Below are 72,089 nucleotides of genomic sequence, written 5' to 3'. Positions count from 1 at the left end.
TAATCATTCTCTGGCTCCTCTCCGAGCCATTTGGTATTATCGTGGTTAGGGTAGTACGGGTCGTCGTGTGGATGGAAATCCAGCCATGATATCTTCGCGAGAAATGGGGATATAAGAAATAATTAAGCAAAAGTACTAATTGGCTAATTATACGATGATCTTTATCAGGTACTTCAACAAATTGTTTAGTGCATACTAATTATATGTATTCGGGACAGGATAGACCTTCGAATAAGCGACCCTAACTCTAAATCCCCAATCCAACGAGAACAGAAAGTAGAGCAAAGATCCACAGATTCTAAGTCTATGACGTCCTGGATACATAAAATTTTAATGTATCCACTAAACAACTATTGACCTATTGATAAAGATCTATTTAGTTCTCGCAGATGTAATTTTAATAATGCCAAAATACCCCTATGGTATTCCATTGTGGTAGTGTTGGTAAGTTTTTAGACTTGTTGCCACATCACAACCATTCTTGGGCATATGCTAATCACTCCTCGGACCAGCATAGTTGATCAGGCTATGCTATTCCCAAGACTGATCATACATCCCCAGGCTTACCTGTGATATCCAACAATCATTACTTTTGTTTTGTCCTAAAATAATGCTGACCTTAGTATGTATGCATGCATGTATACTTTTAACAAGAGTTATTTATTCTTAAAGGTATAGTGGTTTTGAAATCTTAAAATCAGAGACCTTAGTCCCAATGCATTTATAGTTTGTATATCTTATGTGGTTCGATATACTTAGTTCACTATAAACAATGCTCTGATACCAATCTGTCACACCCCCAAACCAAGGATGGCGGAAACGTCTGGGGGTGGAGGACTTCATGTACAGTATCATAACAACGTGTATAATAGTGCTCAAAGTAAAAACAACCACCATATATATAATTGCAAAAGTTACACCAAAGTATATGTTTACATGTTTCAAAAGCAATTACATTATGATGACAAAATAATTTGTTGACGGTTTAGCGTCCCATCCTCAAAGCGATGAAGTTTTCCTGTTTCACTGATTTCCTGAGAATACAAGTAGTTTTAAAGAGTGTCAACACAAAGGTTGGTGAGTTCATAAGAGTTTTGTTTGAAGTAGAAACCGTTTTTCCTTGTAAAATCGATTTAGTTTGATTTCCAGAAAATTCAATATTTTCTTAGTTAAGTATGAATAGAAATAATCCTACATGATGCTGTAATGAACCCTAGAGTAATCCGTAGAGTTCCTCTATAATCGTCCAACATATAAAGTTATATAAGGCTTAACTTAGATAAAACGTTGAATATAGTGGGTCTGCCCTAGGTCCACAACCCAACGAGGAACAGGAGATGAGGCGGGCACCACCAATTCTAGGCCAATCAAGACTAAATTCTTATATGACTCAACATATACGCTCAGCGACTATAGTTGAAGTCTAACAATTTTAGAGGAAGTGTAGTTTTAATATCATAATAGCTTTGTATAGAGACCCGACACTTTGTATTTGTACCCCTTTTTGTATAGAGACCCGGTACTTTGTATTTGTACCCATAGAGATAAAAGGTGATTTTAAATCGACATAAAACTCATTTAGGTTTTAAAAATAAAATCCCGTAAACTTATGGATTGTTCCCTATGTGAGCCGTTATAATCATACTATGACTATGTGAACCTGCCACGACGTTCTCAGTGTCGCGAAAAATGAAATGACATTTGTCACCCGTAGACCTGCAGGTCCAACTGTAGCTAGCAGCAAGGTGTGGGGTGTCAATCCCAATATAGATCTATATACAAGTATCACGTTCTCCCTCAAGGAGATTCTGATTATAACTACCAGGAATTATATTCCCGCACTCGGACGTACGGGGGGAGAGAGAGAGAGAGAGAAAAATAGAGAAACTCACAATATAGGATAACAAGTTTACGTTAAATGTGTGTGAATATAAATATTTCTTGTATGAATGTACCCTTCTTGTACGAGTGCGCAGAGTGATGTATCATAAACTATACCTATTATAGTTTATCTAAAATGTGTGTAATATGTATGAATCCTTTTATGGAAATGTATTAGTGTTGCGAATTTATCAACCATAGATTAACTTACGTGAAATGTGTGCGAATAGAAATCTTTCTTATATGAATGTACACTTCTGGTACGAGTGCGTAGAGTGATGTATCATAAACTATACCTATTATAGTTTATCTAAAATGTGTATAATATGTATGAACCCTTTTATGGAAATGTATTAGTGTTATAAATATATTCAAACTATACTTTTTATAGTTAAATAATACGTGTTCCAAAATGAATGGATAATATTTAATATGAATGTCTTAGTTTCAGTTCATAATGATAAACTAACTAGGAAACACATTCAAACATTAAAACTTATGATTATACACTTTGCTCAACATAATACAAAGTGTTATGATATTTACATGCTGTTGGTAAAATTTAGCAATTCTGCTCATTTTTCGCGACACTGAGAACGTCGTGGCAGGTTCACATAGTCATAGTATGATTATAACGGCTCACATAGGGAACAATCCATAAGTTTACGGGATTTTATTTTTAAAACCTAAATGAGTTTTATGTCGATTTAAAATCACCTTTTATCTCTATGGGTACAAATACAAAGTACCGGGTCTCTATACAAAAAGGGGTACAAATACAAAGTGCCGGGTCTCTATACAAAGCTATTATGATATTAAAACTACACTTCCTCTAAAATTGTTAGACTTCAACTATAGTCGCTGAGCGTATATGTTGAGTCATATAAGAATTTAGTCTTGATTGGCCTAGAATTGGTGGTGCCCGCCTCATCTCCTGTTCCTAGAATTTAGTCTTGATTGGCCTAGAATTTAGTCTTGATTGGCCAACAAAGGTGATTTGCGATGACAGCCACCACCTCACGGTGGTGGCGGTGGACTCTCTTGTTCTTCAGCCAAGCAACATGTTAACACCGAGGGGTTTTCTCCCCAAGGTGTTTTAACCAAGAGGCTCTTGTCGTTCGCGACATGCTCTTCTTCGTTCATAGCTCACCCTCCGATCTCGGGGTTTTCTCCGACCATTCACGACATGACAGACGGAAACAGGTGGCGGAATGATGGGGTTCGTCGACGAGGCAATAGGTGGAGACGAGAGCTGTCGACCTTGGTGATGCCATCGGTTGTTGGGGAGAGCTTCTATGGTGATTGCGGCGACCAGAGGTGAAAATGGGGGTAGTGGCAGATGGGAGAAATAAGGGGGGTGACGGGACAGCTGGAGGGTTTTGCTAAGGTTAGGGTTAAGGAACCTTATACACCCGACTCCATTGTAATAGTTTGCCATAATGACCAAAATGGTCTTTCCAGCTCCAATTTAATTCGAAATAGATCCATATTTTACCTTTTTAACCTCTGGCATCTAAAATTTTAAGAACTCAACTCTATTTGTTACCATTTGGTCCATAAGCCTCGAAAATCTTTTCAAATTAAGTCCCAATAGATTACCTAGTGGTCCCTGACCTTATAATTATTTATAGAACCAATCCAACACTTGCACGTTTAGCCCCCGACTTCTAATACTGTAATAGTTAACTCCTCGAGACCAACTCTTATTATATAATTATTGATTTTAGGACTACTATCCATTCATCAACTTTATCTATTTATTTATTTAACAACCGGAGTGTTACAAATTATTAATAAAATATTAAAATTAATCAAAGATTAATATATTTTAAGAAAAATAATTTCTTCAAAATTAGAAAATAAGAGAATTTGTAATTTAAAATTTTAAAATATGAACATTTTGGTATAATATTTGAAATTTTGGAGTACAAAAAATTAACTTTTTGAATTTTTTTTTATACTTTTTTTTTTTTGATTTTTTACTTTCGTTGACTTTTGCTGACCGATTAATCTCACCAAGATCGATTAATCCATAATTTCCATCAGACACACTAATCCTAGTCGGTTGGAGAATGCGGGACAATTGATCCACGATTAATCCCGATTTTTGCAACCATGGTATTATTATATCATAAGCTTTATGTGATGTTGTATAGAGAGATATCATGTGACAATACAAATATATGAACAAATGCTACCAAATAATTCAATTGAAAATGATTTTTTTTTCGAAGTTTATGTGATATCAAAGATACAAATATGGACATAAAGATATATATTAACGGTAATTGCTATATATTATCAGACATTTTGTGTGTTCTTTAGAATATCACATGTTTTCGGAAGGAAACTATTTACCGAATAAAATCCATGTTTTTTTTATTCATTTACAATGCTATGTGCAACTCTACTATCGCTTTAAAGTCATTTAAAATTAAAAATCATGATTCAGTGGCTTAGGGATAACAATGACATAATATTCAATTAACCGGATATCATTGTGTTTAAAATATGTTCACCAAATATTATTGTTTTTAAAATGTGTTTGACAAAATCATTTCATTATATCTAATCCCAATAATCTATCTGTATTTTATCAATCCTTATATTTTTTCAACCAATGTGATTTTGTTATGAACACGTAAATATACTACAAAAAATTAAATAGAATAAAAAAATAAAAAAATAAAGCAGGAGGTTGGGACAGTTAAGCTAAACGATGTAGGACAACGACGGTAAGTTGAGGCAGATGTCCTTACCAGCGGTCAACACCGGGCTGTGGCACTGAATTTACCAGCGGTAGATTAGCGCCGATGGAAACCTACCGACGGTGAAGTTTGATATATTTTAAGAAAATTAAGTTATTCAAAAATAGAAAATAAGAGAATTTGTAATTTGAAAAATTGAAAATATGAACATTTTGGTATAATATTTGAACCTTTGGAGTAAAATAACAAAATTTTTGATTTTTTTTTTTTTTTTTTTTTGAAATTTTTTAATTTTGATGACTTTTGCTAATAGATTAATCCTATCAAGACCGATTAATCCATAATTTCTGTCAGACACACTGATCATAGTCGGTTGGAGAACGTGGGACGATTCATCCACGATAAATCCCGATTTCTGCAACCATGGTATTATTATATCATAAGCTTTATGTAATGTTGTATAGAGAGATATCATATGACAATATAAATATATGAATAAATGTTGCCAAAGAATTCAATTGAAAATGATGTTTTCGAAGTTTATGTGATATCAAAGATATATATATATATATATATATATATATATATATATATATATATATATATATATATATATATATATATATATATATATATATATATATATATATATATATATATATATATATATATATATATATATGGTTAGGTTCTTATTTATTCAAGTTCCGAAAATAATATTTAAAAAAAGAATTTCTGGATTTTTCCATTTATTTTGAATTTTAAAATTATTTTTTAAATATGTACAGTATAATATTATATTAGAACATTTCACGTATTTTTCAAAAAAAAAATCGGGATTTTTATTTTTATTTTTTTAGTTAATTAAAGTTCCGAAAATAATATTTAAAAAAAGAATTTTTATATTTTTCCATTTATTTTGCATTTTAAAATTTTTCTTTTAGAATACGTATAGTGTAATATTCTATTAGAATATTTCACGTATTTTTCAAAAAAAATGAGATTTTTTGTTTTTTTAGTTAATTCAAGTTCCAAAAATAATATTTAAAAAAAGAATTTTTAAATTTTTTCATTTATTTTGCATTTTAAAATTATTTTTTAGAATATATCAGTGTAATATTCTATTAGAATATTTTACGTATTTTTCAAAAAAAAAAAAAACGGGATTTTTTTTAAAATTTTTTTTATTTATTTTTATTTTTTTAGTTAATTCAAGTTCCGAAAATAATATTTAAAGAAAGAATTTTTGGTTTTTTCTATTTATTTTGCATTTTAAAATTATTTTTAGATTTGGTTTCACGGTCTCACAAAATTATAATGGTCTCAAATGAACCTGAATATATATATATATATATATATATATATATATATATATATATATATATATATATATATATATATATATATATGTATTAACGGTAATTGCTATATTATCAGATATTTTGTGTGTTCTTTAGAATATCACATGTTTTTGGAAAGAAACTATTTACCGAATAAAATCCATGTTTTTTTGTTCATTTACAATGCTATGTACAACTCTACTATCGTTTTAAAGTCATTTAAAAATAAAAATCATGATTCAGTAGCTTGGGGATAACGGTGACATAATATTCAATTAACTGAAGATCATTATGTTAAAAATATTTTAACCAAAGATCATTGAGTTTAAAATGTGTTGACCAAATCATTTCATTATATCTAATCCCAATAATCTATATATATTTTATCAATCCTTATATTTTTACAACCAATGTAATTTTTTTATGAACAAGTAAATATATTATAAAAATAAAATAAAAAAATAAATAAATAAAGAAGGAGGTTGGGACAGTTTAGTTAAACGGTGTAGGACAACGACGGTAAGTTGAGGTGAATGTTTTTACTAACAATGAATATCAGACTGTGGTACTAAATTTACCGGCAGTAAATTACCGCCGATGGAAACCCACCGTCTGTCTCTCTCGCACGCGCACGCACGCGCGGTGGCATCAATACAGAAATTCATAGGCAAAGAATTGATTGTTGAGGAAGAAATCTAGGTGGCATCATAGTAAAAAGTTTATCACACCGTTCACCTTATAGTACAAAAAAGAAAATGAAAAAGGTAAAACAGGTAATGTAGGCAGCAATGCGACTTTTTAGTTCATTTTCTTTGTTGGTACCTTTTCTTTTTCATATAAACATTTAATGGCTTTAAATTTAATAATTTCTTTAGTATTCATGGGGTAAAGGACAATAGGTTTTTGTAATTTATATCGCAACCTTAAATTGAATTTTATTTAAAAAAAGTTTCAAATACAAAGCTCAAATGACATCTAAGGTGTTGTTCGATAGTTGTTAGAGTAAATTACACAAATGGTCCCTATGGTTTGGGGTAATTTGCACGTTTGATCCCTAATTTACTTTTTTAACTCGGAAGGTCCCTACTGTTTGTATTTTTTACGTATTTGGTCTATTCTATTTATTTTTGTTACGCGCTTGGTACCTGTCTTACCTAAAAATAACAAAATTTTTGATTTTTTTTTTTTTTTTTTTACTTTTTTTTTTTGAAATTTTTTACTTTTGATGACTTTTGCTAATAGATTAATCCTATCAAGACCGATTAATCCATAATTTCCGTCAGACACACTGATCATAGTCGGTTGGAGAACGTGGGACGATTCATCCACGATAAATCCCGATTTCTGCAACCATGGTATTATTATATCATAAGCTTTATGTAATGTTGTATAGAGAGATATCATATGACAATATAAATATATGAATAAATGCTGCCAAAGAATTCAATTGAAAATGATGTTTTCGAAGTTTATGTGATATCAAAGATATATATATATATATATATATATATATATATATATATATATATATATATATATATATATATATATATATATATATATATATATTCATATTTATATGGTTAGGTTCTTAGTTAATTCAAGTTCCGAAAATAATATTTAAAAAAAGAATTTCTGGATTTTTCCATTTATTTTGAATTTTAAAATTATTTTTTAAATATGTACAGTGTAATATTATATTAGAACATTTCACGTATTTTTCAAAAAAAAATCGGGATTTTTATTTTTATTTTTTTAGTTAATTAAAGTTCCGAAAATAATATTTAAAAAAAGAATTTTTATATTTTTCCATTTATTTTGCATTTTAAAATTGTTCTTTTAGAATACGTATAGTGTAATATTCTATTAGAATATTTCACGTATTTTTCAAAAAAAATGAGATTTTTTGTTTTTTTAGTTAATTCAAGTTCCAAAAATAATATTTAAAAAAAGAATTTTTAAATTTTTTCATTTATTTTGCATTTTAAAATTAGTTTTTAGAATATATCAGTGTAATATTCTATTAGAATATTTTACGTATTTTTCAAAAAAAAAAAAAAAAAAACGGGATTTTTTTTTAATTTTTTTTAATTTATTTTTATTTTTTTAGTTAATTCAAGTTCCGAAAATAATATTTAAAAAAAGAATTTTTGGTTTTTTCTATTTATTTTGCATTTTAAAATTATTTTTAGATTTGGTTTCACGGTCTCACAAAATTATAATGGTCTCAAATGAACCTGAATATATATATATATATATATATATATATATATATATATATATATATATACATACATACATATATATATATATATATATATATATATATATATATATATATATATATATATATATATATATATGTATTAACGGTAATTGCTATATTATCAGATATTTTGTGTGTTCTTTAGAATATCACATGTTTTTGGAAAGAAACTATTTACCGAATAAAATCCATGTTTTTTTGTTCATTTACAATGCTATGTACAACTCTACTATCGTTTTAAAGTCATTTAAAAATAAAAATCATGATTTAGTGGCTTGGGGATAATGGTGACATAATATTCAATTAACTGGAGATCATTATGTTAAAAATATGTTAACCAAAGATCATTGAGTTTAAAATGTGTTGACCAAATCATTTCATTATATCTAATCCCAATAATCTATATATATATTTTATCAATCCTTATATTTTTACAACCAATGTAATTTTTTTATGAACAAGTAAATATATTATAAAAATAAAATAAAAAAATAAATAAATAAAGAAGAAGGTTGGGACAGTTTAGTTAAACGGTGTAGGACAACGACGGTAAGTTGAGGTGAATGTTTTTACCAACAATGAATATCAGGCTGTGGTACTGAATTTACCGGCGGAAAATTACCGCTGATGGAAACCCACCGTCTGTCTCTCTCGCACGCGCACGCACGCGCGATGGCACCAATACAGAAATTCATGGGCAAAGAATTGATTGTTGAGGAAGAAATCTAGGTGGCATCAAAGTAAAAAGTTTATCACACCGTTCACCTTATAGTACAAAAAAGAAAATGAAAAAGGTAAAACAAGTAATGTAGACAGCAATGCGACTTTTTAGTTCATTTTCTTTGTTGGTACCTTTTCTTTTTCATATAAACATTTAATGGCTTTAAATTTAATAATTTCTTTAGTATTCATGGGGTAGAGGACAATAGGTTTTTGTAATTTATATCGCAACCTTAAATTGAATTTTATTTAAAAAAAGTTTCAAATACAAAGCTCAAATGACATCTAAGGTGTTGTTCGATAGTTGTTAGAGTAAATTACACAAATGGTCCCTATGGTTTGGGGTAATTTGCACGTTTGATCCCTAATTTACTTTTTTAACTCGGAAGGTCCCTACTGTTTGTATTTGTTACGCATTTGGTCTATTCTATTTATTTTTGTTACGCGCTTGGTCCCTGTCTTACCTAAAAAACTATTATTTGAATATGGAAAAATGATGGGACAGCTGGAGGGTTTTGCTAGGGTTAGGGTTAAGGAACCTTATATACCCGACTCCATTGTAATAGTTTGCCATAATGACCAAAATGGTCTTTCCAGCTCCAATTTAATTCGAAATAGATCCATATTTTACCTTTTTAACCTCTGGCATCTAAAATTTTAAGAACTCAGCTCTATTTGTTACCATTTGGTCCATAAGCCTCGAAAATCTTTTCAAATGAAGTCCCAATAGATTACCTAGTAGTCCCTGACCTTATAATTATTTATAGAACCAATCCAACACTTGCACGTTTAGCCCCCGACTTCTAATACTGTAATAGTTAACTCCTCGAGACCAACTCTTATTATATAACTATTGATTTTAGGACTACTATCCATTCATCAACTTTATCTATTTATTTATTTAATAACCGGAGTGTTACAAATTATTAATAAAATATTAAAATTAATCAAAGATTAATATATTTTAAGAAAAATAATTTCTTCAAAATTAGAAAATAAGAGAATTTGTAATTTAAAAAATTTAAAATATGAACATTTTGGTATAATATTTGAAATTTTGGAGTACAAAAAATTAACTTTTTGAATTTTTTTTTTATACTTTTTTTTTGAATTTTTTACTTTCGTTGACTTTTGCTGACCGATTAATCTCACCAAGATCGATTAATCCATAATTTCCATCAGACACACTAATCCTAGTCGATTGGAGAATGCGGGACAATTGATCCACGATTAATCCCGATTTTTGCAACCATGGTATTATTATATCATAAGCTTTATGTGATGTTGTATAGAGAGATATCATGTGACAATACAAATATATGAACAAATGCTACCAAATAATTCAATTGAAAATGATTTTTTTTTCGAAGTTTATGTGATATCAAAGATACAAATATGGACATAAAGATATATATTAACGGTAATTGCTATATTATCAGACATTTTGTGTGTTCTTTAGAATATCACATGTTTTCGGAAGGAAACTATTTACCGAATAAAATCCATGTTTTTTTTATTCATTTACAATGCTATGTGCAACTCTACTATCGCTTTAAAGTCATTTAAAATTAAAAGTCATGATTCAGTGGCTTAGGGATAACAATGACATAATATTCAATTAACCGGATATCATTGTGTTTAAAATATGTTCACCAAATATTATTGTTTTTAAAATGTGTTTGACCAAATCATTTCATTATATGTAATCCCAATAATCTATCTGTATTTTATCAATCCTTATATTTTTTCAACCAATGTGATATTTTTATGAACACGTAAATATACTACAAAAAATTAAATAGAATAAAAAAATAAAAAAATAAAGCAGGAGGTTGGGACAGTTAAGCTAAACGATGTAGGAGACCGATGGTAAGCTGAGGCAGATGTCCTTACCAGCAGTCAACACCGGGCTGTGGCACTGAATTTACCAGCGGTAGATTAGCGCCGATGGAAACCTACCGACGGTGAAGTTTGATATATTTTAAGAAAATTAAGTTCTTCAAAAATAGAAAAGAAGAGAATTTGTAATTTGAAAAATTGAAAATATGAACATTTTGGTATAATATTTGAACCTTTGGAGTAAAATAACTAATATCAGGCTGTGGTACTGAATTTACCGGCAGTAAATTACCGCCGATGGAAACCCACCGTCTGTCTCTCTCGCACGCGCACGCACGCGCGATGGCACCAATACAGAAATTCATAGGCAAAGAATTGATTGTTGAGGAAGAAATCTAGGTGGCATCAAAGTAAAAAGTTTATCACACCGTTCACCTTATAGTAAAAAAAAGAAAATGAAAAAGGTAAAACAGGTAATGTAGGCAGCAATGCGACTTTTTAGTTCATTTTCTTTGTTGGTACCTTTTCTTTTTCATATAAACATTTAATGGCTTTAAATTTAATAATTTCTTTAGTATTCATGGGGTAAAGGACAATAGGTTTTTGTAATTTATATCGCAACCTTAAATTGAATTTTATTTAAAAAAAGTTTCAAATACAAAGCTCAAATGACATCTAAGGTGTTGTTCGATAGTTGTTAGAGTAAATTACACAAATGGTCCCTATGGTTTGGGGTAATTTGCACGTTTGATCCCTAATTTACTTTTTTTACTCGGAAGGTCCCTACTGTTTGTATTTGTTACGCATTTGGTCTATTCTATTTATTTTTGTTACGCGCTTGGTCCCTGTCTTACCTAAAAAACTATTATTTGAATATGGAAAAATGATGGGATAGGTAGGGTAAAATGAGGGGAGTGTAATTTACTCTAGTGTAATTTACTCTAGTGTAATTTATCAAATGTGCAAATTACCCTAAACCATAGGGACCATTCGTGTAATTTACTCTAGTTGTTATATAGGAAAATATTATTTGTAAAAGTTTTCTGATTGAAAAAGAAACCTAGTTATTTGATTGTACATATGATTGATGGTATTTAAAGATGAAAAATGACTTTATTACCCTATTGTTTTATACTTTGATGGATAAAGTTGCTGAATAATTATAAAAACATATAAATTGTCGTATAAAATGAAAATTACACGATAATCATTTAAAAATTCAAATACAAATTATCATACAAAGTGATTAAACATAAATCAATTAAAATCCAAATAAAATATCGATTATGTTGTTTTTAGTTTAGGTTTTTCAAATTGATATTATGTTGTTATTCTTTCTTAGCCATTTTTGTTTTTTTATAATCAATATATTATTATTGATCCGGTTTATGTCCGATAGTAAGAGGATTGATGAGACTTTTTAAAATAAATTAGGATTGTGGTGGTATTCTAAAAAATGGATTTTAAAAAATTAACTAAAGAAATTTTAATCCAATAAAGTAATATTTATTAATATATAAATATTATATATTATAGATAATATTTATTTATTTATTAATATATAATAATCCACTAAAAAAGTAATAATAAAAAATATATTAAAAAAAACTAATACTCCAAGAAAGAAAGAAACGAAGTTTTGGACATAATAGGTTTCCGGTCTATTCAACCAGAAATATATGGTTTTGTGGATTTTTGGAAAATACATATCTAACCGGGAAAAAACTATTTTTTTTATGTAAATCAAACATTCTTTCCGACCCATTCAATCAGAAATATCTGTTCGCACCTGAAAGATGTCTATCAATAGGGTCTAACTCTTACATATATGCTCTTATATATATATATATATATATATATATATATATATATATATATATATATATATATATATATATATATATATATATATATATATATATATAGATCCGGTAAGAAATTTTTTTGGTAGGAAGGTAAGAAGTTTTTTTTCTACATATTTATTTAACGAACAAAATAAATGAATCACTAGATGATTCATTTCTAAGATAATTCACAAGAAAAAATTCTCAAAAAAACATCTTTATAATTTATTTTTAAGTAAATTAAGAAAAAATTCATTTTTATGATAATTTTAGTGAATAACAACAAAATCATTGTATAAATGAATCAACAAGATGTTTTTTTGAGAATTTTTTCTTGTGAATCATGTTACAAATAAATTATCTTACAAATAAATCATCTAATGACTCATTTTGTTTGTTCGCGAAAAAAATATGTTGAAAAAAAACTTCTTACCTTCCTACCAAAAATTTCTTTCTTATTTGATCTTGATTATATATATATATATATATATATATATATATATATATATATATATATATATATATATATATATATATATATATATATATATCAGTTTAGGTTTATTTGAGACCATTCTAATTTTATGAGACCGTGAGACCAAATGTAAAAATAATTTTAAAATGCAAAACAAATCGAAAAATCGAATTTTTTTTTTTAAATATTATTTTCGGAACTTGAATTAACTAAAAAAATAAAAATAAAATAAAATAAAAAAATATAAAAAAAAATCCCGTTTTTTTTTTTTTTTTTTTTGAAAAATACGTGAAATATTCTAAATAGAATGTATTAACTGACATATTTTAAAAAATAATTTTAAAATGCAAAATAAATGGAAAAATCTAAAAATTCTTTTTTTAAATATTATTTTCGAAACTTGAATTAACTAAAAAAAATAAAAAAAAAATTCTAATTTTTTTGAAAAATACGTGAAATATTCTAAATAGAATATTACACTGTACATATTGTAAAAATAATTTTAAAATGTAAATAAAATGGAAAAATAAAAAAAATTAAATATTATTTTCGAAACTTGAATTAACTAAAAAAAATTAAAAAATAAAAAAATGAGCCTCACGGTCTCACAAAATTAGACCGTTTCACATGAACCTAACCCTATATATATATATATATATATATATATATATATATATATATATATATATATATATATATATATATATATATATATGTATATATATATATTGGAATTCTTTTCTTTTTCGTTTTCGTGTGAGTCTAAAATGTCCATGTTTGGTGATTACTTTCAAAATGCTCTAAACAACGAAAGGGATGAATATTCAAAGTGGATTAGTTCGATCAATGTTTTGGTTGTTGACCACAAAATAGACTTTCTTGCGTATGTTGCAGATATGCTACATTCTTGTTCATTTGAAGGTAACATTCTTCACAAATATTTTCTTTATCAACTTGAGTCGGTTTTTTTTTTTTTTTTTTTTTTTTTTTTTTTTTTAAATAAAAAATAGAAAACATTTAACAATAGATTTCAAGTTCTTTTTTATATATGTTCATCGTTTCCTTGGTTGAAATAATGGTTTTCTGTATTTATTTATTTACAAACTTGATTTTATTAATATTATTTTTTTGGTGTTTTTACACGTTTAATATTTATGTTCATGTAACTAATAATAATGTGTCTTTGCTTGTTTATGATCTTTATTGATCAAGATCATTGATTCAATCTAGCAAACAATAAGTATATTCTACAATTATGAGAATAATGCATAAAATATATATGAATACTCAAATAGAAAGCACTGTGTATTACTATATGGAACTAAAGATTAATCCGTTGTAAACGCATAGCTTGAGGCTTGAGCATTCTTGAGGCTTGATCTTTCTGTGAAAACTAGAGCTTAAGCTACACGCTATGTAAAAGAATAGCAAAAAGAAAAAAATATATATGTTAAAAAAATAATAAAAGTAAATAAAATTGAAAGTTTTATAGAAATATAAAATATTAAAACTTCACTTGTTTTTATAAATATTTTTAAAAATACACGTATTTAATAAATAGAATTTTAAAAAATACAAGTACTTAATAAATAGATTTTTAAAAAACACCATCAAAAACTCCTCCAACAACACAATATATTGCATCAAATACGTGGGCCCTCAATTATGTGGCTTTGAAGATCTTACGATTAATTCTTAGAATAATTTTAGTGGGGTATGGTTCTCCTACCGATACCTCTCAAATAAGCTAAAGTTCCTAAATAATGCTATCAAAAAATGGTGCAAGGTCGAGTATGAAAAGGAGAACAAAGTGTTGTGTGATTTAAAAGCAAAAGTTTTTGACCTTGATCTTGCGGCGGGGTCTAGGGTGCTAAATGAGTCTGAGGTGGCGATATTGAGGGAAAGCAAGACAAAAATCATCGATTTTGAAAAGTTGTCTAAACTGGATCTCATGTAAAATGATAAAATCAAATAGCTTGCCGATGGCGATGAGAATACTTGCTTCTACCATAACACTTTGAAAGTCAAAAATTAAAAGTGCCATATCCATGGGATTATGGTTAATAGTAATTCAATTACTAGGGTTGAGCACATCAAAAGGAAAATCCACCAGTTTTTTAGTGAGAAATTTCTTGAGGAGCACACTACCAGACCCGCTTTCTTAAACCATTTATTCCCTTCCCTTACTGATTCTGATAGATGCTTTCTAGAGGCTCCTTTTGACTTGGCGGAAATCAATGCTATGTGCAACTCTACTATCGCTTTAAAGTCATTTAAAATTAAAAATCATGATTCAGTGGCTTAGGGATAACAATGACATAATATTCAATTAACCGGATATCATTGTGTTTAAAATATGTTCACCAAATATTATTGTTTTTAAAATGTGTTTGACCAAATCATTTCATTATATGTAATCCCAATAATCTATCTGTATTTTATCAATCCTTATATTTTTTCAACCAATGTGATTTTTTTATGAACACGTAAATATATACTACAAAAAATTAAATAGAATAAAAAAATAAAAAAATAAAGCAGGAGGTTGGGACAGTTAAGCTAAACGATGTAGGACAACGACAGTAAGCTGAGGCAGATGTCCTTACCAGCATTCAACACCGGGCTGTGGCACTGAATTTACCAGCGGTAGATTAGCGCCGATGGAAACCTACCGACGGTGAAGTTTGATATATTTTAAGAAAATTAAGTTCTTCAAAAATAGAAAATAAGAGAATTTGTAATTTGAAAAATTGAAAATATGAACATTTTGGTATAATATTTGAACCTTTGGAGTAAAATAACTAATTTTTTGATTTTTTTTTTTTTTACTTCTTTTTTTGAATTTTTTTACTTTTGATGACTTTTGCTGATAGATTAATCCTATCAAGACCGATTAATCCATAATTTCCGTCAGACACACTGATCATAGTCGGTTGGAGAACGTGGGACGATTGATCCACCATAAATCCCGATTTCTGCAACCATGGTATTATTATATCATAAGCTTTATGTAATGTTGTATAGAGAGATATCATATGAAAATATAAATATAAGAATAAATGATGCCAAAGAATTCAATTGAAAATGATGTTTTCGAAGTTTATGTGATATCAAAGATATATATATATATATATATATATATATATATATATATATATATATATATATATATATATATATATATATATATATATATATATATATATATATATATATGGTTAGGTTCTTAGTTAATTCAAGTTCCGAAAATAATATTTAAAAAAAAAATTTCAGGATTTTTCCGTTTATTTTGAATTTTAAAATTATTTTTTAAATATGTACAGTGTAATATTCTATTAGAACATTTCACGTATTTTTCAAAAAAAAATCGGGATTTTTATTTTTATTTTTTTAGTTAATTAAAGTTCCGAAAATAATATTTAAAAAAAGAATTTTTATATTTTTCCATTTATTTTGCATTTTAAAATTATTCTTTTAGAATACGTATAGTGTAATATTCTATTAGAATATTTCACGTATTTTTCAAAAAAAATGAGATTTTTTTTTATTTTTTTTAGTTAATTCAAGTTCCAAAAATAATATTTAAAAAAAGAATTTTTAAATTTTTTCATTTATTTTTCATTTTAAAATTATTTTTTAGAATATATCAGTGTAATATTCTATTATAATATTTTACGTATTTTTCAAAAAAAAAAAAAAAACGGGATTTTTTTTTAATTTTTTTATTTATTTTTATTCTTTTAGTTAATTCAAGTTCCGAAAATAATATTTAAAAAAAGAATTTTTGGTTTTTTCTATTTATTTTGCATTTTAAAATTATTTTTAGATTTGGTTTCACGGTCTCACAAAATTATAATGGTCTCAAATGAACCTTAATATATATATATATATATATATATATATATATATATATATATATATATATATATATATATATATATATATATGTATTAACGGTAATTGCTATATTATCAGATATGTTGTGTGTTCTTTAGAATATCACATGTTTTTGGAAAGAAACTATTTACCGAATAAAATCCATGTTTTTTTGTTCATTTACAATGCTATGTACAACTCTACTATCGTTTTAAAGTCATTTAAAAATAAAAATCATGATTCAGTGGCTTGGGGATAACGGTGACATAATATTCAATTAACTGGAGATCATTATGTTAAAAATATGTTAACCAAAGATCATTGAGTTTAAAATGTGTTGACCAAATCATTTCATTATATCTAATCCCAATAATCTATATATATTTTATCAATCCTTATATTTTTACAACCAATGTAATTTTTTTATGAACAAGTAAATATATTATAAAAATAAAATAAAAAAATAAATAAATAAAGAAGGAGGTTGGGACAGTTTAGTTAAACGGTGTAGGACAACGACGGTAAGTTGAGGTGAATGTTTTTACCAACAATGAATATCAGGCTGTGGTACTGAATTTACCGGCAGTAAATTACCGCCGATGGAAACCCACCGTCTGTCTCTCTCGCACGCGCACGCACGCGCGATGGCACCAATACAGAAATTCATAGGCAAAGAATTGATTGTTGAGGAAGAAATCTAGGTGGCATCAAAGTAAAAAGTTTATCACACCGTTCACCTTATAGTAAAAAAAAGAAAATGAAAAAGGTAAAACAGGTAATGTAGGCAGCAATGCGACTTTTTAGTTCATTTTCTTTGTTGGTACCTTTTCTTTTTCATATAAACATTTAATGGCTTTAAATTTAATAATTTCTTTAGTATTCATGGGGTAAAGGACAATAGGTTTTTGTAATTTATATCGCAACCTTAAATTGAATTTTATTTAAAAAAAGTTTCAAATACAAAGCTCAAATGACATCTAAGGTGTTGTTCGATAGTTGTTAGAGTAAATTACACAAATGGTCCCTATGGTTTGGGGTAATTTGCACGTTTGATCCCTAATTTACTTTTTTTACTCGGAAGGTCCCTACTGTTTGTATTTGTTACGCATTTGGTCTATTCTATTTATTTTTGTTACGCGCTTGGTCCTTGTCTTACCTAAAAAAACTATTATTTGAATATGGAAAAATGATGGGACAGCTGGAGGGTTTTGCTAGGGTTAGGGTTAAGGAACCTTATATACCCGACCCCATTGTAATAGTTTGCCATAATGACCAAAATGGTCTTTCCAGCTCCAATTTAATTCGAAATAGATCCATATTTTACCTTTTTAACCTCTGGTATCTAAAATTTTAAGAACTCAGCTCTATTTGTTACCATTTGGTCCATAAGCCTCGAAAATCTTTTCAAATTTAGTCCCAATAGATTACCTAGTAGTTCCTGACCTTATAATTATTTATAGAACCAATCCAACACTTGCACGTTTAGCCCCCGACTTCTAATACTGTAATAGTTAACTCCTCGAGACCAACTCTTATTATATAATTATTGATTTTAGGACTACTATCCATTCATCAACTTTATCTATTTATTTATTTAATAACCGGAGTGTTACAAATTATTAATAAAATATTAAAATTAATCAAAGATTAATATATTTTAAGAAAAATAATTTCTTCAAAATTAGAAAATAAGAGAATTTGTAATTTAAAAAATTTAAAATATGAACATTTTGGTATAATATTTGAAATTTTGGAGTACAAAAAATTAACTTTTTGAATTTTTTTTATACTTTTTTTTTTGAATTTTTTACTTTCGTTGACTTTTGCTGACCGATTAATCTCACCAAGATCGATTAATACGTAATTTCCATCAGACACACTAATCCTAGTCGGTTGGAGAATGCGGGACAATTGATCCACGATTAATCCCGATTTCTGCAACCATGGTACTATTATATCATAAGCTTTATGTGATGTTGTATAGAGAGATATCATGTGACAATACAAATATATGAACAAATGCTACCAAATAATTCAATTGAAAATGATTTTTTTTCGAAGTTTATGTGATATCAAAGATACAAATATGGACATAAAGATATATATTAACGGTAATTGCTATATTATCAGACATTTTGTGTGTTCTTTAGAATATCACATGTTTTCGGAAGGAAACTATTTACCGAATAAAATTCATGTTTTTTTTATTCATTTACAATGCTATGTGCAACTCTACTATCGCTTTAAAGTCATTTAAAATTAAAAATCATGATTCAGTGGCTTAGGGATAACAATGACATAATATTCAATTAACCGGATATCATTGTGTTTAAAATATGTTCACCAAATATTATTGTTTTTAAAATGTGTTTGACCAAATCATTTCATTATATGTAATCCCAATAATCTATCTGTATTTTATCAATCCTTATATTTTTTCAACCAATGTGATATTTTTATGAACACGTAAATATACTACAAAAAATTAAATAGAATAAAAAAATAAAAAAAATAAAGCAGGAGGTTGGGACAGTTAAGCTAAACGATGTAGGAGACCGATGGTAAGCTGAGGCAGATGTCCTTACCAGCAGTCAACACCGGGCTGTGGCACTGAATTTACCAGCGGTAGATTAGCGCCGATGGAAACCTACCGACGGTGAAGTTTGATATATTTTAAGAAAATTAAGTTCTTCAAAAATAGAAAAGAAGAGAATTTGTAATTTGAAAAATTGAAAATATGAACATTTTGGTATAATATTTGAACCTTTGGAGTAAAATAACTAATATCAGGCTGTGGTACTGAATTTACCGGCAGTAAATTACCGCCGATGGAAACCCACCGTCTGTCTCTCTCGCACGTGCACGCACGCGCGATGGCACCAATACAAAAATTCATAGGCAAAGAATTGATTGTTGAGGAAGAAATCTAGGTGGCATCAAAGTAAAAAGTTTATCACACCGTTCACCTTATAGTACAAAAAAGAAAATGAAAAAGGTAAAACAGGTAATGTAGGCAGCAATGCGACTTTTTAGTTCATTTTCTTTGTTGGTACCTTTTCTTTTTCATATAAACATTTAATGGTTTTAAATTTAATAATTTCTTTAGTATTCATGTGGTAAAGGACAATAGGTTTTTGTAATTTATATCGCAACCTTAAATTGAATTTTATTTAAAAAAAGTTTCAAATACAAAGCTCAAATGACATCTAAGGTGTTGTTCGATAGTTGTTAGAGTAAATTACACAAATGGTCCCTATGGTTTGGGGTAATTTGCACGTTTGATCCCTAATTTACTTTTTTAACTCGGAAGGTCCCTACTGTTTGTATTTGTTACGCATTTGGTCTATTCTATTTATTTTTGTTACGCGCTTGGTCCATGTATTACCTAAAAAACTATTATTTGAATATGGAAAAATGATGGGATATGTAGGGTAAGATGAGGGGAGTGTAATTTACTCTAGTGTAATTTATCTAATGTGCAAATTACCCTAAACCATAGGGACCATTCGTGTAATTTACTCTAGTTGTTATATAGGAAAATATTATTTGTAAAAGTTTTCTATTGAAAAAGAAACCTAGTTATTTGATTGTACATGTGATTGATGGTATTTAAAGATGAAAAATGACTTTATTACCCTATTGTTTTATACTTTGATGGATAAAGTTACTGAATAATTATAAAAACATATAAATTGTCGTATAAAATGAAAATTACACGATAATCATTTAAAAATTCAAATACAAATTATCATACAAAGTGATTAAACATAAATCAATTAAAATCCAAATAAAATATCGATTATGTTGTTTTTAGTTTAGGTTTTTCAAATTGATATTATGTTGTTATTCTTTCTTAGCCATTTTTGTTTTTTTATAATCAATATATTATTATTGATCCGGTTTATGTCCGATAGTAAGAGGATTGATGAGACTTTTTAAAATAAATTAGGATTGTGGTGGTATTCTAAAAAACGGATTTTAAAAAATTAACTAAAGAAATTTTAATCCAATAAAGTAATATTTATTAATATATAAATATTATATATTATAGATAATATTTATTTATTTATTAATATATAATAATCCACTAAAAAAGTAATAATAAAAAATATATTAAAAAAAACTAATACTCCAAGAAAGAAAGAAACGAAGTTTCGGACATAATAGGTTTCCGGTCTATTCAACCAGAAATATATGGTTTTGTGGATTTTTGGAAAATACATATCTAACCAGGAAAAATCTATTTTTTTTTATGTAAATCAAACATTCTTTCCGACCCATTCAATCAGAAATATCTGTTCGCACCTGAAAGATGTCTATCAATAGGGTCTAACTCTTACATATATGCTCTTATATATATATATATATATATATATATATATATATATATATATATATATATATATATATATATATATATATATATATATATATAGATCCGGTAAGAAATTTTTTTTGGTAGGAAGGTAAGAAGTTTTTTTTCTACATATTTTTTTAACGAACAAAATAAATGAATCACTAGATGATTCATTTCTAAGATAATTCACAAGAAAAAATTCTCAAAAAAACATCTTTATAATTTATTTTTAAGTAAATTAAGAAAAAATTCATTTTTATGATAATTTTAGTGAATAACAACAAAATCATTGTATAAATGAATCATCAAGATGTTTTTTTGAGAATTTTTTCATCCGAATCATCTTACAAATGAATCATCTAATGACTCATTTTGTTTGTTCGCGAAAAAAATATGTTGAAAAAAAACTTCTTACCTTCCTACCAAAAATTTCCTTCTTATTTGATCTTGATTCTATATATATATATATATATATATATATATATATATATATATATATATATATATATATATATATATATATATATATATATATATATCAGTTCAGGTTCATTTGAGACCATTCTAATTTTATGAGACCGTGAGACCAAATGTAAAAATAATTTTAAAATGCAAAATAAATCGAAAAATCGAATTTTTTTTTTAAATATTATTTTCGGAACTTGAATTAGCTAAAAAAAATAAAAATAAAATAAAATAAAAAAAATATAAAAAAAATCCCTTTGTTTTTTTTTTTTTGAAAAATACGTGAAATATTCTAAATAGAATATATTAACTGACATATTTTAAAAAATAATTTTAAAATGCAAAATAAATGGAAAAATGTAAAAATTCTTTTTTTAAATATTATTTTCGAAACTTGAATTAACTAAAAAAAATAAAAAAAAATTCTAATTTTTTTGAAAAATACGTGAAATATTCTAAATTGAATATTACACTGTGCATATTGTAAAAATAATTTTAAAATGTAAAATAAATGGAAAAATAAAAAAAATTAAATATTATTTTCGAAACTTGAATTAACTAAAAAAAAATTAAAAAATAAAAAAATGAGCCTCACGGTCTCACAAAATTAGACCGTCTCACATGAACCTAACCCTATATATATATATATATATATATATATATATATATATATATATATATATATATATATATATATATATATATATATATTGGAATTCTTTTCTTTTTCGTTTTCGTGTGAGTCTAAAATGTCCATGTTTGGTGATTACTTTCAAAATGCTCTAAACAACGAAAGGGATGAATATTCAAAGTGGTTTAGTTCGATCAAAGTTTTGGTTGTTGACCACAAAATAGACTTTCTTGCGTATGTTGCAGATATGCTACATTCTTGTTCATTTGAAGGTAACATTCTTCACAAAGATTTTCTTTATCAACTTGAGTCGGTTTTTTTTTTTTTTTTTTTTTTTTTTTTTTTTTTTTTTTTAAATAAAAAATAGAAAACATTTAACAATAGATTTCAAGTTCTTTTTTATATATGTTCATCGTTTCCTTGGTTGAAATAATGGTTTTCTGTATTTATTTATTTACAAACTTGATTTTATTAATATTATTTTTTTGGTGTTTTTATACGTTTAATATTTATGTTCATGTAACTAATAATAATGTGTCTTTGCTTGTTTATGATCTTTATTGATCAAGATCATTGATTCAATCTAGCAAACAATAAGTATATTCTACAATTATGAGAATCATGCATAAAATATATATGAATACTCAAATAGAAAGCACTGTGTATTACTATATGGAACTAAAGATTAATCCGTTGTAAACGCATAGCTTGAGGCTTGAGCATTCTTGAGGCTTGATCTTTCTGTGAAAACTAGAGCTTAAGCTACACGCTATGTAAAAGAATAGCAAAAAGAAAAAAAATATATATGTTAAAAAAATAATAAAAGTAAATAAAATTGAAAGTTTTATAGAAATATAAAATATTAAAACTTCACTTGTTTTTATAAATATTTTTAAAAATACACGTATTTAATAAATAGAATTTTAAAAAATACAAGTACTTAATAAATAGACTTTTAAAAAACACCATCAAAAACTCCTCTAACAACACAATATATTGCATCAAATACGTGGGCCCTCAATTATGTGGCTTTGAAGATCTTACGATTAATTCTTGGAATAATTTTAGTGGGGTATGGTTCTCCTGACCGATACCTCTCAAATAAGCTAAAGTTCCTAAATAATGCTATCAAAAAGTGGTGCAAGGTCGAGTATGAAAAGGAGAACAAAGTGTTGTGTGATTTAAAAGCAAAAGTTTTTGACCTTGATCTTGCGGCGGGGTCTAGGGTGCTAAATGAGTCTGAGGTGGCGATATTGAGGGAAAGCAAGACAAAAATCATCGATTTTGAAAAGTTGTCTAAACTGGATCTCATGTAAAATGATAAAATCAAATAGCTTACCGATGGCGATGAGAATACTTGCTTCTACCATAACACTTTGAAAGTCAAAAATTAAAAGTGCCATATCCATGGGATTATGGTTAATAGTAATTCAATTACTAGGGTTGAGCACATCAAAAGGAAGGTCCACCAGTTTTTTAGTGAGAAATTTCTTGAGGAGCACACTACCAGACCCGCTTTCTTAAACCATTTATTCCTTTCCCTTACTGATTCTGATAGATGCTTTCTAGAGGCTCCTTTTGACTTGGCGGAAATCAAAAGGGCCATCTGGGATTGTGGTAGCGACAAGGCGTCGGGTCTCGATGGATTCACTTTCAAATTTCTCAAGGAGTTTTGGCATGTGGTCTAAGACGATGTCATGAGATTTGTAAAGTACTTCGAAAACTGTGGGAAAATCTCTATGGATTGTAATTCGTTATTCATTACCTTTCTTCCTAAAGTTATAGACCCGCTTTCTCTTAGTTATTATTGTCCCATCAACTTAATTGGTTGTGTTTGCAAGATATTAGCTAAAACTCTCACGTCTAGACTCAAACAAGTGTTAGGGTCCATTATTGGCGACGTGCAGCCGACTTTCATAGACGGGAGAAGCATTCTTGACGGACCGTTGATTGTTAATGAAATTGTTGCTTGGGTGAAACATTCCAAAATGAAAGACTTCTCTTTAAGGTTGATTTCAATTTCGATTCCTTAAACTGGAATTATTTGGACTCAATTATGTCTCAAATGGGCTTTGGGGTGAAATGGAGGAATTCGATATCTGGATACATCTCATCCGCTCGTGCCTCGGTTCTTCTCAATGGGTATGCATCGAAAGAGTTCCAATTGTCTAAAGGGGTTCGTCAAGGGGATCCGATCTCCCCATTCCTTTTCATTCTTGTCATGGAAGGCCTAAATGTGGCCATGAAGTCTGCCTTTCAAAATTCCTTGTTCCATGGTATCGACATTCCAAACCGGGGCCCTTCCATATCGCATTTGTTTTACGCCGACGAAACGATTTTCATCGTAACCTGGGAGAGCACAAATTTCGTTAATCTGGCCCATATCCTTCATTGTTTTCATGCGGCTTCCGTCCTTAAGGTAAACTTTCACAAGTATAAGGTTTTTGGTGTTGGTGTTTCAGAGGGTGAGATCTATAATTTTGATCGGGTTCTCAGTTGCAAGGTAGCCAATTTCCCCTTCAAATACTTAAGTGTTCTGGTTGGATCAAACATGGCCCTTAAGCGTAATTGGTTACCCGTTGTTGTGAAAGTTCAAAATAAACTTTCTTTCTACAAGTATAAAATGTTAACGTTCGGTGATAGAGTTAATCTTACGAAAAGTATCCTTGGTAGCTTGCCGTTGTTTCACTTTTCGCTTTTCAAAGTCCTGAATTCTGTTGTTGAGGCGCTTGAGAGATGTCGAAGAAGATTTTTGTGTGGTGGCAGCGAGGAGAAGAACCGAATCCATTGGGTTGATTGGAAGGTTGTGTTAGGGCCTAAAAGAAACGGTGGGTTGGGAATTGGTTCTCTGGCATCTTTGAATTTGGCCTTGCTATTTAAATGGATTTGGAGGTTTAAAATGGAGCCAGACGCCCCGTGGAGAAGAGTTATTTGTGGGATTCACAACTTGTCCAAAAAAATCGATCTCGAATCTTTCAAAGAAATCTATTTCAGGAGTTTGGTAGAACATCACAAAGACGATCAATGCCCTTGTTGACATCAATATATCTCTTCCCTCTATTTTAAAACCCAAAGTTAGATCCAGATTAGATATACTTTTTTGGCTCGAAATTTGGTTAGGTAACGGTGATCTAGCCTCGAGGTTCCCTCATGTTTTTGCCTTAGATAAAAAGAAATCATGTAGCATAAGGGAGCGATTGTGTATTAGTGAGGGCGGTTGGGCGTGGAAGAGGCATCCAAGGCTGCAGGCGAAAATTGATGAATTTCATGCTTTGAAAGGTGTTGTGTTGGTATCATTCTCAATGATTCCAATGATGCTTGGACTTCACCCCAATTTGATGATGGCAAGTTCTATGTTCATGAATTGAGGTCCTTAATCGACTCCTTCCTTACGACTGAAATGTTTAATGCAACGATTTTGGCTTTCGTTGGTACCCTTAAAAGTAAATTGCTTCATCTGGCGGGCTTGCATTAGTAGAATCCCTACAGGTTGTGTTCTCGCTAAACGTGGTGTTCCTATTAGTAGTCCTTTTTTTGCCTTTGGTGTGATGAAAAGGTTGAAGATGTGAACCACTTGTTTGCGGGTTGCTCTTGGGCTCGTGATATTCTTCATCAAATCCTTAGTTGGTGCAAAATCCCTCTACGTATTTTTGACTCCTACTTGGAGCTTGTCTCTTTTGCTGCTAAGTGGGGAAAATGTTCATTGAAGCGTAAGATTCTTATAGCCATTTTCTATGGTTACATGTGGTGTATTTGGAAAGCATGTAACGATAGGCTGTTTAGAAAGGTGTGCACTTCGAAGGAGGGTCTAATTGATAATGTTACTTCTCTTACTTTTAGTTGGATTAAACATAGAGCGTGATTTCGAAATTGTAGTTGGGTGGAGTGGTGTTATTCCCGTTTTAACATTGTTTAGTTTTTGTTTGTCTTCTTTGTTGCCCAACCATACTCTTTTTTGGCTGCAGGATAACAAAATTTCGCCGTTTAAAAAAAAGAATAAATTATAAAGTACACAAATGGAGATAGTGGGGACATGATTAAGAAGGTGTTTGACAAAAGTAGCTGTTAGTTGGAAGCAGTTAGCGGGTAGCTGGTAGCGGAAAGTTGTAGCGAATGTTTAACAAAAGTAGCTAGAAGATTTTGAAATATATAAAATTATATAAAAGAACAATCGATTAAAAATAAATAAATATATAAATATATTTTTAAGGGTAATTATGGAAATTGATTTCAAAAGATCGGTAGCGTTTTGTTAAACGCTACATGAAGTAGCTTTTAGATTTGGAGCGTTTTGTTTAAGTTAAAAACTAAACGTTCGTACTGTCAAACGCAATTTTTTGTATAAAATAAAACATTTTATCAAAAACTAAAAGCTAAAAACTTGCAAACGCTATCAAAAACTCCGTATCAAATACAGTCTAACTCAATCTTGTATCTTGGGTAATATATTTAAAATTATTCATCCTCCCACCCTTTTATTTCTCCTTAATTACAATTTACAATCAATGCGATTATCCGATTTTATTTCTTAGTTGGTTTTTTGCTTTATTGACCCAAGCATTTAATAGCTTTAAATTTAATAATCTGTTTAGAATATATTGGAAAAACGATAATTGACTATTGTAATTTATCTCGGTACCTTAAAGCAGATTATTATTATTATTATTATTATTATTATTATTATTATTATTATTATTATTATTATTATTATTATTATTATTATTATTATTATTGGATATAAGACTTGGATCTTCTAACTCTTATTTATATCGCGCTCATAGCTTATATTAGATTTTCTTTCTTTTATTAATCTCTCCTCCATCTGCGTGTTAAAAATGTTGAAGCTTGGTGATTGTTTCCAAAATGCTTTAAACACCGAAATGAATGAACATTTAAATTTGGTTACTTCAATCAAAGTTTTGGTTGTTGACCGTAAGATGGACTTCCTTGGTTATGTTGCAGACATGCTACATTCATGTTCATTTGAAGGTAACATTCCTGATTAAAAAATTTAGTTATCAACTTGAGTTTTATTAAAAATCAATCAACTTGAAATTGCGATATTATAATGTTTATTTCAGTTGCTTAATTGAAATTAATTATATTTTATAATAAAATAAGTTTGTTTTGGTTGAATTTATTTGTTGTCAATTTATTTACGAGACTGAATTAATTAACACTACATTCTTTGTTAGTGTTTTCATGATATAAATATTTTCTTACTAAGATACTAGTCGTATTTTGATTTTATTTGTTTATTGTATCTTATGTCCAATAAGTCAATGCCTTGTATAATAAAGCTTCACTGACTATACCATACTAAATCTGTTTAAATGTTCATGTCATAATATAAAAAATATTGAGATTGTAACATAGTTGATGGCTCCTGAGTGCGGGACATTGTTTTGGCTTTGCGAGGGAACGGTTAGTGGCATGTGGTGATATCTATATATTTATTGTTATAAAAAAAATTATTATCAAGTCCGTAAAAAGAATATATTATTTTTATTGTGAACCATTCATAATTTACATTTTTAATCTTCTATTTATTTATATTTGAAAAAATTTCACTGTATAACAATAATTTAATTTGTTTCCATTTACGAATTACATATCAAATCTATAGTTTGCAATGTTTAACAATCTGTAAATGTTTAGATATTAAAGTAACTAGCTGTGAAATTCATGATTTTGTTTTTAAAAAGTAAAAATAAATATAAATGTTTAAATATTTGAGAAGTTTGAATTTATAAGAAAAAAAAAATATTGAATTATTAAAATTAAAATGTTTTATTTTATTTTAAATTTAAACAAATAATTTAGATAAATAAACAAAAGAAATTAATGAGATTTAATTTATGAACTTTGAAACTACAAGGAAAGCTCTTTAATGAAATATATATATATATATATATATATATATATATATATATATATATATATATATATATATATATATATATATATATATATATACTGCAATTATTATATTTAAATATTATATAAACTTCAATAAATTTGAAAAAACCATAAAATTATATGTGGAAAAAAAAATTAAAATACCTACAAAAGTACTTGTAGCAAATTGAATAACAATATGAGATGTGACAAAACAATATTTATTTATTAAAATAGATTAAATTTATATTTTATTTATTTATTTGGTAATTCTAGTAAGGTAGTTTTATAAATTTACAAAGAATGGCCTAATAAAGACAAATACTATTAGATAAATAGTTTTTGTATTAAATAGAATTCTTTCCATACAAATAACAGGCATAATATATATATATATATATATATATATATATATATATATATATATATATATATATATATATATATATATATATATATATATATATATATATATATATATATATCATAGTTGCAAAAATCGCTAATTGTTAGTTAGTCGGTAGACGGAAGATTAGCAATTAATCGGCTAGACGTGGATTAAGCGGCTGATTAATCAAGAACCATTAATTATTAAGAAAATTACTCAAAAATTTATAAATCTAACTTTAATCTTCAGAATATAAGTAAATAAACATAAAAGTTTAATAATAATTTAATAAGTTTAAGAGACACACAAAATCATCATTCAACAAGTCCACACTAAGTTTAAGTATCTCAAAAATAAGCGCACGGACTTAAAATGTTTTCAATGTTTGATCAAGTTTGACCGATTAGGTCCGATTAGGTGGGGACTAGGTCTGTCTTTGACCCGTGTTGACAAAACCCGATTATAGTGACCAAATAGCAAAAAAAAAATATCATCGGGTTTATCATGTAACACCATTTATAGAATACAATCATAGAGGTGATAAAGGCATGCTAGCAGCAACTGATTTGTTTTGAAATATGTATTTGTGTTTAAGAGTTATGAGTGGTATGGTGGTTGTGAAAGTGGTGACAACAAGTGTGGTTTTATAGTGGTGGTGATTAGTGATGATAGTGATGGTTGGAGATGGTGGTGTCTGGTGATGCTGGTGATAATGGTGTCATTGTTTAAAATGCTTAACAGTCCATACGTGAGGCTGGTTAGAACGGATGGTCACCGGTGTTATCAAAACCCTCCATAGGGACCAATGGTGTTGCTTTTCCAAAAGGACCAAAATTTTATAACTGATAAACAACATGGAGAAAGACTATAATTTACTTATATATATATATATATATATATATATATATATAGAGAGAGAGAGAGAGAGAGAGAGAGAGAGAGAGAGAGAGAGAGAGAGAGAGAGAGAGAGAGAGAGAGAGAGAGAGAGAGAGAGAGAGAGAGAGAGAGAGAGAGAGACTTGTATTCGTTTTGGATTGACTACTGTTTGATTTGTGAATTCAATAAAATCTCAAACAAAGGGACCTTAACAAAACTAATGAACGTCCTACAACAGAATTGATGAATCATGTTTTAAATTGTATAAAATATTTTGTATTCCCTCGTTTCTTGTTATTAATACTATACTCTTTTATAATTAAATATTTTATGTTGCTCTTATATAGTTACATGTGTTGATCATTCGGGTGCGGCTTTGAAATTGCTCACCAAAAAGAAGATAAAATTTGATCTCCTTCTGATAGACAGCGACATAAGTGATGTTGATGTTCATACATTTCTTAGTTTAACAAAGAACATGGACGTACTACCCATTGGTGAGTTCTAAATCACACTATATATGTTTCCTTAATATTTTCTTACAACAAAGTTGATTACCTTTGTAATTTTTTGTCATCTTTAATATTCATTCATCCCTAATTTGTTATACTCAAGTGATGTCTGAGCAAGAGGATGATGCATTCCTATTTGAAGCTTTAAAGAATGGTGCTTTTCTTGTCCTCAAGAGGCCACTTACTATCGATGCAGTAAGGCATATGCGTCAAGACATTATCAGAGAGAGAATGCGTAAGCATGAAAAATGTAAAAAAAAGAACATGGTTGTTAAGGCCACAACACAAGCAACAACGATACAAGAAAATATAAGATCTGGTCGTAAAAGGAAGGAAACATGCGGCCCAATGAAGCAAGTGATCAACAAAATTAATCCTGACAATAATCTACTCTACCAATCATCCGAAGAAGAAGAAGATGATGATGTTGATGATGATAATGATGTTGATGATGATAGCACGCAAAAAAGGGTATGCTTGGAGTGGACCCCAGAGCTTCACAAGAAATTCCTTGATGCTATCACTGAGCTTGGTGAAGGAAGTATAAATTCATCTTTCACCTTTTTTATTTTGTATTGATTTATTTTTTTCTGTTTGTGAAAGATAAAAGAAAGTTTACGTATTTCCATATCAGGATGTTTTCCAAAGGAGATACTTAATCTTATGGATGTCCCTGGTCTTACGAGAATGCAGGTTGCTAGTCATCTCCAGGTTAGTTTTTCACACTTAATAATATTGCATCGATTTAATATATATTTTTTATATGTCTTCTTATTATTAAGTAAGATGGTGCCTTGCATTTGCAAACTTTCCTTTTATATTATGTTTTTTATTTAACTTGCGATAGATTCAAACACCCCTACCTCTATTGGGATAAGTTTGGATAGACGTCATGTTGTAATAAGAGAACAACCAAAATACAATTTTTAGCTACAATATCCAATCTCACTCAAATATGCAATGAGCCACATAATCTCTAAACTTTGAATGACTTAATTAATATGGAATGAAAATATTCAAACATAGGAACACCGATATACAACTAGAATAATTAAACATAAGTAAAGAGATAAATATAGACACACTAACACCATAATTTATAAGCAAAATATGATTTGGAAAAGAAGCCATGGACTAATGAGACCATTAAAGATATGCACTAGTCAATTATGTAGTTATAGTTGTTTACAACGAATTAATGGGAGATTGATAGTGTAAGTATTGTTAAGTTTATGGTTTTCATTGCTTCTTAACCTCATTTATGCTACAAAGGGTATTGGAGTCTATTCCTCCACCCCTAGAGACCTTTTTTCTATATCAACTTTTCCTTCTTCACTTACTTCCAAATCTTCAAACCTCATGTCCCACAATACATGGAAATACATCCCTCCCAAACCACTTAATTTTTAATTTTAATATAAATTAGGTGTGAGATCGTATGTTATACGAATTTGATAAAACAAAAAATTAAATATGAAAGTTTAAATAAAATTTTATTTAAATTTGAAATTTAAAAATTTAAATTTTGAATTTAAAAGGAAACATATTAAATACTATATGAGTACTAATATTATAATTTATTGGTTATTTTCAATTAAGGTAATTATTAATGAATGTGTAAATATGATGTGTTAATTAAGAAAATATAAAAAATGAGAAAATGACAAATGAAAAAAACAATTATTCAAAAATACAAAAAAATGATATGTGTCCAAGTTAATGAGAGAGTGACATGTGTCAAAATTATTTTCATTTATTAGGAAGGATACTAACTAATTAAAATCATATAAAATTAATATAAGCAGTAACTAATAAAAGACATACAAAATTAACCCATAAAATATAAAATTAATACAAAATGAAACAAAAGATTAATTAGGTTGATAGTAATCTTATTATTTATTTATTTATTTTTATTTTTAAATTCAAACGGTTTTCAATACCACAATAATTTAATGATAACAAATTATTTGTAAGTGTTATCAAATTATATATCATATGGCATAGATATCTATAAGACAATCCACCGCATCATGTCGATTCTTACATATTGATCCAATATAATGATCTTATGAGAATGATCATAATGGATCACTGTAAGCAATAAGTTGACTATACAGCTTCGGGGATTCCTTGGCAACACATATAAGTCAATAAAGGCAACCATAGGAGGGATGGATAGAATACCCAAATGAACATATAATCCTTTTCTATGGATAAGTATAATTCATCAACACGTACATAATATGAATCTGCAAGCGTTCCACAAGACAATTAGTCGGTGGTTATCATCTTACTCCAGCAGATGACCAGACATACCCACCGGTATTTTGATATAGACGCATAATTTCTGGTTGTTTAGAAAGAGGAGGAATACTAGTATATTACACCGGTACGTAACCCGAACATTGACACATAATAATGTCATAGAATAGAACTCTACTCTCAGCTCCAGTCTCACACAAATCTGGTATAAAACTATCCACTTATTCAACTTACGTTAAACTAGGTATCATTGACAAGCCTTAGTTTATAACTAGACTAAATTTCAATAACTGCAACTCATTTTCAATATAGTCTTCTTGTTCATGAAATACTATCGCAATACATGGTATAACTACACACTTACTCAACTTATTTGGGACTAATCCTTTATATGTCTTAGTTTAAAACTAGACAGAACTACAATCCACGTAATCAACTTCCAATATAGTGGATATATTTAACACAAATTATCAGGTATTCAATATACATTTATCTTTTAACTGATACTACTTCCATTAGGATCGTCATGTAGTAATATCATATATACACTTAACACATATATAACCATATCCGACTCACACAATGTATGTTATTTAATATTATCAAATATACATTTAACACATATTCCAGATAATAAGCATTTAATTCGCATATAAAATTTCAACATATATTCAATATTTTAAGTAAAATATACTTGTGTTAAATCATGCTCATGAAACACACACTTACATGATTAAAGGTGGAAGATTTTTGGGAAAGTTAACTCCTCATCTAACTTCTTCTCTTCCCTTTGAACGACCTAAGTATGAATATTACTAAGTATTAGTATTTGTTCGTATCTATAAGGTTATATTAACTATTTCTCAGATTCTTCATTAATCCAAAGAAATACTGAGTTCTATCAAATAAGGAATGACTAGGTAAGATCATACTAGAGGTAGGATCTATTTGGCATATATATATATATATATATATATATATATATATATATATATATATATATGTATTTTATTTGGAAAATCCACTTGAAACACCTCATTAAGATCTTGCCGCGACATCACTTCCGTAAGTAGATTGAAACATTCTAAAATTCATGACCAAAAATTTCATTTTTAATTATTAAATAAATCATAGTTTTAAAATCATTCCATCCAAAAACATAAGTCATAGTATCAAATTAGAGTATCATATTTAAACATCAGAGTGACATCCCAAGCTAAACATCGTGGTGTGTGCAATGCATCATCCCGAGCTCTTCCCTTTTCTACCAGAAGTACCTGAAACCGAAACTGAAAATTGCACGCACGAAGCTTAATGGATTTCCCCAATACCATACACATAACATGCAGTTAGGAGATACGGGCCCTACCCACACTCGGATAACGAGACCTATCCTCTAACATACTTAGTGAGATACGGGCATCACCCACACTTAGCTACTATAAGAGGTATGGGCCCCGGCCACACTTGGCTATCTATGAGATACGAGCCCCGCCTACACTTAGCTACTAGTGATATTCGGGCACTATCCACACTTAACGTACTAAAAGTACATACAAGTATCACACAGACACCAAGTATAACCAATCTACCAATCTATTCCATATCTATACTCAAACCAGGAGGAAACTCACCTCAAATGTCGGATGATAGCTGAAATGTCTCTGCCCGGAATCAGCTCTACTCACTCCCTGAACCAAAAAAATCCCTTAGGTACCATCCATACTCATAACCCTTAAGGGTTAACTCTGGTCAAGTCAAAGTCAAAGTCAACGCTCTGAGTTGACTCAACTCATCGAGTTTACCCTTCAACTCGCCGAGTTCTCATGAATCACAATATCGTGAAATCATGATCCAACTCGTAGAGTTTTCCTCCAACTCGCCGAGTTCCTTCTTCTCAATCAGAACAAGACTTTCCCAGTACAACTCGTCGAGATCCCTTGTGGACTCATCGAGTTCCTTCAACAGAATCGGGAACATTCCAAACCAACTCGCCGAGTTCTGTGAAAACCTGTAATTTCTATCTTGTAACAATCAAACTTGGCCAACTAAAGTCAAGCGTATCAATCAAAGGTCAAACTTATTTCTTTTTATTATCTTATTATATTTAGGGTAATGAATTTATAGATGTATAAACCTAGCATTGTTAGGTGTTGTGTCTTTCGAAGGGAATGCATTTAGGATCGAGAACCTTTGCATGGGCCGCAATCGAGCCTTCGGCCATAAACCACCCTCGGATTGCAAACCCTTCGCGGCCACGAATCGAAGCCGTGAACCCTTCGCGGCTGTGAACTCTTCCCTATATATATATATATATATATATATATATATATTAGATTTGACTGATTTTTGACTCACTTCCACACTTCTGATCGTAAACACACCATTTCTCTATCAAGTATCATCAACCGTAAACCCTCTATTCTCTCATATGTCATCCGAGGATCCTTAGCAACCGACGAATCTTGTTGTGAATAATCAAAAGTTCATCCTTTCAAAAATCAAGTGTTCTCCATTGCTGAGTTTTTGTCTGTGAACCTTTGAAATCGTCAAGGGTCGTGAACCTTTACAGTCGTGAACACCGAAGTCTTCCCGTGAACATCAAGCAGTTTCTTGATTTCGGTTCTAACACTTCTTTTGTAAGTGTTCCTTACATCCTAGGTTGTTTCCTAATACCTTTGAGGTTATATTCACTAATTTCATGCCAATATGTTGCATAAATTGCTATTTAGGACTTGTTTTGTCGTGGGAACTAGCTTGTGACATCATCCTATATCATACATTCAACCAAATCAATCACAAAAGGTGAGTTAATACCCCTACAAATTTACAGTTTTAAATGCGTTTTAAATGCTTTTAAGGGGAAAATACAAGTAGAACACAATATATTGTGTTAACCATTTACATGTGAAAACGTCAAACAAATTGATTTCTTATACTCAAAAACTTGTTAAAACTCTTTTAAACTATTTTAAACTTCTTTTATATCAAAATCATATTTGTTTATTTATTTACGTATAAGTATACCTTAACGAACTTAGGACTATTGCTAAATACCTTGACTCTTGTTCCTTGTTTGGTTGTGGGCTTAAAGTAGGATCACTGGTTCGACTGTCGGATAAATCATAGTTATACTCATTAAATACATATATGAATATTAAACCTCATTTTTAAGGATCATACTTAACTCAGTTGCTCCCGTAGAACAATTGAGTCTTTTCTACAAATCAGTAACAGTTCAAACAAACATAGTAGTAAACTATAATAGGTATAGTTTAGAGGATCACTACATACTATTACTAGAACAGAGAAACATACACGAGTCTGTACATACATACTATTACTATTCAATACAAAGCATACTATACATTTACAAGAACAAGAAAGGAACATACATACTATAACAAGAACAAGATAACTAAAGTGTGAGATACTATTTCATGGCATAGCAATATTCTTTCTGTGTCACGTTTTGTAACCAGAGTCTCATCGAGGGAGAGCATGAGTTTGTGTATAGATCTATACGAGATTAACTATCCTACACCTTGCGGCTAACTACAGTGCAACCTACAGGTGTACGGGTGACAAATGTCATATCATTTTTGACGTCTGAAGAACATCGTGTTTTATACTAGTCAATTAAGCATGGTTAGAACTTAATCACATTTTTACCGTAATTAACAGTTTTGTTTTAAGGTAGTTAGTACATCAGTAGAGTATTTTATACAACACTACTGTACATCTTCATTTTCCATTACATTCAATTTTTTGTACAAAGATAGTTTTACAAATATGGAAAACGCACATTTATACTATTTCAAGTACAAACATACATTTTACACCATTTTTCAAAGATAACAGAACATACAAACTGTTGAGTCTTGGTAGAAGACTCCTTTTCATTTTAGTAGAAAATATAGGATTTTGTAGGAAGCATACAAACATTTTCATAAATCAATTACAAACATTTTCATGAAACAAAGGCAAAATTTTGACACTAAAATACTTATGAACTTACCAACTTAAATGTTGATACTCTCTTTCTAAATAACTTGTATTCTAAGGTCACTAGTAGACAGGTACACTGGACTAGGTTTTGAGAAGACGAGGCATGTTCAAAACTCGTCTTTTATTTTGATATATTTTTGGTGTGTTATAACTATACACAGAACACACTTGTATTTACTATATTATTAATTCAATGGATGTTGTTGTATGTTTTACTATTGTGCATTGTGATGATATTGTACATGATGTCCTCCGCCTCCGAATGTTTCCGTAGTTTTGGTTTTGGGGTGTGACAGATTGGTATCAGAGCTTTGTTTATAGTGAACTGAGTATATCAACCCATAAAAGATATACAATTATAAACACATGGGATTAAAACACTCTGACCAAGAGTAATAGTTTTAAAATAATAATAAAATATTTTACTAAAGTATACATGCATTGATACTAGGATAGTGTCCTACTAGATCAAAAAAAAAGTATTGTGATTGTTGAACAACACAGGTAGGCTTGGGGATATATAATCAAGTATGGGATTGATATAGTCTGATCAACTATATCTATCCGAGAAGTGATTAACATATGCCTAGGAATGGTTGTGGTGTTGCAACAAGTCTAAAAGCTTACCAACTATACTACAAAGAAACACTAGAACATAACATAAACTTAATACACTATAGGAGTATTTTGTTGTGATAATTGCTTATGTGAAAACTAAAAAAGACCCTTACTGGTAGGTCTATAGTTTCCGAGTGGATACGCTTAGGTTGTATGTGACCAAGATGTTATAGACTTAGGATTTGTGATCTTCACTTTACTTCCTATTCCTTGTTTGGTTGTGGTCAAAGAGTTGGATCACTTATCGAAGGTCTATTCTATCTTCAGTCATATATACCTGGTATGCACTACATAAGTATAGAAGTAACTGGTGAGGATCATCTTATAATTATCGTTAGTAACACATCCATTATATGTTTCTTACACCCCTATTCTCGCTTAGATAGCATGGCTGGATTTCATCTGTCGAAGTTAAAAAGGACTCACATTGATGCCCTACAAATAGAACTGAATGCCTGCCAATCTGAAGTTAGGGATCTTTGACAGAACTAGGTGGCATTGAAAAGGTGTGTGTGGGAAACAGAATAGCAACTGACTGAATCCAGGGATGGATCAAGTACTAACCAGAACAACACTCCTCGCGAGTAGAGCCTGCTCTACTCTCTCTTTTGGAATATAAAATAGGTCTATGTATACACTCTAATATTAATTACTTGCTTATGTTTAAGACCTTGAACCTTCAGTATGTTAGGTCTTTGTGGCGTCAAAATTTTCTCTTTTTTGGTATGATGTAAGACCTACTCCATGGTTAATTTCCCAAACTCTATACATCTATAATACCAATGTTATTGACAGGCATCTAAATCTCTTGGAAAAATCTCTATCTGAATTCTTTCATCTTACTAGTGGTAGAACTCTATTATAATCAATTACATGTTGAACTATAGTGATTTAGTTCATGGAACACTCTCATTATGCTCACTATTGAATTCTTACAATTATCTGCATCTTTTAAACTTAAAATTGAAGGATGCCTCCTCGCAAATCAAACAGGCACAATCCGCCAATAACTCCAACTCAACCACCACCTCCACCCCAATTCGATCCTATAGTTTTTTAAACTGCAGTGGCTATGACTGTAACAGAAACCTTAACTCAAATCAACGCTAGCGATACTAGTGGGGGTAGAATGGGTGTTAACTCTACCCAAGGTGATAGTCATGTACGAGCTAGGGAGTGTTCTTACAAGGACTTCACCAAATGCAAACCCAAAGCCTTTAATGGTACTGGGGGATCATTGCTCTATCATAATTGTTCAAGAAAATTGAGTCGATCTTTGAGATCTGATCCTGCCTGGAAGGAAGCAAAGTAAAATTTGCTGCCTGCACCTTCTCGGATAGAGCGCTCACATAGTGGAATGGCCAAGTTAAGTCACTTACTCTCATACTGGCTAACTCGATGGGACGGGAGTCACAGAAAGACCTTATGAGGGGAGAATACTGCCCGAGGGGTGAAGTTCAGAAACTTGAACAAGAACTTTGGAGCCTAACCATGAAAGGCTCTGACATAGTGGCTTACACTAATCGATTTAGTGATCTGGTGGCTCTTTGTCTGGGGATGGTCCCCATTGAGGACAAGAAAATAGAGAGGTACTTCTGGGGACTACTACCTTGATTTCATGGGAAAGTTTTGTCCTCCAAGCCCACTATATTCAACAATGCCAAACGATTGGCACAACAACTCATCGACCATGGAGTCCGTGGGCCAACAACAACCCATGTCCCACCTGCCAATACAATTGATAACAAAAGAAAGTTTTGGGACAAGAAGAAGAACCAATCAGCGCATAACTCTACCAAGAAACAACAGATTGTGGCTGTTCATGCTACAACAACTCCTGCTGTCCCTGCACCAGCGAAGCAGTATGCTGGAAGTCTGTCGAAGTGTAACAAGTGCAACTTCCACCATAATGGACCCTACTGGGAGATGCATTGTCCTAACTGCAACAGGAAGGGGCATACTACCCATTTCTGTAAGGCACCGACAAGGCCAATCCCAGGTCCCTAGTACTAGAGCAGGCCATGCCTGCTACGGGTATGATGAAGTTGGGCACTTCAAACAAAACTGCCCAAAGGCGGGGAATGTGGGCGGAGTGGGAAGAGTCTTGGCTATTGGCTATGTGGAAGCCGTGGCAGACCCGACGATGGTCACAGGTACGTTTCTCCTTGATAATTCTTATGCATGCATATTATTTGATAGTAGAGCGGAGAGGAGTTTCATGAATCAAAAATTTGCACACCTACTTAAACGCCAACCACAAGCACTAAAAGAAACGTTCACCGTAGAAATGGCTAATGGGAAAAATGAGAGCACTAATGAAATATACATAGGATATACCCTCTCTCTAGATAGCTATTCATTTCAAATTGACCTCATGTCTGTCTCAATTAAAAGTTTCGACTTCATTATCGGCATGGATTGGTTGAGTCTTCATTGCGCTGACATCCTATGTTTTGAGAAAGCCGTTTGGCTTAATCTGCTGAATAGCGAAACCCTAGTAATCTATGGCGACAAACCATGCACGAACCTTCGAATCATCTCAAGTATTCTAGCTCAGAAGTACTTACAAAAGGAATATCATGTGTTCCTTGCTCACGTGGTTAATCTGAACCAAAGCGTGATTGACATAAAGAACATCCCTGAAGTTTGCGACTTTCCCGAAGAACTTCCAGGATTACCTCCACAAAGTCAAGTCGAGTTCAGAATTGAATTAGTTCCAGGAGCTACTCCTGTAGCCAAATCGCCTTACCAACTAGCACCAGTTGAGATGCAAGAATTGTGTAGTCAACTGAACGAACTCTTCAGCAAGGGATTTATTAGACCAAGTTTCTCACCATGGGGAGCATCGGTCTTGTTCATGAAGAAGAAAGATGGATCGTTCCGTATGTGCATCGACTACAGAGAGCTAAACAAACTTACCATTAAGAACCGATACCCTCTACCTCGGATAGACGACTTGTTCAACCAACTTCAAGGAGCAAGCTACTTTTCAAAGATTTACTTAAGATCCGGGTATTACCAACTACGAGTTCTAGAGGAAGATGTTCTCAAAACGACCTTCCAAACTTGTTACAGTCACTTTGAGTTCGTAGTGATGCCATTGGGATTAACAAATGCACCCACAATGTTCATGGACTTGATGAACCGGGTGTGCCGTCCTTACTTAGATAACTTCATGATAGTATTCATTGATGGCATACTTATCTACTCACGTAGTAAGGAGGAGCATAGTCAAAATTTATGAAAAGTCTTGGAAACACTACAAGTAAAGAAACTCTATGCGATGTTCTCTAAATGCGAGTTTTTGATTCGGAGAGTCGAATTATTGGGTCACGTGGTTAGTGAAGAGGGAATTCACGTGGAACGATATTATCCCTCCCAGAAGGGATAAAGGATTTCGTAGTATACTGTAACGCATCCAACCAAGGGCTTGGCTGTGTTCTTATGCAACGGGGAAAGGTCATCGCCTATGCCCCAAGACAACTTAAGGCACACGAAGTCAACTACACTACACATGATATTCGGTTGGGAGAAGTTGTATTTGCTTTGAAGAGCTGGAGACACTACCTGTATGGTACTAAAAGCACTATCTTTACAAAGCACAAAAGCCTTCAACACATATTCGACCAGAAGGAGCTCAACATGAGACAAAGACGGTGGGTCGAGCTACTCAATTCCTATGAATGTGAATTTGTTATCATCCCAGTAAAGCCAACATAGTAGCTGACACCCTAAGTTGGATAGAATACTCAGGTCATAGAGTCAAGACATTGACTATGACAATCCATTCACATCTATCCACACAAATAAAGGAGGCTCAACTGGAATCCCTAAAACCTGAAAATTTGGCAGGTAAATCCTTTAGAGGGATGGAGAAGAACTTAAAAGTCAAGGGTAACAGAGCCTTATACCTCATGGATCAGATTCGGACATCGAAACATGGTAGTTTTAGAGACGTTCTCATGAATGAAGTGCACAATACTTGATATATTGTTCATCCAGGTTCAGATAAGATGTATCTGGACCTCAAAAATATATATTGGTGGCCTAACATGAAAGCATAGATTGCTACCTTTGTGAGAAAGTGTCTTACTTGCGCCAAGGTTAAGGTCGAATACCAAAAACCCTCAGGTTTACTACAACAACTGAAGATACTTGAGTGGAAGTGGGAGTGTATTACAATGGACTTCATAACCAATTTTCCCAATACAACGGGTGGTCTCGATACCATTTGGGTGATCGTTGATCAGTTAACTAAGTCCGCACACTTCCTGCCAATCAAAGAAACTGACAAGATGGAGAAACTGACATGAACATACATTAGGGAGATTGTACGAATGCATGGAGTTCCCATATCTATCATCTCTGATAGAGATAGTATATTCACTTCGAGGTTCTAGCAGTTGCTACAAAAGTCCCAGGGAACTAGGCTGGACATGAGTACAACCTACCACCCACAAATTGATGGACAGAGTGAGAGGATGATACAAACGTTAGAAGACATGCTAAGAGCTTGTGTGATCGACTTTGGTAAAGCATTGGATATCTATTTTCCATTGATCGAGTTTTCATACAACAACAGCTACCATTCTAGTATCAAAGTTGCTCCATTTGAAGCCCTTTATGGACGGAAGTGCAGATTCCCTCTGTGTTGGGCTGAGGTGGGTGACATGCAACTAGCTAAAGGGCAAGTACTTGACATCACTCTCATGGGTTTGGAAATCATTCGGGAAATGATAAAGAACATTCTTCTAATTTGTGAACAATTGAAAGCCTCTAGAGACCGACAGAAAAACTACAATGACAAAGGATAGAAACCTTTGGAATTTCAGGTTTGTGACCTTTTCATATTGAAGGTCTCACCCTGGAAGGGCTTGATACGCTTCAGAAAGCATGGTAAGCTAAATCCAAGGTACATTGGTCCTTTCAAGATTCTCTATAGAATCGGCTCTGTAGCTTACAAACTCCGACTACCTCAAGAACTTAGCAACGTACACCCTACCTTCCACGTTTCGAACCTTAAGAAGTGTCTATCTAATTAGAATCTTGTTATCCCACTCAATGAAATCGAGATCAATGAGAGCCTCAACTTTGTGGAAGAACTAGTAGAGATCATGGACATGGAAGTCAAGCAAACGAAACAAAGCCGTATTCTAATAGTGAAGGTCCGTTGGAATGCAAAGCGGGGCCCTGAATTCACTTGGAATTAGGAGGATCAAATGAAGCATAAGTATCCTCATCTTTTCCCTTAGTCCATGTGTAATTTATAGTCTTAATTTCTGGATGAAATTCCCTTTAACGGGGGATGATGTGACAACCCGTAATTTCTATCTTGTAGAAGTTAAACTTGGTCAACTAAAGTCAAGCATATAAATCAAAGGTCAAACTTATTTCCTTTTTATTATATTATTATATTTAGGGTAATGAATTTATAGGTTTGTAAACCTAGCATTTTTAGGTGTTGTGTGTTTCAGAGGGAATGCATTTAGAACCAAGAACCTTTGCATGGGCCATAATCGAGCCTCCGGCCGTAAACCACCCTCGGACCGCAAACCCTTCGCGGTGAAGAAATGAAGTCGTGAACCCTTCGTGGCTGTGAACTCTTCCCTATATATATTAGAGTTGGCTGATTTTTGACTCACTTCTACACTTCTGATCGTAAACACACCATTTCTCTCTCAAGTATCATCAACCGTAAACCCTTTATTCTCTCATCTATCATCCGAGGATCCTTAGCAACCAACGAATCTTGTTGTGAATCATCAAAAGTTCATCCTTTCAACAATAAAGTGTTCTCCATTGCTGAGTTTTCGGTCGTGAACCCTTCAAATCTTCAAGTTCCGTGAACCCTTTACAGCCGTGAACACCGAGGTCTGGCCATGAACATCAAGTTGTTTCTTGATTTTGGTTCTAACACTTCTTTTGTAAGTGTTCGTTACATCCTAGGTTGTTTCATAATACCTTTGAAGTTATATTCACTAATTTGATGCCACTATGTTGCATAAATTGCTATCTAGGACTTGTTTTGTCCTAGGAACTAGCTTGTGACATCATCCTATATCATACATTCAACCGAATCAATCTCAAAAGGTGAGTTCATACCCCTACAAATTTACAGTTAATGCCTTTTAAATGCTTTTAAGGGTAAAATACAAGTAGAACAATATATTGTGTTAACCATTTACATGTGAAAACATCAAACAAAAGGATTTCTTATACTCAAAAAATTGTTAAAACTCTTTTAAGCTATTTTAAACTTCTTCTTTTTTTTTTTTATCAAAATCATATTCGTTTATTTATTTACGTATATGTATGCCTTAACGAACTTAGGACTATTGCTAAATACCTTGACTCGTGTTCCTTATTTGGTTGTGGGCTTAAGGTAGGATCAATAGTTCGACTGTCGGCTAAATCATAGTTATACTCATTAAATACATATATGAATATTAAACCCCATTTTTAAGGATCATACTTAACTCAGTTTCTCCTATAGAACATTTGAGTCTTTTCTACAAATCAGTAATAGTTCAAACAAACGTAGTAGTAAACTATAATAGGTATAGTTTAGAGGATCACTACATACTATTACTAGAACAGAGAAACATACACGAGTTAGTACATACATACTATTACTATTCACTACAAAACATACTATACATTTACAAGAACAAGAAAGGAACATACATACTATAACAAGAACAAGATAACTAAAGTGTGAGATACTATTTCATGGTATAGCAATATTCTTTTTGTGTCATGTTTTGTAAACAAAAGTCTCCTCGAGGGAGAGCGTGAGTTTGTGTATAGATCTATATGAGATTAACCATCCTTCACCTTGCTACTAGCTACAGTAGGTCTTTCAGGTCTACGGGTGACAAATGTCATACCATTTTCGACGTTTGAAGAACGTCGTATTTTATACTTGTCAATCAAGAATGGTTATAACTTAATCATATTTTTACCTTAATTAATAGTTTGGTTTTAAGGTAGTTAGTACATCAGTAGAGTATTTTATACAACACTACTGTACATCTTCATTTTCCATTACATTCATACAATGATATTCTCACATAAGAAATGCATACTATTTTCCGTACAAAGATAGTTTTATAAATATGGAAAACGCACATTTATGCTATTTCAAGTACAAACATACATTTTAAATCATTTTCCAAAGAGAACAGAACATACAAACCATTGAGTCTTGGTAGAAGACTACTTTCATTTTAGTTGAAAATATAGGATTTTCTAGGAAGCATACAAACATTTTCATAAATCAATTACAAACATTTTCATGAAACAAAGGCAAAAGTTTGACACTAAAATACTTATGAGCTCACCAACTTAAATGTTGATACTTTCTTTCAAAATAACTTGTATTATCAGGTCACCAGTAGACAGGTACACTGGACCAAGTTTTGAGAAGACGAGGAATGTTCAAAACTTGTGTTTTATTTTGATATATTTTTGGTGTCTTATAATTATTCGCAGAACACACTTTTATTAACTATATTATTAATTCAAGATGTTGTTGCTTGTATTACTATTGTGCCTTGTGATGATACTATACATGATGTTATCCGCCCCCGAACGTTTCCGCCGTTATGGTTTGGGGGTGTGACAAGTTCCCTTATGGACTTGTCGAGTTTATCAACATGTCAACCCTTCTTATTGCATTAAGCTCTTATTATTCAAATCCAAGTCTCATATTCATCTAGACTGGAAATGCCTCTAGAAGGGTAAAGTTTCCAACTTTACCCATCAATACCCATCCTAATGAGATTAAGTTCAAATGCTAACCCAAAAGGACAAAATCTTCATCCAAAGACCACCAAAACTACAAGATAGACCATGAGGTCATAGATATGGACTCTAGGAACTAAATGATCATGTAAAGCCTTAAACTTTATCCACATGCATGGCCCTTGAGGCTTTAAAAGACAAAAATGATGGTCTAAAGGTTGCGTGGGACCTCCATGGCCATAAAGTTGGCACCTTTATGCCATTAAAACCCCTTAAGGCCCTAGATCTGAAGTGTTCTCCACTTGGGATGTCCAAATCCCAAGAATCATATCATTTGGACCAAAATAAGCAAGGAACTTCAAAAATAGAGATCTAAGTGACCATAAAGCAAGGTTAAAGTTTTATGCCAGTAAAATGTCGTGGTTGAAGCAAGGGTTCTGGATCTACAAACTCCTTCTTGTGTCCTCAAGCTTCTGCTTCTTCCAATAGCTTCAAAACACACACTAAAATACTTGAAATAGCTTACAAACACTCATAATAACATTAGGGTTTCGAGATTTAGGGTTTGGACTTAGAGGCTAGAAATGAGGCCAACATGAGAGGTTTAAGGTACTTAAATAGGGTGCAAACCCCAGAAATTAGGGTTTCATCCTTGCCGGCCTACCCATCGAGTTGAGGCCTCCCAACTTGTCGAGTATGTTACTTAAATTATGTGACCCTTGTGATCTCTACTCGACGAGTTTGGGGCTCCCAACTCGTTGAGTTGCTCTATAAAATGGAAAAAATTTAAGATAAATACGTACCAGGAACCAGAAATTACATAGATCAATCTATATTTTAACTGGAATTACTGATAAATATTATTTATAGCCACTTAATAACAACTTAAATTTAATTTATACTTAAAAGCATAGTAAGTGCAGCTTATCTTAAAAGTTTTCTAGTGAAAATTCGGGAATTTTGTGGGTAGAATTTCGACGTTGAATGCTTCATTTTGTTGGGCCTTCTGTCATTGTAGCTCCTCATTGTGAATACTCCGGAATTCAGAATGTAATATTTATAGAGAAAGTAAAAGGTTTCTAAAGAGAGAGACATGAAAATGGGCAAAAAATATGGAGAAATGGCTTGCTATTTATAAAGAGCAATCTACTTGAAAAGCATATCCCGCTTTTGTGTAGGGTATGTTGCGACTACACTGCCTTCTTCTGCTAAAGCCATGTCAACTTTGGTTAGATGGGGGGAAGAGTCTTTGTCCAGTGCCACATGTCACACGTTGAGAGGTGCCACGTCGCCTTCATAGGTAAATCTTCACAATCTTCAAAAAATTGTATCTCTCGCATGCGAGCTCCATTTTCGATGTTCTTTATATCCTCAGATTTGTATCGACAAGTACTACATGTTTCCTTTAAATCTTAATAGCTAATTCACATTCTATTTTTATTTTAAAGCCTGCAAGGATTACACTGTAAAAGACTTTGCAAATTTCATAACTTCTTCATACAAGGACATCAAATTTCCTTTAGAGCTAGACGTTCATTATATCGACGGATTCGTATTTTCAAGGACATCAACTCTTCTTTACATCATTTTTTCTAAGAAGCAACCTATTTCGGTTTCATATTTTATGACACACATGACTATATTGCGTCAAATGTGAAACATCAAAAAATATAACATTTTCATATGAAGTTAGATTTTGGTGTTCTTTATACACACAACTATTGTTTATGCACTATTCCCTCACAATAATAAATCAATTAAATCTTTTGTCTTATACTAAAGTAATATCTTTGTTTCCTTTATGACAACTTATCAGCCTATCAACTTAGCCCCATTATCGAAGATTCAACTTTGTTGATTAAGATTTCACTATCAGTAAGTGACCTTATTAGGCTAAATTCCCCACACTTTTATTTAATAAGGATTATATGACAAAGTTCACAAACTCTACAGTTTCATGTCCCTTTCGGGTTTTGACTTTGTTGGTCTACAACTATTTTCACATTATCAATAACATAATTATTTTCAAGATAATCAAAGAATAATCATGAATAAAAATCTTTACTTATTCATGATAATGAGTTTACGAAAACATTCTCTATAGAACAATTTTCTACATATGTGATGCCCAGAAAGGCATACATTTACCAACTAGTCAACTATAACCCATAACACATCATGGTTTTATAAAATCATGGGAACCTTGATGATAAGATCGCCCCATTTACCCATAGGTGCATATAAATGTTTCAAGTTTCTGTCACGATATCTGATGTTGTTTTTTAACTTATCAATCAAAACACCCATTCTATCATCTACATAAAAAAAAACTAAAACTAATTACCTTCCTGTAACTTCTTGTGCTACAAATCTCCTGGAGCTTGTTGTTAAAACCAAAGTCGAGTTTTCCTTCACACTTTTTGCTTAATAGTTGGTTCTCCCCCATTTGGTTTTGAACCCTCACCAACTACTACTCACAAGTTATCAAAGGCCAAGATGGCTCTACCTATATGATTTTTAGCTACCTTTCTTCTTGGAAGAAACTCCTAATTGTCATACCAATGACTTTGACATCCCCTAATGTAGTATTACTGCTTTCGCCAACAACGAGTGATCTTCATGCATAACATGACCACACATCGATCAAGGAAATGAAAAATGCAAAGTCATCCACCAATGCATACAAATACGAAATGGTATAAGAGGATATTACTAACATAATGGAAATTACTAGAAACAACGACGATTACTGAACTTAATACTCTCCCTTCCTCTTCTTTTGGACAATTGACCTTGTCGTGCTCCAATTGATACTCTTGTAAGGATCCTCCCGACGATATCTGATTAACTTGGGTGCAAAATCCAAAATACACTCGCATGAGATTTTGTATACCAACTACATTGACTAAAACTCCCCTAGCCTCCTGAATGATAATAATTAGGTGTGAAACTATTTTTCGTTATTGGTTAGTAAATCTGTAGATGTTCTTTCATCCATCGATGGACTTTCAGTCCATACTCTTGAGTTAAAAGCTTGACTTTCTTTGGAGACTCATGCTCCTTCCTAAATTGGGTCACAAACTCTTCCTAAAATAAGGTCTTTTCTTCGGCTACAATAACTGTTTGACTAGTCACATTCTAACAAACCTCTTATTCATGATGCAACAGATACATAACGAACTAGACACTTGCCTCCATGAGTCAAAAACTAACATGCAATACATTTGTCATCTTGTGCTAACAATCTGATCCTTTCTCCTTTGAACATGGGAGGTCGACATGCAATTACATCACACTAGGTAGTAGCTCTAGCCACTGGCTGCTCAGCCCCAACAAAGGTTGTAATACTTTTGTCGATAACCTCGATCAAATCCTTATTAAATCTCACGAGTAAAGCCGGTTACTACATCGAAAAAAGTTCTTAGAACTAATCATCTCACTTATACATATCTACACTACCTAGACTCAATCCTTCATGGTCGCTTTGTCCTGAACCAGAACCACTCTCCTTGACATTACCATACCACAAGTAATGTTAGAAATAGGAAAAATGAATTTGTAGTACTATCTGCACTCCATTCAACTATTAATTCCTTAGTAACTTATGATGCCTCTTGATCCAAGTATGTATCCTATGCTTCCTGTAGTACATGTATATACTACCTTTCACACCTATACATACTCCTTCCAAGAAATTTCTCAAATTTTCGTAAGTCACTACACATAATAATCACATAGTAATTTAACAAATATGTATGTGTATAAAATGAGCACATAAAATAAATCTTCCTAGACTCCATTATGATTTTTGCGTCTCTATGAGGTGCCTTAACAACAATTATGTGCTTAGACAAGCACATACTAAATTTCCTAGATTCTCTTTCTACGATCCAACATATGTATGCCTTTTCTAGCATATTCTTGTGCTTTTCCTAGTTTGTTAGGAATTCCATTTGCAATTATTTGTATAAATTCTTTCCAATGTAGCGCCCGTCTGTAGGGCACACTATACCTAACTTTACTCAATGGCATTAATGGATACAAGACTCTCCCTACATTATCTGTACCACTTTTTAGCATATGCAAGTCCGGTCATTCCTTCCTTTCATAACATCGTCATTCCAGACATCATTATATCTCATCGTGCAACACTATAGATGTCTCACCACTTCAGCTAAGTATTCTAACTTACTAAATACATAAGTTATTTAATAATTTATTGTCTTCACAACACGATGAATATTTTCACCATCTAATTCCTATATGTTAAAGCCGGCCTAATATACTATGGAATTTACACAAGAATACGACAGAAATCAATTATCACTTAGCGTTGACAGGAAATAACTCGGTTTATTGAGTCTGGAACCTATGTCATCTTTATTGTTTTGTTCATCTATTGAATTCCTCTAAATTCTGCATAGCTTCTTCTATAACTTTAATTTCGATACTGCTAAAGTATTTATCACCATCTTCAATACTTCTAAATCCGTAAGGAGTCACTGTTTCAATCTAGACATTTCTACAAATTACGAACTTTTATGGTTCTCAGTTGTATATGATCACGACAATGGTGTTTTATCTCACCAAAAGTGAAAGTACTTCAAATGTACAACAACATTCCAAAGGTTTATTACATAATTAAGTAGTTATTGATGTTAACCATCGTAAATCTCCCTATCACCCCAAAAAGGTACATGATTGTTCTAATATAGTAACTATACATTTAGAATCATGTACACATAAAATTTCCTTTTCTAAATCAAGGTAGACAATACACCTTAAATCTTTTCAGGTATTAGCAATATAGTTATACTATCTAAGGCGAGCTATAATACATCTCAGTTAGCACATATTAAGCATATAAGGCATCTCTCCTAAAGTCGGTTACTGTACATTTTTAAACAATAGCAAGTAAGGTACACTACCGAAAGCATATTATAAAATAAATCTATTATCACATAATAACAACTAAGGCTTATAACCTAAAGTATTCTATTATTTGTGTGTATATTATATCAACCTAAAATATACTCAACACACACCTCATCATTTTCACTTAGCCTCTCAGTTTAAGTCTAGATATAATCATTATTCCTAGTTCACTTAAACTAATATATTGATACCAACTATGACATCCCCTATTTTTTTAGAACCGAAAAAAACTTTTCTTTACGCTTTCAAAATCATGTTATCTTTATTTACAAAAAATTCCAGTATATTAAAACATTTTACAAAAATTGTCCCATTCTATTTAAAATATCTTGGGTACGGATGTTGTTTCAAAATACAAAAAACCCTAAGGATGTCATAATCAATACACAACATAAGTTACAATGTAAAGACTTAATGGTCCTGAATACTATTGCAGATTGCCTATTTATCACTTAACATCATAATCAAGTTCTACCTGCTTTAGTCCTAGTACATGTGATGCATATAGTTTGAGTGAGTGAGGTTTGGGAAAACCAAGTGAGACACATATGGTTTTCAACCCCACAATATTTTTATGACAATAAATCATTTTTATTAATCCTTCAAAACAAAATGTTATCAAACAATATATCATATGACATAGATATCTATAGGATAATACACCCCATCTCGTCGATTCTTACATACTGATGTGATATAATGATTTATGAGACCTATCATTATGGATCACTATAAGCAACAACTTGACTATACTGCTTTGGGGATTTTTTGGCAGCAGACATAAGTCAATAAAGTCAAACATTGGGGATAGAGTACTCGAAAGAACATACAATCCTTTAACCTGGATAAGTATAATTCATTAACACCTACATACTATGAGCTTGCAAGCATTCCGAACAGTTAGTTAATGGTTTTTATCTTATTCCGACAGATGACCGGACATACCCACTGGTAGTCAGATACAAACACACCATTTCTAACTGTCTAGAAAGAGGAAGAATACTAGTACAATACTTTGGTACATAACAAGTACACTAACACATAATAGTCTCATAGAACAAAGATCTACTATCCGTTCCAATCTCACATACACCCCAATATAAAATACCCCTTTTCAACTTACTTTAAAGTAGGTATCCTTGACAACCCTTGGTTTATAACAATACTAGATTTTAGTATATGTAACTCACTTTCAAAACATTATTCCTATTCATGCAATACTATCACAATACAAGGTATAACTACACACTCATTCAACTTACTTGGTACTAAACATCCTTTATATGTCTTAGTTTAAAAGTAGACAAGACTATAATCCATGTAACAACTTCCAATGCAAATACTTGTATATGAAATACTATACTACCACTAATGGATTTACTTGGACGCCTGGGGTAGCCTAGGAATCCCTCAATTTTTTTTTTTTTTGTATAATGTATTTTTTTTGAAATTTTTTTCCGCGTAGTGTAAATTTTATTATATGGTACCATTGAGTTTTTTTCTTAGCTCTGCCACTGTATAATACAATATATATATATATATATATATATATATATATATATATAACACATAGTATCGATTATTTATTTTACATTAATCCTTTAAGTGATAATACTTCCATTAAGATTTTCATGTAGTAATACCGTATATACACTTAACACATTAATCTTTTAAGTGATAATACTTCCATTAACATTGTCATGTAACAATATCGTAAATACACTTAACACATATATAACTATATATGGGGCACATAGTGTATGGTATGTAATATTACCAAATCTACATTTAAAACATATTTTAGATAATAAGCATTTAATTCACAGATAAGTTTTCAAAACATATTCATTTTTTTAAGTAAGAGATACTTGTATTAAATCATGCTCATGAAAGTGACCATGCACTCACCTGATTGAAGGTGGAAGATTTTTGGGAAAGTTAACTCCTCGCCTAACTTCTGTTTTTCCCTTCGAACGACCTAAATACAAATATTACTAAATCTTAGTACTCGTTCATGTTTATAAGATTATATTAATAATTTATCATGTTCTTCATTAATCCAAAGAAATACCGTGTTCTATCAAATAAGGAATGATCATGTAAGATCATATCAGATGTAGGATTCATTTGGTATATAAATATATATAATGTTTGGAAAATCCACTTGAAACCCATCACCAAGATCTTTCCTAGATGTTACTAAAATTCATGGATAGAACTTCGATGCTAAATACTTCATTTCGCCGGGCCTTCTACCGCTGCATGCCTCACTACAAACACTTTAGAACTCAGAATATTAGATTTTTGGAGAGAGGGAAAGGTTACTAGAGAGAGAAAAAAAATCAGAAATGGGCAAAGAAATATGAAAAAACGACTTGCTATTTGTAGGGAGAATTATGCTTGAAAAGTGTGTCGTGCTTTTTTGTAGGGCACGCTGGGGTGACGCATCTTCCTTATGTTGGATCCACTTCGGCTTCATATATGACCTCCATTTTCGACGTTATTTATATCTTTGAATTATAGCAACGAGTACTACAGGTTTCCTCTAGATCTTAATAGCTAATTCACATCATATTTTTATTTTAGAAGTCCATAATATTTGTCCATAAACATGTACACAATAATTAAATATAATTACCATTTATGTAACCCATATTGTGTACAAAATATTCTTATTTATTTACGATTATCCTATTCGAGGATTTTAATTATTTAATAAAACGAATAGTCATGACTCTAATTCTTTTAAACGCCTAGCCTGAATTCATGGTCGTTACACAATGACAAGAGTAACCCGTAAATTCTCCGTTCTGGGAGTACCACACTTGCTCGAATATATAATGTCAGCGGTACCTGTCAGTACTGCCCCTAACTATGGTTGAAGTCGTTCAACTCCGTTCACCCTAAGACTTAGCAATCTGGTCTTAGGAATAAATTATGACTTAGTTTGTGAAGTATTCAAAATAAAGATCTCTAGACACCTAAATGAGAAGAATATGGTCTCAAGAAGGAAGAATCCACAAGGCATTTTCTAGAGATAGTATACAGAATCAAGTGGGAGATGCTAGAATTACAAAATACAAGTTTACTTGGAAAATTTAATTATTAGCGAATAGTCTAGAATATGTAAAGTTCAAAGAAGGACTCTAGATGGATTTAAAACCTTTTGGTAGAGATCATTTATGGAATGTTCATGGGCTTAGTATGGTTATACTATTGATGCCACATATCTCCCTATATATTGTACTAGGCGAATACCCGCGCGTTACGTAGAAATACCCATATAGTTGAAGTCTTTACAAATATATGATTTTTTTAAATATAACAATAACGTTGTTGTTAAATTTGATACAATAATTTATGTATACTAAATTGATATAATATATTGATTATTTTGAATTATATGATAATTTATACAATTATTATAACTTCATAATCTCAATCGTTTGAATGACTTTTACCCACGAGTTACATATGAATAAAATTAAATATAATATATGATTTGATGTTATTTGTAGTTGTTTTTATTGTTAATTATTTTTTTTAAATTTATTTGCTTAATGTTTTAATTTCTATCATTATATTTATTTAAAACATCAAACATTGTTTTTTTAATTTAAAGCTAACAATATAACCATTTATATAGAGTTGTTTTTAACCATTGTTAGTGTAAGTTATTTTAGGCTACTTATTTGGAAACTTTTAACGATTATAAAAATATACTTTAGAAATATTTTAGTTAAATTGAGATTACAATTTAGTTTTTGCATTTATCGCTTTTAACTATTTACAAAATATTCTTTAGTTTTTTTAAATGGAACTGAAATTTATATTTGAGTTGACATTGTAATGCGCAGAAACACCTATATAGTTGAAGTCTTTACGAACATATATATATATATATATATATATATATATATATATATATATATATATATATATATTTAAAATATAACACTAACGTTGTTGTTAAATTTGATATAATAATTCGTATATTAATTTGATATAATATATTGATTATTTTGAATTATATGATAATATATAAATCTATTATAACGTCATAATCTCAATCGTTTGAATGATTTCTACTCGCGAGTTACACATCAACAAAATTAAATATTATATACGGTTTAATATTATTTATAGTTGTTATTTTTAACTAATTTTTTAAAATTTATTTGCTTAATGTTTTAATTTCTATTATTATAATTATTTAAAATAACAAACATTATTTTTTGATTTTAAAGGTAACAATATAATCATTTATATAGTGTTATTTTTAACTATTGTTATTATAAGTTCTTTTAAGCTACTTATTTGAAAAATTTTAACGATTATATAAATATATTTAGGAAATATTTTATTTAAAATGATATTACAATTTAGTTTTTGCATTTATCACTATAATTTATCACTTTTAACTATTTACCTAATATTATTTGGTTTTTTTTAGTAGAACTGAACTTTATATTTAAGTTGACACTTTAATGTTATATTTAAATTAACAATTTAAATATTTTATCTAAATTGTTCAAAAATTATAGTTTTAAACTGATAATGGTTTACATGTAACATCATTTTAAATATAATAAATTAAGTATAATATGTTAAAGTTTAAAAACATAACTTTATAAATAGAAGTAAATATACTATTTTAAAATTGAAATTTAATCTATTTATGATTACACTTTAGGTTTGATATTTATTTAACCTTATTAACCAACTTACAATCATTATTAGAAAGACACTACAATTTATCACTTTTAACTATTTATAAACTAATCTTTGGGTTGTTTAAGTTAAATAAAATTTATATTTAAGTTGAGCCTAGAATGTTATATTTTAATTAATAATTTAAGTATTTTATACAAATTGTTCAAAAATTATACCTTTAAAATGATAATGGTTTACATCAAACAATATTTTAAAACTAATAAATTAAGTATGATATGTTAAAAGTTAAAAAACATAAATTTATAAGTAGAATTAAAGATATTATTTTAGTATTGGAATTTAGTTTATATATGAATACACTTTAGATTTGATATTTATTTAACCTAATTACTAAATTATAATTATTATTATAAAGAAATTGAAAAGTCATGGGAGTTTCAAATGAATGTGGTGAAAGAAAAACGGAATGAGGGTTTCAAATGCATGAGATTCAAGAAAAAATATTACCTTTATAAGTATGTATGATTTGTTCTCCACAAGAATTTATTGTTATTCAATAAGAAACCTCTATAGTTTACATGTATACATTACACAATTATCCCGATCATGTGAACCACATGAAATTCTTATGTCTGTTTTTTTGACATCTACACTAGTTGTTTGTCCATTCCCGAACATAACAAATATGAGAGAGAAATGGTAAATAAAATGTTTGTTAAAATAAAATATAAAGTCGTCATTTGGGTTTAAAACACATGAAGCGCTATATGTTGGTAGAGAGGAGGTGACATAAATATCACTTAGTTTTTCTCTGAATCAAAGGGACTTCACATATGTGACTTTTAGCCTTTCTTTGACGTTTCATTCATGTATAGAAATATTTCCTAGTTCCATGATATGTTAGAAGTGAGATGCAAAGCAACGAGGGTGTCACATATGACAATGCATGTTTGAGACGTTTAATGTTGCGTTTTATCTAGGATTTGATGGCGTTTTATCTAGGATTTGATGGAAACGATTTACAAATATTCACATTTTCTTTAAAATACCATCACCAAAATAATATATATCCATAGAAAGATCATTTCATTAGCTAAAATGTATTGTATCAAAACAAAATAAAAATCTAATCTAGTACCCTTCACAAAATATGAAACACTCCTTTAAAATTTAGAAATAACCATAAATTAAACCATAAAATACTAAAGCAATAATAAAAGGATAACGGAACATCCCAAAAATACTATATAAACAACAACACACAAAAATATTATGAATACCCAAACATAATACAATTCATACCACAACATTTTAAGCCGTATGAATCTATATTAATCAGACAGGGTTATCTAGGATTATGTAGTTGTATATTCGAAAAAATTATTTGTAACCTTTCAATGAGACGTGTCAATTTTTCAAACCCAATTGCTTACCATACAATCATCTATTAGGCTAAAGAGACTAGTAAGATCATAGGTTAATTAGAAAGACGTATATAATTAAAGATTTTGATGCAATGTATTAGCCACCCACCATAATTAAAGATGTCATGCCTACATTAGAGATCGCCTTCCTTTATGTCTCAAAAAATGTTTCAATAACCACATGATGAAACCTAAGACCACTCCAATGTGATACATACATAATAATTCATTTGTGTTGTTATCCCTAAACTTGTCAAAGACGTGACACCTCACTTTTTGTACTAAAGCACCCATAATTTCCATGTTTATAAAAACCAAGGTTAACTAATTTATACTACCACTACCAAAAAGGAAGAACACAAGTTTATATAAATACATGCCAAAATTATGAATAAATAGAAAATAAACATGGCATGATTCTGATCCTATACTAATAATTAACACAAATTATCTTCCTAACATGCTCTTTAATCTCCGGTTAATCCTCTAAAGAAGCACTACTTTATTTTATTTTATCATGAATACATGAACATACAAATTAAGTCACAAAACAAGGTAAGGTATAAATCTTGTCAGTAACATATTCCCATGTCTTGCATATCAAGACACATAATTATACATCTTAACGTAAACATTATATCCAGTAAAAAATATTTTATACAACATAAATAAGGCAACTAGTATGTATGTATTTCTACTTATCCATAAGCATTATGTAATTATCCTAGGTACAATCCTTTTATAGATAAAACTACCATATAAGTCTAAGTTAACTTTAACATGTACAAACAATGCATATATATATATATATCATTATCCATTTATAAGTCATCCACTACACCATCTACTTTCTAATTATCTAAAAGTAAAATATGTTCATCACTAGATAATAACTTTCCATGAACAACCAAGCTAATTCTAACTAAATTGTCCTCACCACTATATCGTAACTTCCCATTGACACACAAATTATCCCCAAACGAACCATCCTCAACACTAGATAGTCACTTCCATAACCCCCCCTATCACACAAGTAAACTACCATCCACATTAGATAGTTATGTCCAATAAATATACTAAGTCATTTACATAAAATATATATATGCATCACTATATAGTCACTTCCTGTATGTAATAAATTCATTCCATGTAATCTTCACCATTAGATACTCATCTATTGAATTTATATTTTCACTACCATTATCAATAGGTAGTCTCTATTAACACCTTTAAACTAAACTATATAAATAGCCCATGAAGTATCCATGTGAGTACTAGCCCATGTAAGTATCCATGTGAGTACTATCAATTTTACTATGTAGCCTATTTTAAACTTCCACATAAGTAATATCCTCATCACTATATAGAGTCCTTTTACACCACTCTTTGAGTACCGCTATCAACATTTGTACTTATAAAATTAAATATCTATAATACAATAATAATTCTGCACCCATATTTTACATGTAACATCTACAAATGTAATGTTATAAGTATTAATATCTCATATACACTTCATAAAATACACGCATATAAGTGCTACCTATTTCTATTGCTAGTTATCTTTCATTTTTCTCTTCTAAAAAATTTTCATTATTAAACTACATTTATGTATATGACCTTTCCTTCACATTACACATGTGTAATAATATATATTATATATGAGATCATACACATAAATGTTACTCCCCTTGATTATATGAAGAAATCATTGTTGAATCCATTTAAAAATTATCTGTGTTCCTTACCCAAAGAATCATTCATATTAAACTATAGTTCAATAAATTTCTAAACACAACTCTTCATAACAATCTACATTTAAGGGGCTGGTCCCTTTTACTTGATTTACTATAAGAATGGGTTATATCTCATCAAATCATTAAGTCCATACCCTAAAAAACTAACTGTTATCATCTCTAAGGTTACATTAATTCATCATGTATGTTCCATTATAAGCTAACCTTCATCTAATACTATTCATACAATTTATCATATTGTATTATCTATCAAGAACAAACTTGTAATACTCAACTCAACTAATATTTAAATGTGTACCTATAATAAATATCATCAACAATGATGAAGCTTTATGCTTAGTGGGTATTGAGTAACTAGGTATCAACTCGTCCAACAATACACCAAGAAAATTAAATACATCATATAAGTATGAAACAATTTAAAGGTACTATGAAATTATAGACAATACACATGATGTAATGAAATTCAATATAATGCTCATGAGGCGTAACACATGGTCTATTAAGTATTTGTATGCAACTACATATAATTTCGTTCTAACTTTTGCCCACTATATGGACTCCACTCAAGTCATTAAGTAATACTAAATGGTTCCATTTATGTGTTTTTTTTTTTTTCATTTCTCGAACTCCATTTAAGCTTGCCCTTGATCTAGAAGGACTCTAACCAAGCTTTCCTAACAACCTTGCTCCACTGAGTTCTACTCAAACTACTAAGTTTTACTCAAGCTATACCTAAAGGTCATAACCTTATTTAAAATATAATTCTAATAAACTTATGGATGCTAATATATATTAAGCTACTCATATGTACGAACATACATACATATGCATACATATATAAACTCACAAACTTGTTACTCACATCGATGGCCTTTTTCGATGACTCCCATGCTTTGGAATTTCATACTATATTCTTGATATCTCCATCAATTTCACCAAATAAATGGAGTTCAAATGTGTTTGTGTGACAACGAAAGAATCCAATAAAAATAAAATCACCACCACTACTACCTCATGCCTTTGTAGCTCCTCCCAATGCTAACATTAATGCTCCTCCCTCCTCATACTTAGATTCTTATTTAATATAAATACAAGTGACAAGACACATCAATACTAGAACTATATGTAGAAAATTACATGAATGATCCATCTAGTTTTGGGTAACTTGCATGCTTGGTCCCTATTTTTTAACTTAGACAATCCTTATAGTGTGTTTGTTGTGTATTTAGTCCGTGTCGAACGTAAAAAGGCTATGTTACCTTCATTTGTTTCCTTTTTAATTAACTGATTAATTAATTATTAATTTGTTATTTATTTAAAAAATAAAATACATTAAAATGAGACTCGTCCCCACCCAATCCCATGCCTCCACCCTTCATTGTGTTTAGTCATCGGAGAACCACCTCTAGTCCTCACCACCAAACTCTTATCAGAACCACTCACCACCAACCTCTTATCAAAACCACTGATATTAAAAACTCTAGAAAAAAAACAAAATAATATGAAAACAAGATACATAACAAAAACCATATATCCAATAACTAAATTACAAATCATAAACCATCGATCCAAACCAGAACATAAAACAAATGATGTATTTATAACCAGAAAAGCACACAGATCACCAAAGAAACACCCTCATATGAAAGCAAAAGTGGTTCTTCAGGGTTGATCTAGTTCTTCGGGAGGAGATTTGAAGGTTTTCCCAACGTACCAATCATTCACATTCGAAGGTGATCGGAAGGAAAACTCCTTTCCCCACACATCACTCTTTCATGTCCAATTACTGGAAAGGATTTCTCAACACACCACTATTTCATATCTTAAAACACCATATGAAGTTGTGGTAGTGGTGGGATGACTTTTAGGTGGATGACTGTACTAGGTGGAGGAGAGAGAAAAAGTAAAAGGTGGTGGCTTTAGAGATACAAGGTTATCGATGTAGATAGGCAGTCTTCGGTTGTCCAACGGTGATGGAAGGTGGTCCAAATTAGGGTTCTTTGTTATTTGTTAAGAGAAAAAAGTACATGTATAGAATAAGTGTGTGGTTGGAATGGGATCAGATGTGGTATGGGGGTGGTATTCCTATTTTAAAAAAATATATATAAATAAAAACAAATGATAAATAGATTTACAAAAATGGTCATCGCTACCTGCAAAATAAAAAGTGATGGATATGAGCGGCTCCGGTGAAAACCTATATTGGTGGCATACAGAGTAAATCAATGGTACCAACCTCTAGAAGCTTGTTTATGGCCATATAGATATCTTTGCAATCAACAAACATGGTCGGTAAATTAAGAATCCCGAAAACTGGGTGGATGATGCATGTATACTGTCTATTAGAGATGGACATGAGGGAAAACAGTTTTCACGTCAAGCTGATGTATGGGCCAATAACATGAAACCACTATGATGAGAACAATACGAATGGTTTCCAGTTTAACAATTTAACTAAAAATCTCATCACAACTCACCTCATGTTGTTGACTACTCCAATTTGCTACAAGTCTGGATTTATAATGAGAGAGCATACCATTTACATGAAATTTGTGATGAAAGAGGCGCATGAACCTAACAATGTTGAATCCTTGTGGTCGTGGAACAATCTTCCATGTTACATTAGTTATAAGAGGATTCATTTCATCATTCATAGCTCTTAGCCAGTTAGGAAATAGAGGTGGTATGAAGGCTGAGTTGGTTGAGTGTTACAGATGGAGCTATATGAGAGGTATTAGCCGATATGGATAGGTGTGGTGAAGAGGAGGGGTGATCAAAAGTCAGAGAATCCTCAGGTAGAGGGAGGCCGATAAGTGAGATGAAGAGGTTGAAGGATTAATGATGTTGTGAAAGAGAGGTGAGTAATAAAATGAATCATCAAGAAAAATGTATGAAGGTTGTTCATTTGATATAATAGATTATGAGAATGTGGTCTCATCGAATATAACATGATGAGACATAATTATTTTCCAAGATGACAAGTCTAAGCCATAATAATCTTGATGATTTGAGGGATAATCCAAGAAAACACATGGGGAAGATTGGGGTGCGAGTTTGTGAGGAGTGGTGAGGTGAGGGTAAGATAAAGACCAAAATACATGGTTATAGGCAGGGTGAGTTTGAAAGACATGGAAGTGAGGAGTGTCATTTCGAATTATGGTAGAGGGAAAAATATTTAGTAAATGAGTGGCCATGTGAAGAGATTCCACCTAATATGTGGGTGACATGTGATCTTTAAAAAGGAGTGATCGAATGGAGTTGTTAATTGTTTGTAATATGTGTTATGATTTGCCATTTTATTGAGAGGCGTGGAGGCAAGATAAACGAAATTGAATGTAATGGGTAGCAAAATGGTCATGAAATTGTTTATTCTTATATTCACCCCCATTGTTACGTTGTAAATATTTGATGATTTTGTTGAATTGGTTGTTGATGTAATTGGAGAAAATCAAAATTAAGAAAATACATCAGATTTTTGTTTGAGTAGGTTAACCCAAAGAAAATGAGAGTAGTGGTCGAGAAAAATAACGTAATATCATAAACCACCAATACTAGCAACGGAGAAGTTTGTATATTCGAATGAATGATATCAAATACATGTGAAACACAAGTTGATGATAAAGCAAAATGAAGTTTAACATGTTTTCCAGGTTGACACGGTTGACAAACAACACTCAACTTTGTCTTATTACGAGATATGGAATTATTTCAAATTAAAGATTGCAAAATTTTATCTTCGTGATGGCGATGACGTTGGTTCCAAGTGGAAGGACTTGTGGAAATGTGAGATTGAGGTGTGGAAGGTAGAACCAAGTAGAGAGGGTCATCACCATCACATCAAATTAGAGGTTGGTTTGTTCAGTAATCCTTGACAATAAAACCGAACTCATCAATTCAATAGAAAAATTATTTTGACATGTAAATTTATGGGCACAAATAAGGTTTTTAATTATGGTTGGTGTGATAAGAATATTATGAAGGTGAAGGAGACGGTGTGCAAAGTACATAATGGGCAAAAAGAGTGACGCGACGGGTCTTAGTTATAGGTATATGAGATCCGTTACCAACTAAATTAGAATGAGAAATTTTATTATGACTAATAGAGTCGAGAATACCTTCATTTGCATGGGCATGGTTGGTGGCGCCAGTGCCCATAATCCAATCATTGGTGCCCGGTTCTTGAAGAGACATAGAAAACAACATTTATGGGAAGGTTGTTGCTTGATTGTGTCCAAACCAATCCTGAGAGATTGCATTTTGATTTAATTGTCCAAGGGTGAATCGAGGTATCAACAAACAGGTGAAGAAAATGACGCGAAGGGTGATGGGGGTAGTGGCCTCGAAACTATCTCAGTTGCTTTAACTGTGTTATAATATTAAACATCAAAAATCTTTATTATACACAATAGAAGAACAATGATATTTTTCATCGCTACACATTCGTTAAGATCACTCAAGGTAAAAGAAATATTGGTGCCTAAATTATAACAAACTTTTGTTTTTGGAACACTAGGAATTTGTACTCAACATCTTTAATTGGAGGAGATGCTTTTACGAGAAAATAAATACGAACCTACCATAGTAACCAAGTAAGCATACAAATATTATTTGCTACGAAATTAATTTATTGGTTATGACTTCCTTACCAATTTACTTTATTTCTTCGTCACAACATGAACTAGACACTAACGTTCATTAAAACCAAAAAATAGCACATATTATTGTCATTAGTAATTATAATACGAACAATATATAAGTATATGTTCAACATGTCCCTAACCAAACGTCAAGTATATTAAAATATTTAGTTACTGCCATAGTCTTTTACTCTCTTCTTAGTGGTATCGTATATCTTTTATCAATGTGTAAAAAATGAATTATTAATAGTTTCCAGAGATGATACAACAGTTGTATATATATATTTTTCATCTAGTATAAATTTTTGCTATTGCTTTATTTATTTTAAATTGTTCACTTGCATACCAGAAATGCCGCAAGGAAAAATGGAAATTTAACGAAAGAGGGAGAACGCCCACTTCATCAAATAGTTCTACGTTGTCTAGTAATGTTTCACCACTAGAGGTTAGCGGTAGAAAGTTTGGTTGTATGCCCTTGATACAAACCGATAAAAACGTTAAAGAAGATCATAGTAGTGTTATTGGCATTAACTTGTCAATCAATGGATGGCAGATAGACGAGAAACACAAGAATGAACAAACCCCTAGAGTTTTGCCAATAATGAACGAATTTATTCCAAAAAACATTGTCCAACCTACACCTGATATCCTATTTCCATTAAGAAATGGCTTTGATTCAAATCAAGGTGAAGGCATTGGTGGCAAAATCACTAAATCAACCAATAATTATTTTCTACAAGTAATATCTGGTTCACATGATGTTGGTGAAGGAGTCTCGGATCCATATAACCTTTCGTCAATCCCAAGACAAACATCTGACGATTTTCCTGATTACCTGAAAGACATGGATGGTAATGGTCCGAATGATGACTTGATATCCTAAATTTATTCTCTTGGCTAGAATCAAGTTATGCGCAATAAGGTTTGTTTTTATCTTTATAAAAATATTAATTTACAAGCATAATTTTATCACTTACTCAAATGGTATTATGTTGTGCTAATGTGGAGTTATATATTGTATATATGTAGCAGGATACTGGAGGATGGAAAGACTGCATCTAACATTGACTCAATGCACTTTAATTCAATCTGCTTGTGATTCACATCTATATGCAAACAAATTTTTATAGTAGAATAAAGCAAGGAGTTATTGTTGTTCATAAGCGATGGGATAAATTATTATTCTGTGCCAAAGTACAATGTTGTATCCCGATGATTTAGATCCCAAAACAACCTTTGACTTTTTTTTTTTGTGTGAATGGTCCATTTGGAGAAATTTCTCACCATTAGTCTTTTTATGTCAACTATAAATAAAAACACTATAATGGCCTTCTCTTATTTCATTTTTAACCGGTGGGGCCGTCTCTCTCTCTCTCTCTCTCTCTCTCTCTCTCTCTCTCTCTCTCTCTCTCTCTCTCTCTCTCCCCCTCCCATCTCTACCTCCTACATGAAGTCGAGAACCAATGGGTTTTATAGGAAAAAATTGTACAATGCTGAAAACAATTAACAATTAATAGGATACATGTATCCTATAAAATATCTATGTCATACACCTTGACAACTATTTACAATGAATAATTAAAACTAGCATAACCCTAGTGTAATTTAAAATTACCAAGTATAGAGTTACATACTTTTTGATTTATTATAGTAAGCATATAACTTCAATCTCCTTGTAGTGCTAGTCTTGGAAACATTAGCACCAAAAAAGGATGATATCTCTAATGGTTCACACAAAAACCCTATAACTAGAAGACAAGAGGAGAGAGGAGATTTTCGGCTAAGGTATCTTCCAAGGAAGAGTATGAACGAATTTGAGGTCCTAATGGATCCTATTTATAGAATAAGTAACATAGGGACAAAGCAATATTTGAATGATTAAATAATATATTTAATCCCAATTTAAATCATTTCCTTATTCATAACCAGGAGGCTTCTGGAAACCTTAAAAAATCTCATAATTTCGTTCACCCCTATATGGGTTCTAGAATTTTATTTCCTTGCTCAATTATGAAAAAAATACAATTCAACCAGTGGACCTTTAATTAATTCCAATTAATCCCGAATTAATTTTAGATTAATTCTGATTAATAATTAATCAATTCTAATTGCCCACCAAGACAACCCCAACTTCATCTTATTCAACCATATTACATCTTGGTGAGCAATATGTTAGATCTTGCATTTCGTAGGTGTTGTGTTTCAGTCTGTATGTGAAAGGTTTCACAATATTGTATTTCATAATATTGTATTTGTAGTTTTTTAGTTAGTTTGGTAGCCTATCTTAACTTATGTTTCATGACCAGATTGGTCATTTCCTAATCGATTCCCTTGTTGTGTCTTATATATAAGGGATGTTAGTAAGATAGATAGAGTATCTTTTGCGAGGTTCTTACTATCAACATTGTAATCAGACTTTTTACTCTCTAATTGAAAACAAACCATAGTTACCCTCTAGTGTTCATTTAATTTCTTGTTTACAAACATGACTTTTGTCTTCTAGAGTATGATTGATACTACAAGTGGTATCAGAGCAAGGATTTCTCTGATTTGTTTTTCAAATCATCAAAATTCATTCGTTTTTTTTCATGTTATTTATTTGTTACCTTGTTTTTTAGATTTATTCCACATTTTGCGATCTAATTACAATTTTGATTTAGAATTCCTTGTTCCATTATCCATTTTGATTTGAATTATGAATTTGCTCATTGATTTGATTCTTACTCAAAATTTTCATTTGAAATCATGTCAAAAGAAGATTTTCATGATGTTTCTTTCAATTTGTCAAGTAGTATCAGATATCTACTCGTATTCTAATTTTGTTTTCTGAAAATTATGAAGTTTAGGTGTCACACTTTGAATATCACATCTCAGGAATTGAAGACATGGATCATATATTTGCATATCAATCAGTAAAGGTTCTCATAAATATGCTAAGATAATGGAATTTGTTAAAACAATTGCTGATTATATTGATATATGTGAGAGGTTTAAGGATCTGACAACTGAAGAAAAGGAAAAAGATCGAAGGTGATATAAGAGATAAGAGAGGTTTACGTTTTGCACTTCCACCAGATACATTTATACTTGTAAGCTATTTTGATACGACTCATGTAATTTGGGGGAGACTAAAGGAACTTTACTCCGATGATGCCGATCAAACTCATTTTGTGCAAACAATATTACTTTCAAAGTTTGGATCTTTTCAATAGAAGATTGGTGAGACAATTGATCAAGTTAGGACTAGGTTTAATCACTTAGCAGAATGTTAAAGTACAAGCTGAAGAGAGAAAAAGAAAAGGTTGCTTTCATAAATAATTTACATTCAGAATGGAAGATGATTAACTCAACTATGAAGGCACATAAACAGTTTAAAATTTACACATTAGCACAAGTTGTAAGTATTTTAAAATCTCATGAAGATTAGGTCATGGAAAATGCAAAATCAAGTGTAGATGCATGTCCTCTGTCTTTGGTCGCGAAAGGAGAAGTTGTAAAATAAATAAAATCCAAGGAAATGATAGTTGTTGATGATTCTGAATCAGATGCGACAAATGATAAACTTACTAGGAAAGAAAAAACTCTCATGTTCAGTAATCCAAAAAAATTCTTTAAGAAGATTTTTTCATAGTTTAGAGGAAGTTATAATGCAAGTACTGATGTATAACGTACTGGATACAAAGGAGGAAATTCATATGCTGGGAAGAACAAAGTGAAAGAGTCATAAATTATCAACAAGAAGAAGAGAATAAGGAAAAGAAATTGTTGGGTGATTCCGGATACGAATGCAATTATTGTAATAGGAAGAACCATTTATAAGAGAATATATGTTGTGAAATCATAATGAGAAGAAGGAGAAAAAATATAAAGCCTACTACATAGAAAAGATTAAGGGTCTAAATAGTCAACATTTCAGGGAAATCATTTGGTAGTGGAAGTAGATAACAACGATGATGGAAATATTGAGGTTTGGTTAACCGAATCAGAAGACGAGGGGGTTCGTAGCCCATCACATGGTGCAATTGGAATGCTCGACCCTTTCATGTAATTCCCTTCCATAAATATTAAGTATATATTTTGAGTTTTAAGCTATGTATGGCGTATATAGCCTATAGGCGTTGCGTAGAAGGGATGAGTTGTCGAGGCTTTAATGAACTACACATGGCGTAGTTGGGAGTACACATGGAGTACTCGACTAGGGTCCAAACCCTAAAATTGGAGTTTTCAAGTCTATTTAAACACCTTAACCTCCATAAGCCCTCTTGATTCTCAGCCTCCATTTCCCCAAATAACTCCCGTGAAAACCTAAGCCCATATTAGTGTTTTGTGAGCTTGAAAGTGTATTTTTTGTGCTTTTGAAGGAAGAAGAAGGTGGTGGTGGTGGTGCTTAGAAAGCTCTAGGCCTTGTGGATTTAGGATTGCATCTCTTAATCATTCTCTATGAGGTATAAAGTTCAAAACCTGTGAATAACTTGTTAAATGTTGTTAGCTTTAGGTTTATGTCCCTTTTTATCCCATATTCTTGGTCTAGTTGGGTATAAGCTACTCCAAACCTTATGAGTATCCTTTTTAGACATTTTTAGTGCATGGAGTCATAAGAATGCTATCTTGTTTTGTAACGCCCATAGATCCGGTCTAGTCAATTTAGAGACTATAACCATCAAAAATGACTTTTTAATGGAAGATTATTTAGATTTCTTAATCTTAACTATGTTATAGTATATGTTACAAGGATTCCGTACATACAAAGAACGCCGAAATCCGAGTTATAACGAAGAAGTTATGACCTATCGAAGTTTCACGACAGAAACGACACTACATAACGCCACGTAAATAGTGAATTTACATTAGAGTGATATTTGGCCTTAGCAATCTAAATGAAAATGTAGAATAAGTTAAACCGAGAGTGTGCATAAAAAGAACGTCCAAATCTAACTTCGTGTTAGGAAGTTATGATTTTTCTAAGTTTCAACTTAGCAGTATGCAGCCCGAAGTTCGAATATGAGATCGACAGATTTATAGCCAAAACAATCTAACTGAGAATAGAAGATCTCATCGATAGTAGTTCAACGGTAAAAAGATAGACGAAAACGGATGTCGATGAAGAAGTTATGAGTTTATAATAGAGTTTTCCTGTCCTGGCCTACTAAAAATAATATAATAAAATGAAATTCAAAATTAGCCAACTAATTCTAAACTAAATTTGTAGATCTTATCTTTACCTACGCGTAGATATAAAGAACAACGAAAATGGAGTTCGTATGCGAAAGTTATGAATTTATGAAGTTCGGGACGCAAAACCCCAAAACTGGCAGGGTTCACGACGTGAAAACAGTGTTCACGATGTGAACTGACTTTTGACACCTTTTGGAGCCTCCAGAGCAAGTAGATGAATGAAGAACGTAGTGACCTACTGTGCTCACGACGTGAGCACTTAAAACTCACGACGTGAGTACAGAAAATGTCCCTATAAATAGAATTGAAGGGGCAGCCGGATATGGTTGCAAATTCACTCTTCTCTCACCCATATTACCTCGATTTACATGCAAAGAAGTACCCCTGAAGCCCCGATATCATCCCAAGATCCAAAGCAAGTCCCGAAGCCCGAAGATCCCGAGAAGAAAAGAGTTTCCAAGCCGAAGCTCTACCCGCGAGAAGTTCAGTGTGTGAAGATATCCCGGTTTCACCGAAGAGTTACTACTTGTAGAGCCGTAGTGCTGTCTGATAATCATCTAATCAAGTGAGTGTATAGTCTCTTTCATAAACACAATTTTAATACAAGTATTGTTTGAATGTATTAAGTATATGTTTGGAGTTAGTGTGTAGTTACTTTCCTCTAACACATAGATATGAAGTATTTGCTATGAAATACGTGTTATGTGTTTATATATTGTTGTTTACTTGAGATGGATGTTGAATGAATGTTTTATATAGGTTTTTAAATAGTTTTAAATTGTATATGTAATTTATATCTACAAATATGTTGGGTAGAACATGGGTAGATGAAATAGTTAGTGTGTGATGAAATAATTTTATAAGAGATAGGTGAGGATATAATGGTGATGATAGATAGGTAATGAATTACGAGTCCAGACGATGTTGAGGCTGTGTATTCATGCGGTGATAGTCTAACCCTTATTATGAATTAAGAGTCCAGATGATGTTGTAGCTGCGTATTCATGCGATGATAGTCTAACCCTTATTATGAATTACGAGTCCAGGCGATGTTGTGGCTGCGTATTCATGTGATGATAGTCTAACCCTTATTATGATTTATGAGCCCAGGTGATATTGTGGCTGCGTAATCATGGGATGATACCCTAACCCTTACTAGACACATATTGAGGGAGTGATCCCCGAATTAGTATTGTCTATGTGATTTAGGCGTTGATCCTTAGGAAAAGTTCTTTGGAACAAACATATAAGGAAATAAGATGTAAGGAGATGATAGGTAAAAAATGATATAGGAGATGACCCTTAGGATAATATATTTAGGGAAGATTAAACGAAGACAATGGGGATGGGTAATTGGGTTGATTGTTTGATGATTAAATATAATAATTATATTATTATGGGTTGAAAACCCTATATGCTCACCAGACTCCTAAGCCCGACCCACTCAGTTTTCTTTGCATTACAGGTAATGGCACAAGGGTATAAGTTGGTGCACTTGACGAGAGATTTTGGATTATAGATCAGTAGTTATAAATAACTGTTGTAAGGTCTATTTTATATTGTTTATGCTTTTGCTCTGTATCGGAACATGACATCCCGAGATTTTGTTACTTAATGAAAATACATTTCTTTAACAAATGCTTTGATAAATTTTATTTTATCATATTTTATTTTGGGAACTAATTCCGGAACTCTTTTAATCAAAGGATTACTCTGATTTTATAAAACAAAGCATAAACATATCAGTCTTTTCTGGCCGTGAAATTGGGGACGTCACATGTTCCTTCCTTTCCACCAATGCATGAGTTATGGGGATTAGGATCTTGTGATAAGTAAAGGCATTGGATTTGGACACTTTCTAGCCATGAAAAATCATAAAGTTGGAAACTTTATGATTTAGGATGCTATATGGGGTTAGATCTGAGTATTGGGGTGACAGGTCTTATGTAACAACGTAAATTTTCAAAACAATTTTTCATTTTTGCAAACATCATAAACCATCATTTAATATTCTGAAATCACATGTGTAACAAATGTCATTGTATCAAAATACATCCCATGATCATAAAATAGTTCCTTCGTCAGTGTGTACAAATCACGCCGGCGCCTTCCCACGGTCCTCGCTACTACCTGAAACACATAACACAACAACTCTAAGCATAAATGCTTAGTGAGTTCCCCAAAATACTACTTACGCACATACGCCTTTCCAGGCCCTAACCTTCCGGTCCATGTGTCTTAGGGGACTTCCGTCCCGACTCGGTAAACCATCTGGTCCTACCTGCATCAACCTTGAAGTCCGCATCACAACGCCTTCCGGCCCATAACATATATGCCTTCCGACCCATAACATAATGCCTTCCGGCCCATATCAAGCATACCATACATAGCACATACAAATGATTAACTTATCATATACAATGCATACAACTCATAACATATCCGAACATCCGTTCACACAATAAAACCCTTCCGTGTACAGTATAGTGAGAAAACTCACCTCGTGGAGAGTCTAGAATCTCACGTGCTCGCTATCTCTGAATCCCAAATGAAGACTCAACCTCGCCTAATCATAATGAATATCATTTAATTTAATATAGACTTCCACAACTAGACTTTCCACCTTAGTATCATTCCTCAGAGGGGTAAAAGACCATTTTACCCTTCCTTGACTCAAAGTCCACATGTTAACCAAAACCCTAAAAGTCAACAAAAGTCAACATCTTCAGTACGTGGGGCATACATACTGATGTACGCGGGGCGTACATACTGATGTACTCGGAGCGTACATCGCCAACCCAAAAGTCAGGGTCTCTACCCAGTACGCTGCGCATACTGGGAGTTACGCCCAGCGTAATAGTCAGATTTAGACACTCTTCATTTCTGGTCTTAATCAGTTAAGCCACTTCTTCAACTTCCAGATCCGGCTTTATTTAAGCCTCCTTACTCATAAAGTCGAAACCTTTAAGCCTTGGCATGGCTGTAAAGGCTCTTACACTCCTTAACACCTTTCCATTTCAACTCAAGGATCTAGATCTCATGCATGGCTAATCATTCACGTCCAAGATTACATTTTTATGAATCTACAACTCAAATGGACCAGAAATATGATGGATCTAAGCTAATGGAGACCACTTGCTCATAAAGTCTCCACCTTTGGGACCAAAACCCGAGAAAATGGTCCATAAAGCATACCACAAGAACTACAAGTCAAGATCCAAACTTTTAACCTTAGAATGAAGCTCCAACCTTTGCTAAGCATGGATCTACAGTTGAACACCAACTTCTAGCCTTCACAATGGACTGCTCTTCTCCTTTACTACCTTGAAATGACACCACCAAGCTTAGAATACTCACAAATGAGCTAGGAACTAAGGAACATCTCTTAGGGTTTCTTTCTGAGGGATGTTGGCTGAGGAATCAAGCCATCTCATTCCTTTGATAGCCAACCACAAAAAAATTAGGGTTTTTGGGTCTGGACTAGTTACGCCCAGCGTACCCGAGGGAGGGTGCATTTAAATGAAGCGCGCGAGTACGCGTAGCGTACTCCTTGTACGCCCAGCATACTCGCCCAACATAAAAGCCCTAAAATGACAACAAAATTAAAGATGAAGGGATAAATAAAAGGGTACCTGGATTTCGGGCTGTTACATCTTTAGTGGTTAAGAACTTAATGAAGAGTTTTAAACTTAGATCAAGTACACGTAACCTGTTTGAGCCCTGTATTTTGGGATGAGACTCTACGCTATGCATAGAGGTGGAGTACACAGGGCATACTCAGTCTGATGTGGACTTTTGACAGTTGACAGCTGACTTTGACCAAGTTTGAATTTAGGCCTTTTGGGGAAATTTGAACTATAGATTGAGATTGGGTCCCTATTATTTGTATATGTGACCTGTAGATATAAAATTTGGGAGAAGTGATCAAAACAACTATCTTTCATACTGTATGGTGAGCCTTCCTCACTGTATATATGGGTTGAACGCACCAATGTCTAACCACTAGGTTGTGTTATGTGTCCTAGTATATGCAATGTTGATATGCTTTAGGGACCTATTAGATCTATACGATTACCTATACTTATGTTATTCTTATATGTTTTGTATGTCGACATATTGGTGGGTGGTTTGAGGCGGGAGACCAACAACCCTGGATGGGTATGTTGAGGTGGTACTGCTTTGTTCGGTAAACCAACAAACCCAGGATGGTTGAGTTAAGGTTAAGAGCCAAAAAATTATGGATGGTTGGGTTGAGGCAATATGCCAACAAACCATGGATGGTTGGGTTGAGGTCATGGGTCAACTGTAACACCCCGTTCCTGGTTTGCAATTTCTTATTTAATCAAGTAATTATTTTCAAGCTACTCGACAAGTTGATAGCCCTAACTCGTCGACTAAATGCCTGGAAGAACGCGGGGTTTAAAGAGTCTACTCAGCGAGTCCAAGCATGGGCTCAACGAGTAGGTCTGCCTGAAGGAAACCCTATTTCTGAGGTTTTGCACCCTATTTAAACCTCTCAAACCCCCATTTAGGCTTCCCTTATCAACCTCCCTGTCCTACAGAAACCCTAATTCGATTGAGAGCTTCCCCCTTGAGTTTTTAAGTATGTTTTTGTGTTTTGAAAATAGTTGGAAGAGCTTAGAGCTTGTAAGTTTGTGGAAGAAGAACAAGATCTAGAAGTATAACCATTTTGGATAGGTTTATGAGTTAAAAAGCGTTTAGCTTAATAACCCATAGCTTAGATCTCTTTGTTTGGTGATTTATGGGTGTTTAT

The 72,089-nt window shown here is 31.5% G+C and overlaps 1 protein-coding gene across 1 annotated transcript; it reads left to right on the top strand.

Annotated features, from left to right (window-relative positions):
- Positions 1-30,171: 30,171 nt before the first annotated feature.
- Positions 30,172-63,052, top strand: LOC145028804 (uncharacterized). The gene is made up of 3 exons (XM_078977539.1): positions 30,172-30,617; positions 30,711-30,787; positions 62,490-63,052. The coding sequence occupies exons 1-3, from the start codon at positions 30,182-30,184 to the stop codon at positions 63,021-63,023; spliced, it is 1,047 nt and encodes a 348-aa protein (XP_078833665.1). The 5' UTR covers positions 30,172-30,181; the 3' UTR covers positions 63,024-63,052.
- Positions 63,053-72,089: the final 9,037 nt, after the last annotated feature.

The sequence above is a fragment of the Lactuca saligna genome, chromosome 2 (assembly GCF_052625555.1).
Source record: "Lactuca saligna cultivar CGN05327 chromosome 2, ASM5262555v1, whole genome shotgun sequence".
In the NCBI taxonomy this organism is placed as follows: domain Eukaryota; kingdom Viridiplantae; phylum Streptophyta; class Magnoliopsida; order Asterales; family Asteraceae; genus Lactuca; species Lactuca saligna.
This window is presented reverse-complemented; position numbering and strand designations above follow the sequence as displayed.

Coding starts and splice junctions, on each gene's coding strand:
- LOC145028804 (XM_078977539.1), top strand. CDS start 30,182: ATGTCTGAGCAAGAGGATGATGCATTCCTATTTGAAGCTTTAAAGAAT. Junction 30,618..30,710: donor CACTGAGCTTGGTGAAGGAA/GTATAAATTCAT, acceptor TTTCCATATCAG/GATGTTTTCCAAAGGAGATA. Junction 30,788..62,489: donor AGGTTGCTAGTCATCTCCAG/GTTAGTTTTTCA, acceptor CTTGCATACCAG/AAATGCCGCAAGGAAAAATG.